Genomic DNA, 72,089 nt, shown 5'->3' with positions numbered 1-72,089 from the left:
TCTGTATCCTTTTCCTTTCCTCAATGAGAAAGAAATCCTTTATAACAAATAATTTAAAAAGAAGAATAAAATAAAAAAGAGGAAGAAGAAAAGAAATTCAGCCAAACTAAATCAATACATTAAGGCATACATGACCCTGGGCAAGTCACTAAACTATGTTTGCCTCAGTTTTCTTATCTTTAAAATAACCTGGGAAAAGAAATGGCAACTATTCAATATCTTTGCCAAGAAAACATGAAATGCAGTCACAAAGAGTCAAACATGACTAAAGTGACTAAACAGTAATAAAGTCAATACATTTAAAATGTTCTATACCAGATTTTTCTGTAAGAGGAATGTAAGGAGTCTTTTCTTATATATTTTTGAATCTTTGCTTGTCTTATTGATTGATTGATTGATAAATGATGTTAAATAAAAGTAGCTCTTTGAAATATATGTCTTTCAAGGCTCTTGACAACTACCAACTACTGGTTATCTTAAAAAAAAGATTTTAGATAAGTTATAATAGTCAGTCCATTATGCTTTAAGGCATAATCTAAAGCTCTATTTTTCCACAACATGAAACATGTCCCAAGGCCAATTATTTCTTCTCCCTCCTTCCTCAACTCTATACATCACAAAATATGTTAATAATGATATTATTTATTGCTCTGTAAGAAATGACCAGCAAGAGGAATACAGAGAGGCTTGGAGAGACTTACATCAACTGATGCTGAGTGAAAAGAACAGAACCAGAAGATCGCTGTACACTTCAATGCTGTATGAAGAGGTATTCTGATGGAAGTGGATATCTTCAACATAAAGAAGATCCAACTCACTTCCAGTTGATCAATGATGGACAGAAATAACTACACCCAGAGAAGGAACACTGGGAAGTGAATGTAAATTGTTAGCACTACTGTCTATCTACCCAGGTTACTTATACCTTCCGAAGCTAATACTTAATGCGCAACAAGAAAATGGTATTTACACACATATATTGTAACACATGTAAAATGTATGGGATTACCTGTCATCGGGGGGAGGGAGTGGAGGGAGGGAGGGGATAATTTGGAAAAATGAATAAAAAAATGATATTATAATTTTGGTGCACTATATGTAAGATTATATTTGTTATTGTTATTATATTGTTTATTATTATTATCATCTTATTATATATTATACATAATATTATATATTATAATTACATTATTATATTGTTATTCAATTGATGTTCAGAATTAATTGAATTGGAAGAAAAAAGAATATTGCATTACAATTATGCACTTCAGTATTGCATAGGACAATTTTTTGAATTCTTAGAAAATATCAGCAATTGTATTATTTCCAAGTGGTGGGACTTACCAAAATGATGTCATATTTATGTATTTTGGATTTGGGAATTATTCATGTCTGTTTTTATACTTATGTCCTTGATGAAAACACATTTCTTGCTTTCTGGTTTGTAGAATGTGTATACTTTCTTTTAAATAATTGGTTATTTCATTGTTAGATTGAACATTCCAAGAATAAAAAAATAGTATTAAGAACAACTGACAATTGTATGTTATAATTATATGAATTTAATATCATTTAATAACATGATAAACTAGAAATACTCAGAGAACAAGGAGCAATTTTTTGTCACGTGGAACAAATTATGCCATAAAAACACCATTTGATTTGCCGAAGTTGACATTTGTGCTGATTATTTCTGTGATTATGGGAATTCACAATGATAATCCCTGAAAATATGAACTAGGGAGTCAAGAGAACCTAAAACTGGTCGCTAAAGAGACACGGTAGTAGAGTTAGAAAAATTAAAACTCAAATAATAAGAGACCTAGGGGACTAGCAAATTTCTATATACATTCTTTGACTAAAGAAATAGTTTAATTGGTATCATTCCTCTCTAATGGTCAGGGGACTATTTCCCTAAGTCACACAAGCCCTTACATATGCTTAATAAATCAGAAAAGAAGTCTTTTAGAACCTCAGTCCATGTAAGGTAGGTCATGGATACATAACCCAAATGACTCCAATTTCAGCAAATATTTCTCAATTTGTTTCTGCTTTTATTTCTTCACTGTTCATTGATCCAAAAAGATAATCATGGTTCACATTAATTTTTAGTCTGATAAAGTGTGTTGCAATGTTTCCTTATGATTTCTATTTTTTCTGTTTCCCTTCTTTAATACTTTAATTGATTAACCAAATAGTAAAGGAGCATAAAATAGTATAGCACAAATATTTATCAGAAATCATTAAAGAAGAAAATAAGATCGAAACTCTAATCTCATTTTAAGAGTGATATTGATCTACGTTCCTTATTTTTTTAAATGAAAAAGAAATGCAGCCTTTAAAATGTATCTAACTTTAAAAACTATAACATGTAAGTTATACCCTAAGTATAGGGTAGGAAGAGGATTATTGCATGCTTTTTGTTCAGTCATTTTCCAGTCATGTTTAACTTTTTGTGACCCCATTTGTGGTTTTCTTGGCAAAGATATGCAAGTGGTTTTCCATTTCCTTCTATGGGTCATTTTTACAGATGAGGAAATTAAAGTAAACAACACTAAATTACTTGTCCAGTCATAAAGGCCTGAATACTCAGGCCCAATACTCTATCCATTTGCCACCTAGCCACTGAAAAGCAAGATAAGAATCTTATCCTACCAAAGGTGCAGAAGTTTAAATTCAAGTATAGGGCAGTTTGATAAATAGGAAATTTTAATATATACATAGATTAGGTTAATATTCTATATATAATATCCTTCATATTAGAGATAGTATGGTATATATATATATATATATAAATATATATATATATATATATATATATATATCAAGTATTTCATTTGAAGTTAGGAAGTTCTAGGTTAGAAATCCTTTTTACTGGCTATGTGACCCTGAACAAATCATTTACTCTATATGTATGCTTTAGGAAATTCCCTAAAACTTCCTTACCAAGTTACAGATGGGTTGTCATAAGCTGAAAAAAATCCACTTCAAATTTTGCAAAATATTTTGCACATTTTATTTCATTTTATCCTCACAACAACCCTACATGGGCCTTTCCCCAGTTTATTTTTCCAGTCTCATGATTATCTTTTTAAAATTTTATGATTCAGGCAAAATAGTCTTTGTTCTTTAATTTGCTCACAATACTCCATCTTCTATGTTCATGTCTTTGCACTGTGTCCCATATTTGGAAAGCGCTTCTTCCATACCTTTACTTTATAGACTCCTTCCCTCCTTAACATACATTTCAGACTCTCTCACTTTCTTTAAGAGTCTTTTCAAACACTTTCTTTAATATGAATTCTTTCCTGATTTCCTTGCTAATGTTCTTCTTCCCTGTTTATGTTGGGTTTAACTACTCCAAAATTATTTTGTCTTTAATCAGTTAATGCTTATGTGCATGCTCTCTCCCCAATAAAATAATAAGATTCGTGAGAGGACAATTTCCATTTTTGCTTTTGCATTCCCAATAGTATAATATCTAATATTAGTCTATGCTTAATAAAGACCTGATAATCAATTGATTAATCACCCATCTCTGTGCCTTTGCAAAGTAATCCTTATATCTTCCATCATCTCTGCCCCTTAGGATGCGTTTTGTTTTTTTGTTTGTTTGTTTGTTTGTTTTCAAAGTTCAACTCAAACAATTTTCCATGTGAGACTGTGGAAGAAGAAGACAAAAATCCTACCAGGTAATCTTCTTAGAGAGTGGCAGAAAATATTTGATTGATGTAAAATGGGAGAAAAGGGAGAAAAATGACCTCTTTAAGTAAAGTATCTTTAATTTTTCAGGAAAAAAAGAGACATTCTCAACTAATAGGGGACTAGGCATAGAGTGTTTGAGGAAAGTTGAAAAGCTTTGGAAAAGCAACTGCAGTAAGTGGGATAATCAGTTGAGGTTATGTAAAATAAATTTGTCTTAGGTGTAGTGAGTTACATGATTGTCTCTATTTAGTAACACAGGAGTGAGAGCAAAGTTAGCAGATGATGGGCATCTTAGTAATTCTAAATTGAGGGCATAACATAACAAAGAATTCTAGAGAAAATGTTTGTGTAGATGACCTTGTTCACCAAAGGCTCAAGAAGAGAAAGAGAGGAGATCTTGTTTAACCAGTTCAAGATGATAACCTGGAAAAAAGCTCTGAGGCTTAAGGTTTAGAGGGCATGGTGAGAGGAAGAATAAGGTAGTAGGCAATACAGGGCAGAAGGAAAGGTAGAATGACTACAGATTGTAAAGAATTTTAGAGTTCATGAAAGTAGAAACTTTTATGAGTGAAGGCACAATGTGACCATTTTTGTATGTACGTGGGGTAGTGTAGAGTTTTAGGAATGAGTAAGTTAGAGAAAGAGCATTTGAAAGAATTTCAATAGGCTTGTTGAAATATTTTAGTTTGAAGAGTTGGAAAAGAGAAAGTCTAAGAGTCAGGAATAGAATTCAAAAAGGAAAGAAAGAGACTGTCCTGTAGGTCAGTAGATAACCACTATCAGAATCTTGATTGGAAATCAAGATGGATTTCTTGAACCTCAGAGGAGGAGAGGTTGCTGAGTATTGTTAAAGGGATAGCCTGGAATTGGTTATGGGGAGGGGCAAGACATGATCCAACTTCTCTATTGCAAGCAGAGAGTCAGAAGTATGAATAAGTGTTCAACCATTGCCAAAAAGGATAACCAAGGAATCTGTGTCATCAGAAGGAAATTTGATCTTAGTGAGTGCAAATTAGAAGGAATGAGAAAAGCTTAAGATGGAAAAAAAAATGTTATCTAAAGAGGAGGCTTTCCAAAGAGCACAGTGAAAGGGCTGGGTAATTCTAGGGTGAGATTTTGGGAGGGAGTGGTTGAGGCTAGAAATAAGGGAACAGTTAGTAGATGAGGGAGAACAATATTTGAACAGTGACAGAAGAGAGTTCAGAATCAATGAAATATGTAGGGTGTGACTGGATGAGATTTTGTCAGTCTTTGAGAAATTAATTTAGGTAAAATATTGTCATTAGAGGTTTGATCTCAGGGTGGAGTCCTTTTAGACTCAAACCAGAAGACTAGTAAAAGAAGACTTGTAGAAAAGAGAACATCACAGTCTCAGGCAAGAAAAATATTGGAGGTAGAGCTAAAGAAGGCTGAATAGATTGCTGGGAAGGAGCACGATGAGACAGCTGGTCCAAAAGTGACACAAGAAAACTCCTTTTCTTCCCTAGTAGGTGCTTCCCTTCTTAACAAAACATTGGGATCCCAGTGAATCTAATAAAATTACAACTCATATTTATCTATTGCTGTATGATTTTACAAAATATTTTCTTCAAGTATAAGATAGGAGTAAAGGAAAAAAAGTAACAAAAATCCATTGAGTTATATGGTATGAGAGGAGGGAAAAAGAAGAGAGAAGAAAATGTTTTTAGTGAAAGGTCCCAATTTGGTATATAATGTATTATTATTCCCATTTTGTAGATGACAAAACTGAGGATAGTCCACTAATCAACTAATCAAAGTATTAATTAACTACTATTTTCCAAGCATTATACAAAGCACCAGGATATACAGAGACTAACAGGAAATAGTCCCTGCCCTCAAGTAGCTTACATTCAAATGGACAAAGTAAATACAGTTTTTTGTGTGTATACATATTTGTATATGTGTATATATACACACATTCAGATTGTATATGAGATGCTCATATATAATTACATTATGTATAGTTAGATTTCATTTAATATATTGTTATATATAACAAATATATATTATATGTGTAATAATATGTAACTATATAACTACAAACTCATATCTATAACTATATATATAAATATATGTAAAACTATATATAAGCATGTATAAATATACATAAAACCATACATTTTAAATATATGTAAAACTATATAATATATAACTAATAGGTTTGTGAAATGAGGAAGGGGAGGAGCTCATAGGTAAATTATCAAAATTTGTAATGGCTACTATTAAATAATTTTCTCCACTTGTGTTCTGCAATACTTAAATGAAAGAGATGTGTTGTGTGTGTGTGTGTGTGTGTGTGTGTAGAGTAAGCCAGGGTTGGAGTTTGGTAAATCAGAAGCAGCAGTTGAACAAAGGCACATTGGGCATATAGCTCACGCCTCCTGATACTTAGTCCAATATTTTTTCCATTACATCACACTAGTCTGCCCCTGTGGTTGTTAATGATGCTTCCCAACACTTTGGGAGTTCTAGTGATGTAGGAGCAAATAATAGGAATTATGGCTGGTTGATTTTGTTACGGGTTATCTATAGTAGTAAACTGATATTGTATTGATATTGTGTAAAACAAGCTGATGAACAGACTAAATATGACTAAAATATTTCTGTGGGGCAAAATGAAATAAAAATAGAAAGGATTTTCTATCCCCCTAATATGCCCATTGTTTCATAAATATTGAAGAATAATCTGGCTATTTAGGCATGGGTCCTTAGGGTTTTACATTTCTGCTTTTTGGAATAGAAAAATCTTATAAACCTTTTGGTTATAAAGTAAGCACATAGACTAATTTTTCCTTAGATGGAATCACAAAGTCACATAACTATGAAATATAATGATCCAATGGTGATTAAAGTTAAACAAATGATAATTTAAAAAAATTCCTCTGATCAACTCAAAAGGAAAATAATAGTTAGCTGGAATTCTTTAAATTTTATTAGATTGGCTATTGTCTTTGTATGATAGAAGTAAATAGTAAGTTTGGAGTTTAGTTAAAGGAAAACATTCCATTTGGAAGATAGGCCTATAGAAAGTCTTTGTAGATAAAGTACCCTAATCACAAATATGCTACACCAATGAAATTATTTATTGGAAGCAAAAAAAAAATCTGAACTTTTCCCTTTTTTAAAGAAAAAAATTACAGAGTAACTTTATAAAACTCAAATTCTTTGTGATGGGAAGAAAAAAGAGGAAATAGCCACTACCCTGAACTTAGTTGATATTTTCCAAACTATTTTATGCCTAATTTTCTAGGCAAGTAATTTCCTTCCTTCATGATCTTTGTAATATAAAAAAAGTTTAAGAATTGGATAATGCATATGAGAGAAAATTGGATTTGGTGTCAAACAATATGATTATACTACACAGTATCTGCCACATGACTTTGTTTAAGACAATTTTGTGACTTCATGAAGTCTAAAATCTCTTCCAAGTCTGGATCCTATGAACAGTTTTACATATTTTACTAGATAGTGTCTATACTTCATCCTGCAATCTAGGGAAATGCTAACTGAATGTGCTGTGATGATTATTTTTGTTTAACCATGTTTTTTTTCTTATTTTTTTCAAGATTCAAATTTCTGATCACTTAGAATGACATTTCACTAGTGAGACGGAAAAGGCCTTTAAGCTGTCATCATATTTCCACTCTTCCTATTCATTCACCATTCTTCAACCAAATCTTTTCCAAGCAGTTCTATCATCTCCTCAGAGATGCAATATAATATGATTGTGAAGTGGAAGCAGGAATGATTCTTTGTTCCCTTTCTGTTCATATATTTTATTTTTATTGCACCATGAAGAAAAGAAACAAGCATTTATTAAATGGCTACTATGTGCCAAGCACCGTGTTAAGCATTTTACATATATTATATCATTTAATCCTTATATCAAACTTGGAGAATGAGTACTATTATTATCCACATTTTATAATTGAAGAAGTCAAGGCAGACAAGAGATTCCTAGGTCCACAAAACTAAATGACTAAAGTGGAATTTGAATTCTTAACTCTCAGTGCTCTATCCACTATGCCTCCTAGTTGCCTCTAAGATGTATGGAAAAAAACTGTGAGCTCTAGGTGAGACAAGACTGGGAAATGACTTGTGAAAATCAGACCAGAGTCACTGAGTTTTTACTTCTGGGGTTCACCAACAACCCTGAAATGCAAGTTTGTCTCTTTATTCTGTTTCTGATCATTTATTCAGTCACCTTGGTGGGCAACTTCCTCATTATCACAGTAACCAGCATGGACCCTGCTCTTCAAACCCCCATGTATTTTTTCCTCCGTAACCTGTCATTCTTAGAAGTCTGCTTCACTTTGGTTATGGTGCCCAAGATGCTGGTGGACCTGGTATCTACAAAGAAAAGCATCTCCTTCATAGGCTGTGGTACACAGATGTATTTCTTCTTTTTCTTTGGCAGCTCTGAATGCTTTCTTCTCTCCATGATGGCATATGACCGTTATGTGGCCATCTGTAACCCTCTCCGATATACACTCATCATGAACCAAGGCCTGTGCAACTTAATGGCCATAGGTTCTTGGCTCTCTGGTGTCCCTGTTTCTATGCTACAAACAGCCTGGATGATGGCCCTTCCTTTCTGTGGACAAAATGCTGTAGACCACTTCTTTTGTGATGGGCCACCTGTTTTGAAACTAGTGTCCCAGGACACAACCATGTATGAGATGCAGGCCTTGGCTTCTACCCTTCTCTTCATTATGTTCCCCTTCTCCCTTATTTTGGTTTCCTACACTCACATTATCACAACCATTCTGAAAATGCCCTCTGCTACTGGCCGCCAGAAAGCCTTCTCCACTTGTTCTTCCCATTTAATTGTGGTATCCCTCTTTTATGGGACTGCAAGCCTTACTTATTTGAGGCCAAAGTCCACCCAATCCCCTGAGAGTAAGAAGATAGTATCACTGTCCTACACAGTCATCACTCCAATGTTAAACCCAATCATTTATAGCCTGAGGAACAATGACGTGAAAGGGGCTGTCAGGAGAACATTTTCTAGAGAGGTCTTGCAGAAGTTGGAAGTTTTTTGACATAAACAGAAAAGTGAACAAAAGATTACTAATACAAAGTCATGTCTATTATAACAATAGATAAACTTAAAAAGAGAGTAAAAAATTAGTTCTAAGCTCAACTACCCTTTACGTATGATTTTCTAGATGTGACTTTGAGAAAATATCTTAATTTTCCTTTCTTTAATCATTCACTCTCAAAATGAATTGAGCCATAATGCTATGACAAGTTCAATTTTTTAAAATTGTATTGGACTCATAAGACTTATTGGAACTTTCCTTCTCTAACATTCTCCAAGAATCTATAGTCTCTTCTATATAGCCTATCCGTATGGTTGCAAGTGATGATAGCAAAACATAACAAAAGCTTTTTTTAAACACAGAAGTTTTTAATGTTAGAACTTTTGTCATTGAAAACTATTTATTTAGTGGATAGAGCACCAGACCTGAAGTCAGGAGGACCTGAGTTTAAATCTGGTCTCAGGCACTTAACATTTCCTAGCTGTGTGACCCTGGGCAAGTCACTTAACCTCAATTGCCTCAGCAAAAAAAAAATAATAATAATAATAATAAAAAATAAAAATAAAAATAAAATAATTTATTTGGTAATCCCGCCTTCTTGGACACTATAGAGTGTTAGCCAAGAAACCCAAACATGAAGTATCATCTTTATGTTTGCTTATAAAGTTCTACAAGGCTGTTTTCAATATGACATATATAAGAATGCACTGAATAGTATCTTAAGGTGCCCAGGTACTCTAAAGGTGAACCTCTAGACTTGGACTGTCACCACTTCCAAAATTTCTCTGCCATATTTATTCTTCAAAATAGTCATGAGCATACTTTAGATATTGTAGCAGGAAAGAAATTTCCTTTCTATATCTATAATTTTCCTTAAGAAAAATAAAGTGACCATGCAAAGAAAGTTAATGAGGCCAGAGAGTCAAATAGGTTAATTGCATTCTATCATAAGCCAATTTGGCACCTGATACTGGAATCTAGAAAAGAGAAAATAATCAAAATCTTTGACTGAATTATTGAAATATAAAAGGAGATATATATGTGCATATATACATATATATGTAAATATGTATATATATATATATATATATATATATATATATATATATATATATATATATAAAGGATAAGTAGAAATAAAAGTAGATTCAAATAAAAATGGAACATGCAGTACATGTAATAAAAGCTGTGGATCATCAAGAAATGGAAAGATTAATATTGGAAGGGACTGATGGAAAATATCACATTTAGAAGGTTTTTAGAAGGTAAACCTGACATAATCCATGAAGGAACCAACAATATTTTTTTTATTCTTTCCTTCTTTGCTTCCCTTCCTTTCCCTCTTTGTTTTCCCTCCCTTTCTGCTTTCCCTTTTCATTCCTCATTTTATTGATGTCTTCTAACTTTAATATCATGGTAATTTCTGGGGAGGAAGAAATTCCTTTCCTGCTAACTTCAGAATAAATCTAAGACAAACAATAAAGCAAACAATATTGTTTATAGAACCAATTAAGATATTATTTATTTTTAGATTCTTTTCTTTTCTCTCATGAAAACAATTAGGGTTAAGTGACTTGCCCTGGGTCACTTAGTTAGTAAATATAAAATGTCTGAGATCAGATTTCAACTCAGTTCCTCCTGAATCCAAAGATAGTGCCCCACTGTTTTTCTTTTTAAATTTTGAGTTCTGAATTTTCTCTGTCCCATGTTTTCCCACATCCCTTGAGAAGAAAAGTAGTATTGATACAAATTATACTTGTGAAATCATTGAAAACATATTTTCCATTGGACATAGCGAAAAAGAAGAAAAATAAAAGAAGTGAAAAATGTATATTTCCATTTTCTCCCAGAGTTCAACAGCTCTCTTTCTAGAGGTAGATATGTTTTTTCATTGAGTCCTTTACAATTCAATTGAATCAGAGTAGTCAAGTTTTTCATGGTTGATCATCATTATAATATTGCTGTTACTGTGTATGATCTCCCAGTTCTCACTTTACTTCTCAACAATTCATCTAGGTCTTTCTGTGTTTTTTCTAAAACAAGTCTCCCTCATCATTTCTCACAAAGCAATCTTATGACACAACTTGTTCAGCTATTTTTCAATTGGTGAGGGATCAATTTCCATTTTGTTTTTTTACCACCAAAGAGAGCTGCTATAAATATTTTTCTACATATAGGTCATTTTCCCTTTTTCTTTGAGTACTTACCTAAAGGATATGCACAGCTTTATAGATTATTGGACATAGTTCCAAATTGTTCTCCAGATTGGTTGGAATAGTTTACTACTCCACCAACAATTCATTAATGTACCTATCTTTCCGTCATTCTCTCTGTCATTTATAATTTTTGATAGCTTGTGGGGTGGTACCTCAGAGTTGTTTTTAATTTACCTTTAATAAATTTGGAGAATTTTTTCATATAATTACAGATAGCCTTAATTTCTTTTTCTGAAAACTACCTGATAATATACTTTCCCCATTTATCATTTGAGACCTTTATCATGGAAACATAATGTTATATTATTTTCTTATTTATGGTACCTTTTAGCAAAATATAATTTCTATGATTATCCCTTTAGTTAAGTTATTTTGATTTTGCTTTATTTGAGATCATGAATGCTACCTTTGCCTTTTTGTGGTGTTTGTTCAGCTGGAGCATATTAGATTCTACTCCAACCCTTTATTTTAACAGTATATTTATTTTTCTCTTTCATGTATGTCTCTTGTAAATAGCATATTATTGAATTCTGATTTCTAATCCACTCTATTATCCACTTTAGTTTTATGGATGAGTTCACATTTTTATTAATTCACATTTTTATTAATAATTACTAATGTGCCCCCATCCCATTTTCTTGTTTCTTCTTTTCTCTCTTGTTCTATCCCAATACCTCCTCAAAAATTTTATTTTGCTTCTGATCATTGACTCCTTAATTTGCCCATTTGCCCTCCATTTCATCATGTTCTTCCCTTTTTCTTATCCTTTTCCTGTCCCATTACACACACACACACACACACACACACACACACACACACACACACACACACAAGCTTCCTTCTTTGAACCATTCTAATAAGGATGAAGATCAAGAATTAATCACTACCTCCCTAATTTTATCTTCCTCTAGGTATACCTTGTATACTTCTTTTATTTGGGGATCTCTTTCAGTAGGTGATTGGTAGATTCTTTCAGTTTCTAAGATATCAGGATAGTTTTTCTCAGTAATATTTTGAAATATGATGTCTAGACTTTCTTTGATCAAGGCTTTCACATAGTCCAACAATTCTTAAATTATCTATTCTCAATCTATTTTCTAGGCTAGTTATTTTCTAATGTAATATTCCACATTTTCTTCATTTTTTTTCATTCTTTTTGACTTTGATTTTTTCTTAATATCTCGTAGAATTATTAGTTTTTATTTGCCTAATTCTCCTGCTGCTTACACCAGAAAAAAATTTTACCCTGATCTTTTGCTGGCTCTGTCACTCAAAAATTGTATTTAAAACATTATTTTAAAATTATTTGGAGAGGAATGTTGATAAAATTCTTCTGAGTTGCCTCAACTCTAATACCTTGCTTTTTCTGCTTCTATAAAACCTACTTCTGACAAGGTAAAAACATTCTGCACTATAGTCCCCTGTTCTTTTACTGTTCATTATCTATTCTTTTCAAATTCTTTGGCTTTTTTTTTTAAAGCTTGAAGTTTTATTTTCTTATATTGATCATTACATTTGCATTGTTGTTGGTATTGAATTATTGTTGGTATTATTCTTTGAGTTCTTCCTATAAACTTCATACTAGTCATGAAGTATAAATCCTCTTATTTTACAGATGAAAAAATAGAGACCTAGAAAGATAAAATTACTTTTCCAAAGTCACAAAGGCAGGAAATTCTAGAGTTAGAATTCAAACATAACTCTTTTTATTCTAAATCTCATTCCATTTTCACTGTAGCAGAAATTTTTACTATATCAATTCATAACATTCCCATTTCTCTTACATTTGTTATATCCCATTATTGTGTTTCTCTCTGTCTTTCTGACTCTCAGTCTCTTTTTCTTTTCATAATATACACACACACACACACACACAAACACATGGAATTTATTTCTTCCTTTGACTTATTGGGATATATATTCAATGGGGAAGTTGTTGATCATGGACAGTTTAGTCTATTTTCTTAATTAATAACATATTGGTGTGCCTGTCCTTGCCATGGTTTCTCCAACACTGATAGCTCCATTTATCCTCATATCCCTGTACCGTTTATTTCCTTAATCCATTTTCATTGAGTTTTTTGGAATAAAAAATCCTAAAAAAACAATTATGTAATCAAATCACTTATTTTGTCTTTATACTTATCTCAATCACTTGGTTAAGATTGCTTATATTAAAAAAAAATATATTGCTCACCTTCTAACTCTAGCCATAGTGGTAAATAGTCTACCTCTCATTTTCTTCTTATTTTAGTATGAGCTTTTATATTCAGATTATATATTCTTTTTTCAGTTTATTGTGGTATATTGTAGATGTTTGTTTAAATCAAACTTATACTAAATTTGTTTTTAGTTTTCTCAGAAGAGCTTATTTTATTTTGAGTCTTTTCCTCAGTAAATGTATGTTCTTAGGTTTTTCAAGACTAGGCTATCATTTCAATTTCTTTTTTTTCCCCCTAATTTCTTCCATTATATTAATTTATTTTAATTGAATTCAAATGGTAGTCAGATAATGCTATATGTTAAATAATGCTCTCTTCTCTTTAGATTAAAAAGAAACATTATTTTTCTCTTGCAATTATGTATCTTTGTTTTCTCAAATACATTTCATTGTTTTATTTTATTCTGTAATCCATCTCCCAGATAATTTAATTGTGATAAATTAAATTCACCTGTTTATTTATGTACTATTGTATTCCTATTGTATTCCTTATATTGGCATAACCTAACCATAACAACTGAATTATTTACTTCCTTTTATTTCTAAATAGTATTTTCCAGTTTATGTATAAAAATCATGCATGTTTCATCTTTATAAACTAAATGTCAGTTATTTTACACATTTCATATATATTTTGATGGAAATTTTCTCATTTTATCTGGAATTATATTAATGTTATATAGGAATGTTTATGATTTTATGAGCTTCTTTTATATTCTGTTAACTTGTTGAAATTAATAATTATTTCATATTTTCATGTTAGTTATTAAAAGGAATTATTCTGTCCTCTTTTGGGTGATTTTATATCTTTAACTTTGCTCTTCTTTCCTAATGTAGATAACATTTCTAGAAAAATGTAATAGTGAGGAAAGTGAATACTTTGTTTACTACCATTGCTACTGAAGAAATATCTAGTATTTTTATAATATTAAAAATACCATTTCTTGCTTTAAAGTTTATGCTATTATTATTAAAAACAATGATTTCATATTTAGCTTGTTTTGTATTTTAACATAAATGGACACAGTTTTTTTCTTCTTTTTTTGATGGGGGCAATTTATTTTATTAACAAACGCGACAGATCATTAAATTAAAAAGGATGATCATTTGGCCATTTATTTTAGACCAAAGGAAAGCACTTCATGAAACGCTTCTTGGTTCTTATAAGGGGAGACAATGTAAAAGGAAAAAGAGAAAAATGGATGGCGTTTGACAGAAATCAAAGGGGGAAATTTTTTTTGGTAACATTGGCAAAATCAAAAAGAGCAATCTCCCTTGATAAATAGATCTTACAGATAAAAGAAGTAAGATTATGAAAGTTGTCTCAAATGTTATATCTTTTTTCAAATTTAGAACTTTTATTTTGACCAGGGAATCCACAATCTTACTTATTATCTATATCACCTACATCCATCTGCACACAGCTCTTTTTAAAAGGATTTTTCTATATCTATTAAAAGAATTCTGTTGTTTTGGTTGGATTGATATTTAATCAATTACATTCATTGTCTTTTTTTTAATGTTAAACCATTCTTTTATTCCTGCTATGAATTAAAATGTATAACAGTAAATTATTTTCTACATTGTTGTTCTATTATCTTCTTGTGAAGATTTATTTTAGACATTTTATCAATATTCTTTAGTGAGATTTGCCTATAATTTACTTCTCTGTCTTTTCTCTTTCCAGAGTGTGTAATAGGATCATTTTTATCTCATATAAAAGTTTCATAGAAGAGAATTCAGTTGTAATTCTAGTTGATCTATTAACAAAAAATATCACATGGCAGTTTATACCATATTTGATTTTTTTAATGTTTGAATTAAGAAATCTATTTCATGTTTGGGTATTTTATACTTTTCTAGATATTTCTAACATTTCTTCAAATTCTCATTTTTATCACCGTACAATTTTATATAGTATTTTTTGAAAATTCTTTTTACATTTTTTTTTACTGTGAATTTTCTTGTTCAGTTTTAATGTTGACTGATTTTCCTTGATCGAATAATCTGATGGTTTCTTGCTTTGTTGCACTTTTAAAGCCTCAATTTTATATTTTTAAAATAATTATTCAACATTTGTCCAATTTTTATTCTAATGGTCTTCTGAACTTATTTTAAGATTGATTCTTAATTTATTTTAATTTTTGTAATTGTAGGCTCAAATTATGGATCTTCTCTATTTCTATTCTGATAATATAAATACAACAGGGAAATGGATTGGCCTATATAAAGAGATGGTCTTGGAGGAAGCCATTACACAGAGTATATAAGAGACTGAGCTTAACTCTTCTGGAAATTTCTGGTATCACATGTATTCTGTTTTTCTGCCAAATGATTTTTGCTTTAAGATGATGTTCCCTTACTCCCCAATGAATGCTAATTTATGAACTTATCAGTAAAATGGAAAAGGATAGCAGAATGGATTAGAAAGTAGAATACATCAATAAATTATTTACAAGAAACACAAAACAAAAAATTCACAGGGAGTTAAAATGAATGTTTAGAAAGGAATCTATTGTACCATAGGTGAACTCAGAGAGGAAGTAGAGACAATCATGATTTCAGAGAAGTATACAATAAAAATTAGATATGAAAAAGATTATTAGGGAAACTACATTAGGTTTCAATATCAATACTTAATATATAGATAGATAGATAGATAGATAGATAGATAGATAGATAGATAGATAGATAGATAGATACTTAAAGGGAAAGTTCATTAAATTATAGAAAGTAAAACTCTAATGGTGGGAGGCCTCACAGTACCATTTCTTAGAGCAAAAAGTAACAAAAATACAAATAATGAAGTTAAAGATATGAAGAGAATCATAGAAATAATGAGACAGAACTCTTTCAACTACAGAATGGAAAAAGCTTACAAATATCTCAACATTTTGTGGCATATTTACCAAAAGTTATCATGTATAGTATAAAAATTTCACAAATAAATTGAGAGGCAAAAATATGAAATCCATTCTTTAATGTTCAGAATCTCACACAAATAATATTAAAGAACCATTGAAGAAAAGATTAAAAAAAACTTGAAACTAAATAATTTAAGCCTAAATTATTGATAAGTCAAAAAATAAATCACAGAGATATTAGAATATTTGTATTAAAAACTAAATATAAGGGTGTATATATATATATGAGATGCCACTATAGCAGTCCTTCAGGAAAATTTTTATCTCTAAATTCCTTGATCAGAAAAAAAGGGAAAAGGAAAATAAGCATGCAACTCAGATAACTAGAAAAGAAAGAAATTATATCTCCCCAACTAAATGTCAAACAAGAATTCTGGTTTTTATTTTATTTTTTGACATAATAGTATCCAATTACATTCACATACAACAATCTGTTTAGCCATTTCCCAATAGAAGGACACACCCTTAGTTTCCAATTTTTGGTTACTATTAAAAAAGCAGATATTTCTGTACTTATACTTTCCCCAATGTTTGTTATTTGTTTAAAATGTAGGTTTAATAGTATAGCAAGGAAAAATTTACATAGTTTAGTAACATTAGGGACACAGTTTCAAATGGTTTTCTAGAAAGACTAGACAAAACCATAGTTCCATCAAGAAAGTGTTTTAGCATATCCAGTTTTCATTTTCCTCTTTTGTTGTCTTTGCCAATCTAATGAGTGTGATAAGAAACGTCAAAGCTGCTATAATTTGCATTAGTGGCTTAGAGCATTTTTTTTTTTTTAATGATTGTTGACAACTTGAATTTTTTTTCTTTAAAACTAGATGTTCATGCCCTTTTGATCATTTATCTACTGGGGAATGATTCTTATTTTCATAAATTTGAATTATTTATATATCTTGAAAGCAAAAATCAGAGATAACCAATACATTTTTTCTGGATTATGTTTCCCCCCCTAGTTTTTATTACATTAGATTTGTTTATGCAAAAATTTACAATTTTACATAATTAAAAGTTTCCATTTTATCTGTTGTGATTTTTTTTTTTTTTTAGCTTTCCTTTAGTCATGAATTCTTCCCCTCTCCTAGAATGCAAAAGGTAATTTCTTACTTGTTTCTCTAATTTGGTTAAGATATTTATCTTAGTTTATATCCTTAAATGGGTATTAGAAACTTAATTTCTGCCAGATTTTGCTATCCAATTTTTTCTAATAGATCTTTTTCAAACAGTGAATTTTCCCCCTGGTAATTAGGGTCTTTGGGCTTATCAAACACTATACTCCAAAATGAAAATTCTGAAAATCAAAGAAAAAAGTAACAGAAATTAAAATATATATATATATATGTGTGTGTGTGTGTGTGTGTGTGTGTGTGTGTGTGTGTGTGTGTGTGTGTGTATTGAATTTATAAGTGAAGCTAGTAGCTGGATTAAAACAATGAACAAAATAAAGTTAGGTAATCTAATTTTAATAGCAAACCAAATTTCTTTCACCAAAATAGAAAGAATTTACTAGAACTGATGACATGAAGAAAACTAAGAGAAATTATTTATATACAAAAAGTCTAATAATTTATACAATATTTAAGTTTGAAAAGTAAAACTGAAAGTATTCATACTTTCAACAAAATACCCAAATTAACTAAAGAAGGACAAATAAGGATCCTTCCTTAGGCAGACACAAATTCGGCTTGAAAGATCTCAAAACTGGAAAACTTAAATTAATATAGCATTGCAGGATGCTACTTAAATTTGCTGGAAGGAAATCAAACTCTCTCCTTCCTGCTCCTCTAGAATCCCTATGCAGTCATTATCAGGAGGCTTCTGAATCCCTTCCAGAACAGAATTTTAACTCTTATGTCTCTTGTAGAGGGCTAGAACTGAGTAGATGCAAGGTAACCTGGCACTTGAGGCTAATTACCAATTGGACAATTCTCTATTACCATATGTTTGGAGGATGACCCTACTTAACTATTCTGTGCAGGCTTGATAGGTGGGTATGGACAAAGAAGGGGAAGTGAGATCAGTGGGTGGAGTAGGAGAAGGAGAAGGATTCATTCTCTTGAAGGTGGAGAGAGAGTAAGGAGGTGTGGAAATTGCTAGATCCAATCCCCAGACCCTGACCGAGACAGCAAAAGACCAAGAATAAAGACTTTTGCTTATCCTGATTCCTGCTGATTCTAAAAGATTCAGGGTCACAACAGTCTCTCATTTGAACCAAATCCTGAGATACCCAGTCTTTTTTCTCCTCCTCAAGATACTGATTTTACTGGGAAAAGCAGTAGATTCTCAGATTGAGCAGAGGTGTCTCTTTCAATGTCTAATCTCTTCCAGAGTGAGGAGAAACCTGGCCATTATACTGAGGACCCCACCCAGACTTTTGATGGGTCCAAGGCCAACTCTCTCCTTGATCTGTCCTGGAAAGATGTTACTATTGCATAATCTGCCCCAGATGTACCAAGGAAGCTGCAGAAGCCAAATTTGGGCCCCTCAAATTTCTTCCTTAAAAATAGCTGTCAGAGTCTTTAATGATAGGGATCATTAGGCTGCAGCCAAAGAGAGATCACAGAAGTAAGGAGACTTCAGTCATATTTTGTAAAGGGCAATAGAAAGGAGCTTCACTTCAGGCCAGGGAAATAGATCAGCAGATCCAGCTGCTAAAGCTGTTGCCCATTCACCCTTGACCATGGCACCTTTAATCCCCTCAACTCCCTGATTCTTATACCCCTTCCTATAGTTCACAGGAAAAAAACCCTTGCATGCTTTCTCCTGCTGCCTAGTTTTAAACACCCTCAAATCAACTCTTAATCTCAGAAGCAACTCAAAAGAAACTGATCTTTGGTCTTCATCAGACTGTCCACTTGGGAAGAAATACTTTCCAATCTCTGGTGAACCACATTCCCACTGGTCACAAGCTGGAAGAAACAATCAAAAAGGTTTGCCCAGGCTTGCCCAATTTGTGCCTGAGTGAATCCTGAGGGAACTATTAAACCTCCCCCTCTCCTGAAGCCCATTCAGAGAATGAGCACATACCTAGGGGAAGATTGGCAAATAAACTTCACACATATGTCCCCTTGTAGAGGTTTCAAATTGCTTCTGGTCTTTGTTGACCTTTACTAACTGGATAAATTTTTTTCCCTGTAGGACTGAGACGGTTCTGAAGGCACCAAGGCACTTGCTAAGCCTGCCTAACCTCCTTGCAGAGATAAACAGTTTGCTTTTCAGGTATTTCAGAGTTCTCCTGTGGGCACTCTGGAGAAAGAAGAATGAAATTTTCTTTAGTCCTTCTTTCTCTCACTATCACTCTTCTACTTCTACTTAACTTTTTCTCACTCCAAGGATGAGAACTTTTTGCTCCTAGCATTTTCTCTTCTATTTTTCTTTGTAATGTCCCTGGTTAGCTTTCTGGAGGTCTCAGGACCAGCCTTGGTCTCAGCAGAATAATAACCACGAGAATGGTCAGGGACAAAGTCCAGTCTTTATTGTCTACTTCACAGTTTGTCTCCTTCACCTAGGGCCTGGCTAGCTTTCTGGAGGTCCTCCGGAATGGGTCCTGGCTTCAGTGGAGGAGTGCAGGAGACAGAACAGTCACCCCAAAGATCTTTATCTTTGAGTCTGTCTTCCTCCCAATCTTTTAGTTCTTATATACTCTATTATAAGTACATCATCATAGGTGTCAGTCTTGTAGAATAGGTGTCAACTCATAGAACTATAGTAAGTACTAAGTACATGTAAACAAAAGAATCAATATCTTAATTCCACTGAGTTAACACTTTGTTGTAAGATTAAATCAATCATACTGAACTAGAGAACTATTAATCACCATGCTAAACTAGATAACAATTGTCTTATCAATTCCACTGATTTAACACCTAGTTCTCCAGAGTTCTGGTTCTCTGCATTTCTTGATTAGCATTCTATGCCCCTGCCAGCAATTAACTCCTTAGCATTCTTTGAACCCTGCCAATAGTTAATTCCTTCTCAACCTTTTAGCTAGGGAGCTCTGTGAACAGTGGTGGCTCATTCAACATTGTTGAGTAGGCCATCAGCATCCTTAAGGCAGCACACAGATGGGACCTGATGCAATTTTTGCAAAGGCTCCATTCCCAAACCATCTTCACCGTGGATACTACCCCACTTTTAAACTGCTCCGGAAATTTGTTTTCTCTAAGTCTCAAGCTGTGAATTTTCAACTGCTCCTTCCTGGAGATCATGGGATGACTGACCAGGATCCACAACACCCCTGGATGTTGCTGCTGCTGTTTTCAGATCACATATTTCCCCTCCTAGCATGAACCCCCAGTATATTTAGGAATATTTCTATGACCCTTGTTGGCTTGAGCAATTACAGAAGAATGATACCTTTTCTCCTTTACCCCAAATGAATTTGGTGGTGACTGCTTGGGGGGGGGGAATGATGGGAGTGAACCCTGAAAACTATCCCCCTTGACTTTTTGAGGGAAAACAATGGGGGTGAACTCTAAAACTCTACTCTGACAGAGACCCACCCTTCAGGGCAGTTAAGTGGTCTCATTCAGTTGGAAATCTTGGCAGGGACTAGCTGCACCCTCCATTAGCCCAGTAGTTCCAACTTAAGTGGTCTCATTTACTTGGAGATCTTGACCTGATATTTCTATTGAGTGGCTTGAAAATCCAATATAAGTACTTTCTTTTCAACTGGAAATCTAGGCCTAGGAACATTGATTCTCTTTTCAACTGGAATCTAGCTCTGCACTGCCAATAAAAACAGAATTTTGAACTCCAAATCTCTGCAGAAGTCTAAAACAGGATTATGCTTTTCCAAGGAATCTCTCTTCTTGGCACAGCTGTCTGGCAGGACTCTTGCCCATTGTGAAGATACCCTCTTCTGAGCAATAACCTTTTGTTATTTCTCTGCCGGGATCTTGCCACTGAGGACTCTGTCTTCCTAACAAAGCTGGCTTCTCAGTGCCAATAAAAATCCTTTTCTGCCATTTAGACTTTTAGGGTTCACCAATGCTTTCACCTTGGACTTGTGTGCCCACCAGAGGTGATTCTCACACGTCAATTCTCTTCTACTAGCACCACATCAAGACCACCAAGATGATGCAGTGATACCCCAAAAGTATATGGGAGTTATGGGCTGGTGTTTCAGCTTAGACCTTCTCCAAATCAATTATTATTATCTGCCAAGAGTAGGATAATTCCATAAAGATTTTTAGCAAGGAAAAGGTTTTTTCTTTTGTTTGTTTGTTTGTTTGTTTTAGCAATTAACAAGGAGAAAGACAAGTTCCCTATCAGTAACCAGGAGGGGAACATTTAAGGGGAAGAAGCAATGAGGTGGGATTAGGCCAGTGAATGGCAGGCTAACCTAAAAGAGAGTTAACCCTGAAAAGAGCCAGTTAGTGAGGGACAGTTAAATCCTTTTATAAGGGAAATATAAAGTCAGGAGTTTGCCATCTTAAGTTGGCTTTCTGATTGGATAAACTAGGGCTAAGTATTCTATCAGACATTTCCACCTGGAGTGGGGCTATAGTAAAGTTCCTTTAAAGAACAAAAGGTCCACTAATAATCCTATCAGTGCTCTTCTTTGCTTGTTTCCAGGAGTAGCTAGGCTTCCAGATTGTTTGCCATAATTCAAGGTCTCTCTATCAATGCCAATCTAAGGAAGTTCTCCAGCATTGTCCATTGTCCAAACTCCTTGCACATTGGAGTCCAGCTCCAGTGAAAACCAAGAGTATGCATCTGAAATGAATATCCAAGGCCAGGCAGAAAATATGCTTTGCAATCTCCATTTATTAATCTGAGTGCCAGGGTTTATATACTCTTTAACTAGTGTTACATTAACACCAGCTAGCTCCAGATGATGCTATATACCTTCCAGGGTTAATGCATAGATCAATCATATGTTGACATTTCAATTTCACCTTAACTAGCAATAACACAATAGCTATCATAACAGGATCATCAATAACAGAAATTATCAATAGCAAAAGAGTTGTAAATAGAATGCAAGGAGTTTGGACAATGGAATCATAATATATGTTAGTAATCTTTTTTTAAAAATGTAGAAAACAACGACATACTTTGTTCTCTGCCTATTTGTCTGTCCATTCCTTTTCACTTTCCACTGCTGAATTTTCATGCAGGTCATGCACACTAATTATAGGTGTCCCTCAAGGATCTTTTTTTTAGATTATGTCTCTTAGTAATCTTATCAGTTCCTATTGATTCTGTTATCATCCCTTTGCCGATGATTTTCAGATCCTAAAAATTCCTAATGAACATGGCACTGGGATTGGAGTCCTGAAAAACTGATTTCAAATATGACTCTCAACACTTAATTAACTAAATAGAACACTTAACTCTTTCTCAATTGCCTTATCTCTAAATGATCTGGAGATGGAAATGATGAACAACTCCAGTGTTTTTATCAAGATCCAAATTGAAACAAAAGCAGCAGCAACAGCAACAACAATCACCATCACTAGCACCACTACCACCACCATCTTTTATGATTTCCAATCTCACATTACTAATTGTGCATTGGGCATCTTAAATCAATATTTCCCAAAGAAACTTCATTATCTCTCCTCCACGATCTTCTCCTCTCCCCACCTGTGCTATTACTATTACTATTACAATTGTGGGTACTAATGATAGAATACAGCTTCTAGGGGAAATATTGCAGTAATCCTGAGGTCTCCTGACCTTAGAATGCTATTGTTCTAACAATGTGTCTGTCAAAGATTCTAAAGTCTTCTGACTTGAGGATAGTCCTACAAACATCTGTTGGTCAATGATAACCAAGTTCCTGACAATAGTGAATAGACCATCTTTCAAACCTACCTATAAAGCCATAAAATTAGCAAATAAGTAACATGAAGCTCTGGTGTCTCTAATTTTGTTTTATACATTTATTTTCTTTCGCCTGGTTCTTTGCTAAATCTTTTTGGAAATTAGTCCACTTCACTTGGCTTTATAAATACAATAAACTTTGCCCATTGACATGGAGATGAGTTGAAGCCTACAAGTTCTTTTGAGACCCTTTGCAACACTGGTCTGTAACCCCAATCTTTTATAGTCTCCTTTTGAACCTCAATAGTACTATCATCCTAGCTCCCCAGGCTCACAACTTAAGTGTTATTTTCAAGTCTTCTCTCAAACTTAACACTACATATCCAATCTGTTGCCAAATTTTATCTGGTACTAATCTCCTAATTCCCTTCTGATAGGAATCAAAATCCACTTGGGGAAGGATAGGGAAAGAAGATGCTAAATATAACTATTTTTGCTTCCCTTGATCCATATCTAAATAGAGCCATATAGACATATTTAATAGACATTGATAGAGCAAACATAGATCCAAATCTCTATACAAATTAATAAATGGTGTTTGAGAAATGCAAAGACCTCTTGTAATGAATCAGGTGACAATATTTTTTATAAGTAAGCTATGCTGGTCCTTTAAGAAAAGATACACAATTTGAATCATTAATATTCATATAATGCCTAGATCAAGATTATGTTTCCCAAGGGAAATAAATGTATAAAATGTTTTGTAAATATTCCATATTTATGGCTGTTTTATCATTATGTTTTTGTTATTGTTGTTGTTACTTTAAATCAGTTCCACCATATGTGGAGTATTTTTTTTTTCCATTATGAGTGTTGGATGATCCTTGTAAAGTCACTTAATTTCTCAGTGCTGCAGGCAGCTTTCTAAACATTCTGATTGATAGATAAATTTTCCTTACTTGGAAATAACCTATATTGATGAAATAACAGGGTAAGCATATAATTCTATGCTATGTTTTTCAGAAGGCATTCACAAAGAGAGAGTCATTCCAAACTTGTGGAAGTTGCAAATACACACACACACACACACACACACACACACACACACACACACAACTTAAAAAAATGCTGACTGAAATTTATTTAAAAACCTACAATATAAGATAAAATATGACAAATGTGTGACCATCATATCTCATTTCTCAAAATTTCTTAGGGAGTTTTACAAGTAGTAACTAAACTTCTTAAGGACAGCTATTATTTTATTTTTTCTCTTTGTAATGCTAGTAGCTGGCACAGGGCTTAACATATTATTACTGCAGGCCTTTGTCTTATTCGTTGCATCTCACTCATTAATCTCTGTGGATTTGATTATTCTTGTTAAACATTTGAAATCTCTGCAAAAATCAGTTAGACTAGGGATTCATTAGTATCTTCTGAAAATAGATCCCCAAGGTCTCTCTTAGTGAAACAAATCTTTCAGAGTATTACAAAAACAAAAAATAAAACGTGTCTAAATTTTATTGGTTTAAAATCTGCAAAGGAATTAATTTACTTTCTTAAAATAAGTACCACGATGGTACTTGATATTCTTAGGACAGTTTTGGTGGCATCTTTTCCCATTTGATCAACATTTCCTTTCTCCCAAATTTCTAAGATTTTGAAAAATTCTAAGATTTTGTTTTCTCCCTCAAAGATCTCATTTCTAAGAAGACATTTCAATGTATAAGAAGAATATGGGCTAGTAATGTTCCCTCTCATTAGTATGGAGCAGCTGCAACTTGGAGAGTAACATTACTTTGATGATTTCTACAAAGATAAATGTGCATTTATGAGGGTGCACTTTTATAGGTTTTTGAAGTTTATGGTTTTTAGTGAGCCCTAAAGATAAACTGAATGTATATTAGCATTAGGTTAATCTATCAAGACTGCAAAGATAAAGCTGGCAATAAGCTTATCAGAAGCATTATCAGAAAAGTGAGTATGGTCTTTTATATGAACTCTATTGCTTAATTTTTCTCTGCTTTTAAGCAACATAATATAATACAAATATACCCCACATGAACAGTATTTACACTATGTCAAAGTGTTACTATGTAAGGATTTTTTAAAGGTAGGGGTGGGGTGGGAAGTTATATCACTAGGAAAGGAGAGGAGAGGAAAAGAATCTGAGTGTGTCCTCTTTATTTTATTTTTTTGCTGAGGCAATTGGGGTTATGTGACTTGCCCAGGGTCACACAGTTAGGAAGTGTTAAATATCTGAAACCTGATTTAAACTCAGGCCCTTCTGACTTCAGGGCTGGTGCTCTATCCAAGGCACTAACTAAATCAGCCCAGTGTAGATGTATTAATATATACCATAAAAACAAATATCAACATGAAAAAGAGATAAGATTGATACTTTCAACATCATATAATATGCAGCTTGCTTCCTTTTGTTTCTCAAAACTCTTTGTTACAGTCCAAAAAGCCTTGATATGCACACACATGCACACACACACACACACACATACACACACACACACATATCCCAAAGGTCAGAGGGATCTTGAAAAGGTATCTGCTTTTGAATAATGATTCCAAAATAGGATCAAGAGTATTTTTCATCTCTTGTGGATAGCATATTATCTGAGTCATTTGAAGCATCCTTTTCCAAAGCCAAAAAATAAATGCATCATAGCAGCTGCATAGCAGTGATACCTGGTTGGTTCCTTTGAATTAGATATTGTATCTTAAAATTTTGTGTCATTTCCCACATGATCCTCCACTATCTGAAAAAAATATCCAATATTTTATGACACTCCCATTATTGCTTCTTTCCTGTGCTTGGCTGTACATTCAATGAGAACTAAAACTGTCCTTCTAGATGGAAAGAGAAGTGATCTTTTTCTAGACTTAAGGAAATCTATGATTGTTTTTTGGTCCTGTTTTAAAAGCAATATGAGTGCCTTTCAAAGATCACTGGGTATAAAATAAGAGGACTTACTTTCCATTTTTGATTCCCTAAGATCCTGATTGTGACACTGGGCAAATCATTTCCTTTCTTTAGGCTCCCAGTTTTCCCATTTGTAAAATGAGATGCTTGGAAGAGATGATAGCAAAGGTCCCTTCCAGCTCTAACATTATATACATGTCTATATGTATGTATGTATGTTGTATGTGAGGGTGTTGATTAATTAATATATTCATGTTAGTTTTTTTTTTTTTTTTCTGACAACAGACTAGGTAGTAGTGTCCCAAACATGAATCGAAGCTGGTACTACACAATGCCAAAAAAACATTAATTCAATAGGGGAAAAAATCCTAATCAAATTAGTTCTTTGATGTCATAAAAAGTACAAAACAGTTGTTTGATTGGTTTTCTTTTCTTTGGAATGTATTGTTCTGAGGAAACAATCTATAGAGGTCCTGCCCTCATATTTAAAAAAAAAAAAAAAAAACAGAGTAAATTATGAATGAGTTGTTAGGAAGGAGAAAAAAAACAAATTAAAGAAATAATAATATTCAGGATATGAAAAAATAGTTAATTTTCGAGGTGAAAACAAAATATGTAAAATTAGCAGTGAGATAACAGCATAAGCTTGAATTATAAGCAGCTGATTAATTTGGAATATCCCAGATACATACTAAGTGCTTATAAATGCTTGTTGATTGACTAATAAGTTTCCCTTCTCTTCTTTCTATTTTGTTCTTTTTAAAATCTATTTTCCTGAATTTTATCATTAAAGTAATTTAATTATATTTTTTCTTTTTTCTTCCTTCCTTCCTTTCTTTCTTCCTTTCTTTCTTTTTTTCTTTCTTTCCTTCTTTCCTTCCTCCTTTCCTTCTTTCTTTCTCTCTCTCTTTTTCTTTCTCTTTCTTTCTTTCTTTCTCTCTCTCTCTTTCTTTCTCTCTTTCTTCCGACTGAATTTAGTAGGGACCCTGCATTATAATTTTTCCTAAAACCCAGTCACTTAGACCGAGAAGGCAAAAATTGTAGGGTACCCAGTTGGCCAATTAGAATCAGATTGATTTTGGTTTAAGGTCTGGTCCTTGTGAAAGGAATCTTGCCAGTAAACCTCAAAATATCTTGGGAGGGTACATGGCCTTGAAACCAGCATAGAAAAGTGAAAGGAGAATCATTAGCAGAGAGGTTACCACCAACTGAATGATTGATTAATAAATATGTTTGCAAATTAATTTAATTATATATTTTTAAAAATTGGTCATAGAATCTTATGAATTTGTCTATAAATATTTATGATTCCTGACAGTAGAGCAATTGTGTAATCAATTAAATCACAGATCCTTAAGCAAAGATAAAGAGAGGAAATACATAGATAGGTTACCTGGGTATCAAGTAAATTTTTTTATTTCAGGGGATTTGTGAGATTCCCATCCTTTAGAAGTGCATAAATTCACCAGTCAATACTCAGGAATGCAAATTTATTTATTATTGTTATGAACAGCTTAATTAAGAAGCAAAGTCATTAAAGGAACATATGATTTGAAGGGAAATACATAGATACTTTGCATAGTATATGTGTATATATAAAATCTGTTTTCAATATTCAATGAAATGAAAATGACTATGACCTTTTATGGTCTTCTGTTTAATTTTTTCTTCTTTTCATATGTAGGCATAGTGGAAATTTGACGTCAAGGATGGGAAATCATACAAGAGTGACAGTGTTTATTCTCCTAGGACTGACAGATGATCCTCAATGGAAGATTGTACTTTTTCTTTTTCTGTTCCTCACCTACATATTAAGTGTTGCTGGCAATTTGACCATCATCCTCCTTACCTTGTTGGATTCCCACCTCAAGACTCCCATGTATTTCTTCCTTAGGAATTTCTCTCTCCTAGAAATTTCCTATACAACTGTTTGCATCCCTAAATTTCTGGTTTGTATTGCAAGTGGAGACAAAACTATAACTTATAATTGTTGTGTTGCTCAGTTGTTTTTTGCCTTCCTTCTTGGTGCATCTGAATTTTATCTTCTGGCTGCCATGTCCTATGATCGTTATGTTGCTATTTGTAAGCCCCTGCATTACACAACCATCATGAGCACCAAAGTCTGCACCCAGCTTGTACTTAGCTCTTGGATCTCTGGCTTCCTGATCATTTTTCCAGGACTGATTCTAGGCCTTCAACTTGATTTCTGTGCCTCCAATGTCATTGACCATTTCTATTGTGACACTGGTCCTATGTTACAGCTCTCTTGCACAGACACAGAGTTTCTTGAGCTACTCAGTTTTATTTTAGCTTTAGTGACACTTTTGGTTACTTTGGCATTAGTTATTCTGTCTTACACCTTTATTGCCTTGACAATTCTGAGAATTCCATCTGCTAGTCAGAAGAAAAAGGCTTTTTCCACCTGTTCCTCTCACATGATTGTCCTCTCCCTCTCTTATGGCAGCTGCATTTTCATGTACATTAAACCCTCAGCTAAGGAAAGAATATCATTAACCAAGGGAATATCCTTACTCAATACTTCAGTTGCCCCTCTATTAAACCCCTTTATTTACACTCTAAGGAACCAGCAAGTGAAACAAGCCTTCAAGGATGCAATCGAGAGAGCAACTCCTTTTTCAAAGAAATGAGAATGTTGACTTCTACTGAGTGTATATGGTTAAATTAAACTATCAGAAATAATCAAAAAATATTTCTAAGGATTATCATCTTTTGGATATGTAACAATGTCTTTGGGACACACTCTGTAACTTTATCATTACTTTAAATTCAAGATAGGCTTTTAGAAGAGAAAGATAGTAGTTGATAAGGAGGATGGTATCAGACAACAGATTTTAATTCTATATTCGGGTCTCGAATACAGACATGAGCTCTTTGAATTGGGTCTCAAGCATATGATGAGAATTATTAGGGAAAATACCTAGATATATTTAGCTATTAACAAAGCTTAAAATAAACAAAAAAACCTTAAAAGTAAGATAATGTCTACCACATAAGTATATAAAGCTACAATACACTTTGTGTGATACAAGAGGAGTGATGGCAGTTAAAATATCCAGGAATACAGGAGAAGAATATTCTAAAAGTAGAGAAGACAGAAGGGAAATAAAATATTTATAGCCTCAGATTTATGCACACAATTGTTCAAATATAGGCACAAAAATGAAGTATCTAACTTGAGCCAAAGAATATAAAATGTGACCATATTCATAAAGGATATTTAGATATAAGTCACATTATAACATAGAAAATGTATGCATTTTTTTCTGAAAAAGTATACCTTACATTAAAAGTCTGTTGAAATAGCAATGTATCATAATCCATTATAAAATTTTTGCGTGTATTTATATGATGATTTTTATTTTTACAAGCATAACATGCATACACAATGTATAATAGTTCAATGATAATTTATTAAGGAGACTTTTTATGAATTTGTGAAAGAGTGAGTCTTTAAATGGAGCATTTCATAATTATCTCCAACCAGAGAAAGTAGAAATGTGTTTGCTGGCATTTTGTTAAAACCAAAGACAACTCCTGATTGGTTTTTAGTAACTGTTGCTTCTCTTAAGATGTTTTTGTTCACTAGACTTTTAGAATGATCAGTTTGGGTCAAAAGAGCCACCTCTTTGATTAGCCAGGAAAAAGAACCAAATTTGGGACCTCTTTGTATTTCTTCTTGTGCTTTTCTCTTCAAGCACAGTGTTAAAGGGATGGGAGAGGAATTTATCCCTGTCTCACCCTACCAAAACCATTAATGGCTATTTGGGGGTAGCACATGGTAATTTCATGTGTTAATCTATAAATTTTTTTCCCACACACTCAGCCTAAAAAGACAACCACAGAGAGTTTGTATTGCAAGTGGAGACAAAACTATAACTTATAATTGTTGTGTTGCTCAGTTGTTTTTTGCCTTCCTTCTTGGTGCATCTGAATTTTATCTTCTGGCTGCCATGTCCTATGATCATTATGTTGCTATTTGTAAGCCCCTGCATTACACAACCATCATGAGCACCAAAGTCTGCACCCAGCTTGTACTTAGCTCTTGGATCTCTGGCTTCCTGATCATTTTTCCAGGCCTGATTCTAGTCCTTCAACTTGATTTCTGTGCCTCCAATGTCTAAGAGACAGTAATGGTCAGAGCAGTAGCAGAGTATCCTGGAGAAGCACACAGCTGCTTCATTTGTTCATTCATATAAAGAAGGAGAATTTGTAGATAGTGTGCCAGAACCTCATTATCTTTTTAGAGTAATTGAAGATTTGAAGAATTTCAAGGATTTCCCAGGCATCATTCTCCTACAACCAAGAAATATAAAAGAAATTGAGGAAATTTCTTGGACTTTACCAGTATTTAATGCTGCCACAATAGCAGTCACAAAAACAAGCATTTCAAGTTATGATGTTTAGCACAAAAAGAAAATTCCTTAGAATCATGACTCTTGGGAAAAGAAGAGCTTCATCCATGTGGCTAATGAAGATAAGAGATAAGTAAAGGACTTTATCACCTCATTATCCTGCTTTCCATACCTCTTCTTCCAAGTCTTTTTACCCTTCCTTAATTTTCCTCAGACTTACCCTTCTCTCTCCAGACTCTTATCTAAGTACCTTCTCTGTTATTGTATTAAAAACAAAACAAACAAACAAAAAAAAAAACTTGAAGCCATTCACCCAGAGTTTTCTTTTCTTTTTCGTCTCTTATCACTCACATGTTTTCTACCATGTCTGCCTCACTTAAAGAGTTGGTCAGACTCCTTGCTAAGTCAAACCTGTCTACCTGAACAAAGTAATCTGATTCCATCCTATATCTTCCAACAGATTACCCAATAGAACCCCTTCTCCAAATCTTCTATTTATCAGTCAAAACACTCCTAGTTCCTTCATTTGATTACCCTATTATATAGTATCAGAGCCCTTTAACATTCTGATTCCTCCTCTTGAATATCTAGTCTATTGATTTTCTTCTTAAAATATCCCTAGAACTAAACACTGTATTCCAGAGATGATATGATCAGGGCAGAGTATAACATTTTTATTCCTAGAACTTGTCCTCTTTTACCAAAACTCTTTTAGGGCATATTTTGTATCAAGATTTATCTTTGTATCTTTAGGGCACAATATCTCATTTTAACATACAACAAGTATCTAAATAAATGTTTATGAAATTAAATTAAATTCTTGTACAGTATCTTATTGTCTATGTGTTCTAAAACAATTTAAAATAACTATTATCATTATATGTCTGTCTTCAGAATAAGCATTCTATTTTTTGCCTCAGGTGCTCTGGTAAGGCTGAGTCCAGTGGATTTAGGTTACTAGTTAGGGGAAGCTGAACCAGTCTCCTTCCCATCTACTATCTTCTGAGTATAGAGGAAATAAAAGCTAATGATAGTAATCTCATGCAAAATAGAACAAATAAATATTCTGGCACTTAATAACAACAATAGCTAGTGTTTATATAGCACTTACTATATATCAGGTATTCTATTAAGTGCTTTAGAAACATTATCTCATTTAATTCTCACAACATCCCTGAGGGTAGATGCTATCATCCCCATTTTACAATTATGGAATCTGAGGCAAATAACTATGGCTTGCCCAGCATAATACAGCTATTTAGGTTCTGAGTCAGATTTGAACTCTGGTTTCATTACTATATTTATCCATTCTTAATAACAAAGATAGAAGAATTTCCATATTTAAATGCCAAGATTTCATTGCACATGTGCAATGAAATGCAAATAGAACTTTAGATAATCAAATTAGGAACAATTGTATATGATCAAATACATAAGAAAGAAATTTGTTCTAGAGATCACACAATGTCAAAAGCTTTTGGGAATATTTTTTTTTTTTTTTTAGGGGCAGATAGGTAGTGCAGTGGATAGAACAGCAGCCCTGAAATCAGGAGGATCTGAATTCAAATTGGACCTAGCTGTTTGACCCCAGGTACATCACTTAACCCCAATTGCCTTAGCAGAAAAAAAAAAAAAAAAGAAAGAAAAAGAAAAAGAAATAATTTTTTTAAAAAGCAATCTCAAAAAGGTAGGAATTTTAAAAGTTTGTGTACAGTAATTTTATCAAAATGATGTACAATACATTTATATTCAATACCTGTTCCTACTTTCTTGAGATAAGAAGATTCTTATAAGAATCATCTATCAAGCATTGTAGTTAATCCTTGATGAAAATAGGCTTGAAATTGCATTAAAAGTGTTGAGTCAAGAGTGACCAGATTCAAATTCTGGGTTTGTTATTTATTCCTTTGGCTCTGAGTAGGGTTATATAAAGAAAATGCACCTGAGACACAATATGTACAGTGAGCTTGCAGTATGAGTTTTTAGAGCCTTGGGCTCAGAAGAATCATGAGATGATGTTCAAGCATCTAAAATTCTTCCAATAAACATCATGAACATAAAATATTCATACTTGATTTGTCAAGGAAACAGATATTCTCTTTAAGAAACATCATCATTGTAACTCTACACTTAGTGACTTCAGTGTTAGAGAAATATCCAGCTCTCCTCTAAAATCTTCTCCTGGACAAGTGTTATTCCATGGTGCAAATAAGGTTAAGAGCCAAGTCCTAATGCCAACAACTGCCTCTGCTATAAAACAGATTTTCTTTGTTCAGTTCTTTCCATTATATGAAACTGGGGAGTACCATTTCATCATAGGGACTATAGATTCATAGTTTGAAAGAACATTTTATAGATATAGATATAGACATGGCTATAAATTCACACATATATGCATATATATATATATATATATTTATGTGAATATAATTCTACAGATGAGGAATCTGAAACCCAGAAGAATCATGTCACTTCTTTAAGGTCATAATGTAATAAAAGAGTAAGGACTGAATTTAATTTCCATTGATTCAAAACACAGAAAGCATTCTTTCCCACTGCACCATGATGGAAGAAAGAATCTTGATAAGATGGGGACAGAATTATTTTGAAGACTTTAGGAAATAAGTTGTAATAATTTTTACATTTCCATCTAAAAATTTTTTACATTGTTGCTTGCATGTTGTCTGTCCTTTTAGATTGTTAGCTATTTGAGAATAAATATATATTTATCTATCTGTGAATCCATCCATCCATCCATCCATCTACCTACCTACCTATCTATCTATCTAAACTGTCTATTTATTTAGCCTTTTCAGGATTTAATTTTGCCTTCTTGCTGTTAAACTTACCTTTAGTAGACATTGAGATTCAGTCTAATGTTCGTTCCACATCACAATCTTTCAAATACTATCTAGTGACTCCTATCTTTTCTCTTCTCCAAGTCAATGTATTCTTATGTGGAATGGTTCTCAGTCATTTCACCAACTATTATTATCTCTTCTTTACTAGATTCAGGTGCTGAATATCTTTTGAAGATATGGCAATAAGAAGTAAAATCAGGACTCCAGATTTGGTCTAAACAGATTAACATAGAAGGGCTATTATCTGTCTCATTCTGGGCACCATGCCTCTATTATAATTAAAAGTATAAATTATCATTTAGGGGAACATTATTTATGTTCCCCTAAAACCACAGCTGAATAATACTTTTTTGTATGTAGAAATTAGTCATTGAACAAATGGCATAAGGCACTGAAGGTTTTCCCCCAAGAGGATGATCTGGGGTAGAGACTCTGAATTTTATTTGTTTAGACACCTGCAATAGAGGAGCCTCTATAGGAAGCATGTGAGACTTCATTGTCCATCCTTCTCAGACTCTACATAATAAATTCAGAGGCTCATTTAACTAGTTATTGATAAAGCAGAGGAAGCTTCATTCTCAATAAGGAATCACATGATAGCCATGGGTACTTGATTCTATCACACCAGAATGAATCAAGTTCTATTTAGAAAAAAAAAAAAAAAAAAAAAAAGTCTTTAGGAATTATTTGGTTTACTAATGAAACCTCACTGCCATAAAATGGAAGATGACAGAAGGGTGCTAGGTGAACTTAGATTCAGTGAGTTAATTCACTTTTTGGGAGAGGGAAGAATTGCCTTTTTTTGAATCTTCCATATTCTAGACCATGGAGAGAAATAATATTGCTTTATCTTTGGTGCATAATTTCTTTTTTGGAGAGGTCATATAGATCAGAGAAAATGTTTAGTCCTTTATTTTATAATATACATGATCTAAAAGTTCTTTGACATATATCTTATTGATGAAATTTCCTTAGTAATTTTGTCAAAAATGTTATTCTGATATAATTAATTCTTGACAAACAATTATACTTTATCATTAGTGAGTGAATGAAAAATTATTTATTATTTGTGGAATAATGTGCAAGACTACCAAGAAAAAAAGCAAGATAGTCAGTCCTTTTTTCAAGGCATTTACCTTTGAATAGTACTAGATAAGACATGTAGGAGATTTCAGATGAAAATCTATTGCCAAGACAGTGGTCTTTTGTGTTGATGATAATAATAATAATAGCCAGCATTTATATAGCACTTTAAAATTTGTAAAACTTTTTATATCTGTGTTTTAGTCAGAACCTGATTTAGTTATTATATAACTATAAATAATATAATATATGAAATAAAAGATAAAATAACTAGGTAATATACAATAAGTAATATAATAATATACATATAAATAAGAAGTTTAGTTGTTATCCCCATTTTACAGATGGGAAACTGAGACAGAGAGGAGTACCCTATTCTGAATAAGCTCACACATACCTAGTAAATATTTCAAGTCTCCTGATTCCAGAGTTACTTTTTTATCCATTGTACCAACTCAATGTCTTCTCTCTGAATAAAAATCGGTAAATATGTGTTGAAATGATTCCCTTCGCTTTCTCTAATAGGTAAGACTGATCTCACTTTTCTTAAGACATAAGCATATATGTGTATATGCATGTATGTATAAATACACACATATATACATACACACACATATATATATATATATATATATATATATATATGTATATATATATACACATATGTATATATCACATATATTTTTCCATAAAGAACACCAGTGATTCCTTCAAATAATAGTCATTTACAGATTTATATGTTACATTTAAAGTGTTCATAACTTATATCACTTTAAAACTCTAAAAAAAGTTGTAAGACAATGATGTAGTGTCTGGAAAGCAACCCCCCCCCCAAAAAAAATCAAAAAATAAAAACCAATATGCCAAAAAAGTCCCAGAAAAATAAAAAAGAGATACTGTTTATTGATATAATTGATATTGTCCCATACAATATTGACATTATTGATACAGTAATTATTAATTTACCAAATACTTTTTAATACTTATATTGGTTTTCTTAAAGCAATTCACTCATTCCCATATTTCCTTACTGGCAAAGTCCCAACAGAGAGATATAAAGTGAAGTCCCAACAGATATAAAGTCTTGTTAAGGAAATAGGTGAAGATAAAGAGAGAGTAATGCTGAAAGAGAATATTCTAGCGAGCAGAGTTTGCTAAGCCAGAAAGAAAGAGAGTTTCCTTGTCATGGCATATTAGCTCCTCTTCAAAGAGTTCCAAATTGACTCCTTTTATCTACAAACTGGATTTCAGCTTGAACTGGAATTAAATAGAAAATCTTTAATTGAATAGGGTTGGAATTTCCAGCTTAGGACTCAACCAGCCCCACCTGGATAGCAGGATGAAGTTTTTTGTCTTAGGGCAGGGTCTTTTCAGTGTCAGGATTCTCTGCTGGTCATTTCTTACAGAACAATAATATTCCATAACATTCATATACCATAATTTATTCAACCATTCCCCAATTGATGGGCATCTATTCGATTTCCAGTTTCTTGCCACTACAAAAAAGGCTGTCACAAACATTTTTGCACATGTGGAGCTCTTTCCCCAGGACACATCTTAACATACACCAGATAATTAAATAAATGTTTATGGAATTAAATTGAATTCTTATACTATACTCATGTGTCCTAAAACAAATTGAAATAACTATTGTCATTCTGTGTTTGCCTTCAGAATAAACAATCTATCTTTTGCCTCAGGTTCTGGGATGAGGTTGAGTTCTAGTGGGTTTATGAATCCTGAAGGTTATGGAAAGCTGGAACTATCTTTTCTGCTGCCACTATGCTTAGAGTACAGAGAAAATAAAAGTTAAATGACAGTAATCTTATGTAAAATGGAACAAATAAATGTCAACTGGCATATAATAGCATATAATAGCAACAACAGCTAACATTTATGTAGCACTAACTATGTATCAGGTATTCTATTAAGTGCTTTAGAAAGATTATCTCATTTAATCCTCACAACATCCCTGAGAGTAGGTTGAGACAAATGACTTTATGACTTGCTCAGCTAGTTAGGTTCTGAGTCAGATTTGAGCTCCGGTTTTCTTTACTATTCCTATCCACTCTCAATAACAAAGATAGAGGAATTTCCACATTTAGATGCCAAGATTTTAGTATTCAGTACACTGTGCAATGAAATGCAAATGAAACTTTAGATAATTAAATTAGAAACAATAATTGTATCTGACCAAATACATAAGAAAGGAATTTGTGCTAGAGATCACACAATACCAACAACATTTAGGAATAATTTTTAAAAAATTAATCTCAAAGATGTAGGAAAATACCATAAGAAAGTATTTAAAAATTTGTATATAGAAGTTTTGCCTAATTGATGGGCAATATGTTACCAATATCTACATCCAATAATTGTCCCTACTTTTCTTGAGATAAGAATTTTATGAGAATCATCTGTGCAAGCATTTCATCCTTGATGAAAATAGGTTTGAACAGAAAAGCATGCAGTTGCATTAAAAGTGTTAAATCAAGAGTGACCAACTTCAAATCCTGGGTTTGTTATTTATTCCTTCTTTGGCTTTGGGTAGCGTTACTTGCAGAAAATGCACCTGAGACACAGTACATATAGTAAGTTTGCAGTATAAGTTTTTAGTGCCTTGGGCTTAGAAGAAACATGGGATGATGTTCAAGCACCTGAAAGTTCTTCCAGTGATCATAATGAACAAAGAATATTCACACTTGATTTGTTAAGGAGACAGGTGCTCTCTCTAAGAAAATCAGAGTGGAGAAATCATCATTTGCAACAATAACCTTAGTGACTTAAGTGTTAGAAAAATATTCAGCTCTCCTCTAAAAACTTCTGGATAAGTGTGATTCTACAGTGCAAGTAAGATTAAGAGCCAAATCCTAACAGCAACAACTGCCTCTGCTATAGAAATGGATTTACTTTGTTCAGTTCTTTGGATCATATGAATTTGGAGAGTATCATTTCATCATAGAGACTATAGATTCACAGTTTGAAAGGATATTTTATAGACATAGATATAGATTCACACATATATGCATACACACATATGTGTATGTATATATGTGTATGTATACATATATATATATACATATACATATATATGTATATATATATATATATATATATATATATATGTATGTATATATACATAGGAATATCATTCTACGGATGAGGAATCTGAATCCCAGAAGACTCATGTCACTTCTTTAAGGTCACAATGTATTAGAGTCAGGACTGCATTTAATTTCCACTGATTAAAAACACAGAAAGCATTCTTTCCCACTGTACCAAGCTGAAAACAATAATCTTGAGAAGGTGAGGACAGAATTATTTTGAGGATTTTAGGAAATAAGTAAAAATAATTTTTATATTTCCATTTTAAAAAATTTTACACTGCTGCTTACATGTTGTCTGTCCTTTTAGATTGTTAGCTACTTGACAGCAAAAACATTTTAGCTCTCTATCCATCTATCCATCTATCTATATTTCTATCTATCTTCTGAACTGTCTATTTATTTAGCTTTTTTGGGGGGATTAACTATGCCTTCTTGCTGCTAAACCTGTCTTTAGGAGTCACTGAGAACTAGTGCAGTGTTCATTCCACATCACAATCCTTCAGATACTATCATGTACTCCTATGTTTTCGCTTTTCCTGGTCAATTTATCCCTAGTCCTTTCAGTGTATCTTTATATGGATTGATTCTCAGTCATTTCACCAACTATTACTATCTCTTCTGGACTAGATTCAGTTGCTCAATATATTTTTGAAGATCTGGCAGTAAGAAGTAAAGTGAGGACTCCAGATTTGGTCTAAGCAGATTAATGCAGCAGGACTATTATCATCACCATGGATATATTATGATTAAAATATTGAATTATCTTTGGAGTCTATGTTCCCCTAAACCATAGTTGAATAATACTTTTTTGTATACATAAATTACTCATTGAAGAAATATAACTGGCATAAGGAATTGAAGGTTTTACCTCAAGAGGATGATCTGGGGTGCAGACTCTGGATTTTATTTGAGTGTATACCTGAAATAGAGGAGCCTCTACAGGAAGCATATGAGAATTAAAAGTTTGCCCTTCAGAGCATACCTCAGTCTCTATATCATGAATGAAGAGGTTCATTCAGAGTTATTGATGAAGTAGAGGACAGTTCATCTTCAATAAATAATCATAAGATAGGCATAGATATTTAACTATCACATCAGAATGAATCAAATCCTATTTAGAAAAAAAAAAAAAAACAACAAGTCTTTAGGAATTATTTGTTTTACTAATGTAGCCTCACTGCCCATAGAATGAGAGATGAGAGAAGGGTGCTAGGTGAACTTAGATTCAGTGAATGCAAGTTCAAGCATTTTTTGAAGGGAGGAGGAGAGTTGCCTTTTTTGGATCTTGCATATCCTAGACCATGGAGAAAGCTAATGTTGTTTTATCTTTGGTGTATAATTTCTCTTTTGGAGAAGTCATACAGATCAGAGAAAATGTTAATCCTTCATTTTGTAACATAGGTGACCTGGAAGTTCTTTGATGTATATACTTTATTGATGGAATTTCTTTTGTAATTTTGTAATTTTGTCAAAAAATTGTCAAAAAAAGAAATTATTCTAATGTAACTGGTTCTTGACAACACAATTATACTTGATCATTAGCAAATGAATGAAAAATTATTCATTATTTGCCAAACAATATGCTATACTCTAGGACTACCAACAAAAAAGCAAGATAGTCCCTCTCTCAAGGCCTTCACATTCTAATAGTACTAGATAAGACATGTAGGAGATTGTAATGTCCTTGTCGTCTCTCAATTGTAATCCTTCTCTGGGAGGAGGTTTCTTTTCTGTATAATCTTTTCCTCTGTGAGCTGGTTTCTTGGGAGGCTTCTGGAGCCTTCCCCTCCAAAAGTGTGGGATTGCTGGACTTGCAAATCCACAAGACGTCTTCTCTTTGACTCAATCCAGACTCACCTTCCAGACTCCAACTTCTCCTTTTATCCTCCCAGAGAATGGGCTTGTGTGTACTCCAGGGGCTTGTGGGAAATTCTTACATCCAATGAAATTGCTTGTTTGAACTAAAGGTGTGAACTCTGAGCTAGAGAATTGTTAAGTACCGACTAAGCACTTAGTAAGAACCTAACAGGAGATTTCACGTGAAAATCTTATTTCAAGACAGTTATCTTTTATGTTAATAATAATAATAATAGCTAACATTTATACAACACTACAATTTGTAAAGCTTTTTATATCTGTGTTTAGGTTAGCACCTTATTTAGTTATTACATAACTAAATGAAAATTATATAAAATATATAAAAATAATAGGATAAAATAACTATGCAGTATATAATAAGTAATATAATAATATGATATATGCATAAATAAGAAGTTTAGTTGTATCATCATTTTACAGATAGGAAAACTGAGAAACAGAAGTGATAGATATGATTTGACTAAGATCACACACCTTGTAAGTATTTCAAGTCTTCCTGACTCCAGAGTTACTTCTTTATCCATTATACCAACTCAATGTCTCTGGATTAAAATCCATAATTATGTATTCAAATGATTCACAATGGAGTATGAATTCCTAGAATATTACTTTATTAACTTCCTCTATTATGTAAGACTGATCTCACTTTTCTTATGACATAAGAATATATATGTATATGTATGAAAGTATAGATACACACACATATATACACATACCCTGTATCACATATGTTTTCCCCAAAGATAAGAATATATGTATTTTTCCCCAAAGAACAGTGATTCCTTCAAACAATAGTCAATTACATATTTATATATTATATTTAAAGTGTTCACAACTTACATTACTTTAAAAATCTAAAAAACAGTTGTAAGATAATGATGTATTGACTGGAAAAAAAAATCCAAAGAAAACAAGATGCCAAAAAAGTCCCAGAATGTAGAGGGCCAGGATTGAATGAATCCATGTACAGGAAGAGTATGGTCAAGGATTACTGGAGACCTGCTCTCTGTAAATGTGCAGTGCAAAGCATTGGTTCACTGTCTTCCCTAACAGTGATAAGAGACATTCTTGAGATAAATTTATGGTATCTTGGTGGGCAATGTATGTAATTGAAACAAGGCATCACAAGCTATGCAGTTTATTACTTTGTTACATAAGTAGTTTATTACTGCTACTTGCTACAGTCTATGACTGTTAGATGAATAATCTGTTACTACTAATTGCTCCAATTTATGACTCTGTGAGATACATAGATTATTACTGCTGGTTACTGTTTAATGTTAATGTCAAACTGGAATGTTGGAAATAAGGTATACTCACCACGGAATGTACACTAAGTATCCTGAAAAGGTTTGCAATATTAGTGTAGAGAGTATATAAATATTGGCTCTCAGATATAAACAGACTGCTTACAGAATCCTACCAACCTTATGGAATTTCATAACTATACTCTTCCCATTCATTGGAGCTAGATTCCAATAGTTGGCCCCCAAACAGGGATTTGAAACCCCTGGCAGAGGAGAGCCAACTCTTGGTTAGCTCAAGGATTTAAAAAAAGGTAAAAAAAGAGGTGACAGTAGTTTATCACCAGGTTAACATGAGGATTAAGATATAATATATGAGATATATGATTAAAATATAAGAAATAAGATTGATTCTTCTCCAGCTGATATTAATATAAGTGCACATATTGAATTGGAATAGGGCAAAATCAATCAGATGGCAAGGACAGAATTACTTCCTAGAAAAAAATAATTCAAGGACCTAATGAGACCTTTGCTGACTTTGTCAATCACTTAACAAGGGCAATTTAGCATTCTAGTAAGGATGGGAAGACAACTTACATTTTATTGAGACAACTTGCCCTTGAAAATGCTAATAAAATGCTAACAGACCTTTGACTTTATGTCCAAAATGCAGAAAAGGTAAACATTGAGCTTCCGAATGTTGCTCTCAGAATGACAAGAAAGGTAATCTGAAACTATTCCCAAAGGCCATCTGTGGCCCTGTCAAACAATGAGAGCTGCACTTTCCCTTATTCCCCCTCAAACAGTGCCTATATCCAGTACCTTAAATGCCACTTATTTACAGTACAATATTTAATGCATACTACCCTGGGAAGTGCTGGTTTTGATTTGTCCTCCTCTGTCACACTGAATTACTGGCAATATGGGAATATGTTATTTTTCCACTGGAGTCCTCTTCCTTCAGGTCTCATTTTATGATATAAATTCATAATCATTGCTAGGGTTTATGGTTGTGCCTGGAGTAATGGATTCTGATTTTTTAGGGGAAATATGCAATTTTGCTATGCCACTCCTTATCAAGATATTTCAATAAAAAAGGAGGAGAGAATAACAGTCACTAATAATATCTTATAAAAGAATATTAAAAAATGGAGTAGTAAATGTTTCAGGAGTATAGAAAAAAAGGCATTCTGAATACAACCAATAACTGATTCTAGGTCAATTTTAAAATAGAAATTAGAAGAGATAATCAATTACTCTAATAATTATCAAAATTATTGAGGGATTTAATTGGATACTAATTGGGTATTTGAATTTGAGAATCCATGAACTGACAAAATTATTCAAAATTTTATGAGCAGTTTCTAATCCCTAATCTAATCAAAAAAGAAGTCTGACTAAGGAAGCTGAGAATCATCTGCAAGCAGTAAATGATATTTACAGGTGCTACTAATAAATAATTAGCCTCTTTATATATTTAACCTACTGCTAAATATGTTTTTAACACCCCATTTTAATCTACATAGCAGAATAATTTAAATGCAAATATTACTGCATTGTATACTATAAACAAAAAAACACAACATTTTTTTCAGAAAGCAAATATGCTATTTATGTGGTTAATAATATAGAAACAACTCCTGTCCTGGACTCTCTGCTGGTTAAATGAGATACCTGTAACATTAATTATTTCTAGAGTTTAAAAGAATGGCTTATGTTCACACAATGTTAATAACTTAGTAGTTGGTTTTATTTTTCAAGTTTATGGATTTTAGCAATGATGGGACATGCCTTTTCCATGTCATTTTTATTTGTGCCTGTGTCTCTGTGTAGCATGTATGTTTCAGGTTTGTTCTGTAAGCTAGATTTTGTTATCCGGAAACATTTCTTAATATTCTTGACTCCCACCTTAAAAAAAGGGGAAAAGCTTGACTTTTTGTTGTGGATCCAGCTCGGTTAAGCTGGGGACTATAGAAATAAAGGTAGCTAATTAAAATTATGGAATTGCTAAAATAATATCATAGATTCTCAAGATTTTGAAAGAAATGATCAAGAAGTTTGGCAACTAGTCATTCTAAGATTGAAAAAAAACAGGTAAATAACAACTTCTTGGTAACACTTCTTTGACTTCTATCTTATTTGGAGTTTCTTTCTGCTCAATTGGGAAAGCACCCCAGACGGTATTAAGGGACTCTCTCCACAATCCTGCTCACTTAGAATGCTTCACTCTTTGGAGTCTTGAGTGCATCTCAGTTGTGGCTTTGCTAACATGATTCAAATAGCCCAAATCCCTCTGCTTTCTAACCCCTCTCATGTTAGATAGAATTAAGAAAAGAGAATGATGAAGAACTTTAAGGAAACTAATATTCTGCCTTACCTATATAAATGGGGGAAGCAGCAACAACCATAGGGATCCCAAACAACCCTGCCCAAATACTTCCCCAATCTAACTTGGAGGAGTAGGGATAGAGGGGGGATGGAGTGATGGTCAGGACCCATGATCAGCATTCTCTGAGCTCTGACACCTGAAACTACCATCAAAGGGAAATCTTGATACCAGTTTACCCTAGCCTTTATCAGTTCTCTCCAGCAACTGCCTGGGAAAAATCTGGGTGCCCCAGCTTCACCTAGCATGGCAGTATGGTATAAGAAAGCCAGTCAGCCTATGTTTTTGTTAAGTCCACCGTTCTCTGTTTCATCTAGAGAAATGTATCAGTTATGTAATTTATGGCAAACTATTTTATATCTGCCCAGTTTTCTGATTTGTAAAGAGAACTAATAATTATTATTTTTGTTATATGGTTATCAGCTTCTTTTTGGATATAATTGCTTCATATTTGATAACATTTCATGGATTTTTAGATTTAACCATCATACAATGCTAATGTTGAAATAAATGATATGTGTGTGTGTGTGTGTGTGTGTGTGTGTATGTGTGTAAATGAAACTAATCAAATTCAGCTAAATAAGGTCTCCTCAGAACTAGGAGGATATTGCATAGAGGAAATATAGTCTCTTTTTCTTCCTTTCCCCTTCCCTCTTTCCCTGACTGCAGCAGGAACACATGGATGAAGGAGTGAAAAGGAGAGAAAGATAAATATATCTAGTACAGTGAAATTTGTTATTTGAGATATGGTAGTAGAAGTTTTAAAGGAGCTCTAATCAAAGCTCACTAAAGGAATATGTAAATTGTAATCTACATTTGCATTGACAGAGTTAAGGAACTTTAAGAAAACAGAAAAACAGTTCACTGATACTTTAACTCTGTCAACAAGTAGCCTGCTTTTGACTTATCAAGAGTCAGGATTCTGAAGGCCCAATCCATAAAAACTGGCACCTTAACCCTTTCCTGCTCACAGAAGAGAATTGATTTGTGTGAATTAGCAAATATACAAATGGCAATTCAGTTTGGAATATTTAATTGATATTTAGGAAATATCATGAACTAAAGTTAAAGTTTTAAAATCTGTTCTATCTCAATTTAAAAAAAATTGTCTTCTTTGGTTATCAAACTGTGCATGCCCTTTGATCCAGCAGCATTTCTTCTGGGCTTATATCCCAAAGATATCTTAAAGAAGGGAAATGGGCCCACATGTGCAAAAATGTTTGTGGCAGCTCTTTCTGTAGAGTGGCAAGAAACTTGAAATTGAATGAATGTGCATTAGTTAGAGAATGGCTGAATAAGTTATGGTATATGAATGTTATGGAAGGTTATTTTTCTGTGAGAAATGATCAGTAGGATGATTTCAAAGAGGCCTATAACCTTTGACCATACACTAAATAATCTGAAAATGGTACTATTGTAATATTAATTTAGAGAGTATATAAATCCTGGCTTTCAGATCAATCTAGAGGTAATCAGAGCAAATGGTCAGTACAAGCCATGAGCACTATTCAATTATCCTTGCATATGTTTTGAAAATAAAAATCTTCTGACATGATGGTATACTTAGAGAACCCCAAAGACTCTGCTAAAAAGCTATTAGAAATAATTCAGAATTTTAGCAAAGTTGCAGGATACAAAATAAATCCACATAAATCCTCAGAATTTTTATACATTACCAACACAATCCAACAGCAAGAGATACAAAGAGAAATTCCATTCAAAATAACTATCAATAGTATAAAATATTTGGGAATATATTTACCAAAGAAAAGTCAGGAATTACATGAGCAAAATTACACAACACTTGCCACAAAAATAGTCAGATTTAAATAATTGGAAAGACATTCAGTGCTCTTGGATAGGCCGAGCGAATATAATTAAGATGACAATACTCCCTAAACTAATCTATTCATTTAGTGCTATACCAATCAGACTCCCAAGAAACTATTTTAATGACCTAGAAAAAATAACAACAGAATTCATATGGAACAACAAAAGGTCAAGAATTTCCAGGGAAGTAATGAAAAAAAATTAAATAAAGGTGGTCTAGCTGTACCTGATCTAGAACTATATTATAAAGCAACAGTCACCAAAACCATTTCTAAGAAATAGACTAGTTGATCAGTGGCATAGGTTAAGTTCACAGGGCAAAATAGTGAATAAAAATAGCAATCTAGTGTTTGACAAACCTAAAGATCCCAACTTTTGGGATAAGAATTCATTATTTGATAAAAACTGCTGCGAAAACTGGAAATTAGTATGGCAGAAACTATGCATGGACCCACATTTAACACAACATATTAAGATAAGATCAAAATGGGTCCAAGATTTAGGCATAAAGAACAAAATTATAAATAAATTGGAGGAACATGGGATGGTTTACCTCTCAGACTTGTGGAGGAGGAAGGAGTTTGTGTCCAAGGGAGAACTAGAGACCATTATTGATCACAAAATAGAAAATTTTGATTACACCAAATTAAAAAGTTTCTGCACAAACAAAACTAATGCAAACAAGATTAGAAGGGAAGTAACAAATTGGGAAAACATTTTTACAATTAAAGGTTCTGATAAAGGCCTCATTTCCAAAATATACAGAGAATTGACTTTAATTTATAAGAAATCAAGCCATTCTCCAATTGATAAATGGTCAAAGGATATGAACAGACAATTTTCAGATGATGAAATTAAAACTATTTCCACTCATATGAAAGAGTGTTCTAAATCACTATTGATCAGAGAAATGCAAATTAAGACAACTCTGAGATATTATTACACACCTGTCAGATTGATTTTGGAGGGGCTGTGGGAAAACTGGGACACTGATGCATTGTTGGTGGAATTGCTCTCCATTCTGGAGAGCAATCTGGAATTATGCCCAAAAAGTTGTCAAAATGTGCATACCCTTTGACCCAGCCATACTACTACTGGGCTTATATCCCAAAGAAATACTAAAGAAGGGAAAGGGACCTGTATGTGCCAAAATGTTTGTGGCAGCCCTTTTCATAGTGGCTAGAAACTGGAAAATGAATGGATGTCCATCAATTGGAGAATGATTGGGTAAATTATGGTATATAAATGTTATGGAATATTATTGTTCTGTAAGAAATGACCAACAGGAGGAATACAGAGAGGCTTGGAGAGACTTACATCAACTGATGCTGAGTGAAACGAGCATAACTAGGGGATCATTATACACTTCAACAATGATACTGTATGAGGATGTATTCTGATGGAAGTGGATATCTTCAACATAGAGAAGGGCTAATCCAATTCCAATTGATCAATGATGGACAGAATCAGCTATATCCAGAAAAGGAACACTGGGAAATGAGTGTAAACTGTGAGCATTGTTTTTGTTTTGTTTTGTTTTGTTTCTCTTCCCAGATTATTTTTACTTTCCGAATACAATCCTTCCTTTGCAACAGCAACAACAACAAAATTCGGTTCTGCACATATATATTGTATCTAGGATATACTATAAGATATTTAATATGTATGGGAATGCTGCCATCTAGAGGAGGGGGTGGAGGGAAGGAGGGGAAAAACTAGGAACAGAATGGAGTACAAGGGATAATGTTGTAAAAAAAAATTACCTATGCATATGTACTGTCAAAGAAAATGTTATAATTATAAAGATTAATAAAAAATAAAAATAAATAAAAATAAAAATCTTCAATAAAAATCAAAATGAAAAAAATTTGTCCTGTTTTCTCCCTAAAACAAAAGGAAAATTATTTTAGGGAATAGAAATCCTCCCTGAGAACTCCCAAAGAACAGAATATATCTAACAAATAAAATAAGGTAGAAAGTTTATTTAGCCTTGCTAATCCCATTTTATAATATTTTGTAAATGTAATTTTTTAAATTAGATATTTTCTTTGCTAGAAAATTAAAAGGAAATTATAGCTAAGACTACTAAGCTCTTAAGAAAAATCCAAAATTATTACCTAAGTTATTTGAAATAATTATGATCATGTTAAACCTAAAAAATATTTGCTTGTTACTGTACATGGAACAAAAGGGATGAGGTGAAAGCCTTATCACTTCCCTTCAAGTTTGAGGGTATGCAGCCCCTTTTTCCCCCTTCACAGAGTTGGGGGGAGGTATCAAACAACATACCCACAAAAACACTAAGAATGGTTGGGGTTGGCAATAGCAAGCCTGGGCCCTTCCCTGTGGTCTTTATCCAGTCCTCTTAATTTGTAAGCTTGCCAGTTTTCTTGAAATAATCAGGGTAAGCAAGGTCATCAACTCTGAGAAATGAATCTATTTAGTATATATAATTCCTAAAAAAAGGAATTTGTTCATATAAGATTATTTAGTGATTAATCCCTCTCACCAGGATGAGTTTAAATATGTAAAATAAATTAAACAAAATCTCCTATGTAATTTTTTTTTTCCCTGAGGCAATTGGGATTAAGTGACTTGCCCAGGGTCACACAGCTAGGAACTGTTAAATGTCTGTGGTCAGATTTGGACTCAGGACTGGTGCTCTATTCATTGCACCAACTGGCTGCCTCTCTGTTAAACTTTTAAAAAATAATTTATCTAGTCCTAAACTGTGATTAGTAGAATTTGCTATTAAGGATAAAATCTCTTGGAACTGTAACTGATATTCTTTTGAATTTTGAATTTGATTGCCTGATCATTGTCAGTAATAAAATGGCATAAGTTACTCAGAGAAATATGACTAACACAACACAAATGAGCTAGTGGTGGAGCAAATAAGGAGATGAGGCTGTTGATAATTCAACAGAACTGTTTAGTGAGAGAATTCATGCTGTGTATCTACCTTAAAACCATAGGTTATCATGAAAAGCATTGTTCTGTGATGAACCATGGTTCCTGTTTTCTATGATCTGGTTCTCTGAAGCATGTTGTTAGTTTCTGAAGACTCAATCTTGTGTAAAGTTCACAATGTCCCAGTAAATGTGCCAGGACCTTATATTTTCTCATGAATTCAAGCTTAAATGAAACCTTGATTTATCTTAGGAGGAAGGGAACATCCCGGTAATAGAAGTTTTTAACTTCCTGTGAGTACTTTATACTGAATTGTTACAGGTAGAGGGCTGTATATCGACAAGAGTTGGGAGGACAACCTTGACCTCCACTCAAGGTGAGAGTGTTCTGACTCAGTTTCCCCATTTTGCCTTTTTGAGGAATCCACCTGATTATTCCTCAGTCTGGCTATAAGGTGGAACTGTTATAATTGATTATCAAACTTCTATTCTGTCATGTGTATGCTCCCAGGCTGAGGTCTGAAGAATCAGTTTTGATGGTATTATAATCGTACCCCTGTTTTTTTCCTCTTAAAGGAATTTTCTGTAACTAGAGCAAATGGTCAGCACAAGCCATGAGCACGATTCAATTATATCTTGTTTTCAATTTGAAATTGAAATTCAGTTCAATTTATTCATAGGTGAATGAGTATAATATTCTGTTGTCTCCAGAAACTGCCCATCGCTCTCTGGAAGGAGAGCTGCTGTCTCAACTCAATCCCAGACTAGACTCTTCTTCCTCCAGAGAGCCGTCCCAACTCTGTCCCAGGGTAGACTCACTCCTTGCTCAATGTTGTCTTCTTTTATCCTCCCAGAGAATGGGCATGTGAGAACTCAAGAGCTTGTGGGAAAATTGCTTCAACCAATGAACTTGCTCCTTTTAAAGGTTGTGTAAACTCCTTTTCATATGTAAACTCCTCCTCAGAAATTCAAAGGGGGAAACTCCCCTTAAAGGCCGGAACCAAAGGTGTGAACTAGAGAATTGTTAAGTACTGATCTAGCACTTAGTAAGAACCTAACAAATGAGTACTTGGGCAAGTCATCTATCTGTTTCTAGATGTTTATTTCTGTATGGAATAAGGTTCTTAAAAGTTTCCAAATTAATTTAAGGATAATTAACATGATTATCAGTGAGATCTGTTATTTTATTGTTTATTGAAATTAAAGCTGACACATCTTAAACATTTTTATGTACTGTGTGTCTGTGACACAAATATATTTCTTTACATGAAAAGTTGTCAATCTGTATTGGCCTTTCTACATATTATTGCAGTCCTTGTGTGCTTGTCTATCTATCTCAGATTCTCCTAAACTCTATTTGTTAGAATTGTTTTTTATCCCAGATTTTGATCAGTTAGAACTGCATTGACCAACTAGCTTCAAGGAGGTGAATCAACCATTGGATGTTTCAATCAGTTTCAGCTTACCACTCCCTTTAAAAAAGAAAAAAAAAAAGGGACCACTCCAAATTATCCATTGTCTAGATGGGTCCCCTGTTACAATGTATTTCGGACTTAGGATGTGACAAAATTTCACATCTCAGAGATGGAATTCCATGATGTTTCAGGCCCTTCAGAAATGTACTGTACAGGTATGTGTAAAATGTCCACAGATGTTTTTAGCTACAGATAGTAGTTTAATAAATGCCAGTGGAAACCAAATCACAAATATACCAGGAAGGTATATTGTAAAATGTTACACTTGCATTTTATCCCAATGTCTTACTTCTAATTTATTTCCTATGGCTCTTATTATTGAATACTAATCTTATGTGATGGTGCCTACTAAAATCAGTCACATTTGGTACAAGTTAGCAGGTGAACAGGTTTGAAATACTGTCAAAATAAACTAAATAAAAATAAAAGTAGAAAAAGAGATTTGTTGGATTATTCATTTCAGGTGTTCTAGAAGCTATAGCAATTATTCACTTGCTGTTTTAGCTACAGCTCTAACAGAATCTGTTCAGACTGCCTATTTCACTGATCAATTAGTAAAACAAATGTATCACCAGCTCTTGAAGAAAAAATTGATATACACAATGAGTGAACACAAGAACTAAAGTTAATATGGATTAAGGGATAATGTAGACAATTGGGAAACTTGATTACAACTAGCCTGTGATTGTAGATTTACTCATGTATGTGTAACTCCATATAGATGGGATAATGATACCACCAATATGACATGGCTTTAAATAAGGAACATCATGAATGGATACATAATTCCAACTCCACCTGGAATTTATCTCAGTTAGCTGCTTTAGTGGAAAACATGGCAGAAAGTAGTGTCCCTGTAATTGATCATGATAGCAGAGCAAAACAAATATTTGAGTGGTTAAAAAAGTTAGATCCTGTAAATAATCATCTGACTTTTTTGCTTTTGGATTTTATTTTTCCTCTTGTATGTGTCATTCGTATATTTATTGGCTTAACCCTTTGTGCTTTTCAGTATGTTTTTCAATCATTGTCTTCTATGGGCACTGAAATTCATAGGCTTCAGCTTAGGAATAAAAAAGGGGGAAATGTATTGAATAAGTCCATGTACAGGAAGAGTCCAGTTCAGGTATTACTTGAGACTTGCTCTCTGTAAGGACATGCAGTTCAAAGCATTGGATCATCATCTTTCCTAATAGTGATGAAAGACATGCTTGAGATAAATTTAAGGTATCTTAAATGGATGATGCATATAATGGAACAAGGCATCACAAATTATGCAATTTATAACTGTTAGATAAGTAGTGTGTTATGTTAATTGCTCCAATTTACAACTTTGTTAGATAGATTGTTAGTACTAATTGATCCAATTTATGGCTCTGTTGGATAAGTAGATAATTATTGCTAGTTACTGTTTAATATTAATGTCAAACTGGAATGTTGGAAATGATGTATACCCATAACCTTTGAACATACACTAAATAGTCTGAAAGTGGTACTATTGTAATATTAGTTTAGAGAGTATATAAATCCTGGCTTTCAGATCAATAAACGGGTTGCTTGACAGAATCCTGCTTGGCTCCTGGATATACATAACCACATTCTTCCCATTCATTGGAGCTGGACTCTAATACCAGAAGGGTAAATAACAGATATTGTTCATTGGCATAGTGAATATTGACACATATAATATTGATATTATTGATATCATAATATTTTCTTGATTATCTTACAGTGATTAATTCATTCTCATATTCTTATCTCATTCTTGTTCCATAAATATATTAAAAAAGGAACACCTTGAATAAAAACATTAGATTGTTTGATGTCTACCTGGAAAACATTTGTCTATTTAAAAATGACACCAACAAATAAGGTTAAGAATAATTTATATAATATAGGGTGTTTAAAAAAAGTCAGAGTATTGTCCCTAAATAGAAGTGGATATGACTTCTGATGAAAAATAGGGTAGCATCAAAATATCTTTTTAATTCTTGATATATATGAGTGCTATCAAACTACCCAAAACAAAACAAAACAAAATTTATTTGTGTCCATGTACAGGAGAAAAAAAAATGTTTGTTTGTTTGGTTTTTTTTTTAAATTTCCTCTCATGAAATCTTTCTCCAGTGATATCAAAATGTTATTGAGAAGTCTAAAATTCTTAGCACATTCCTAGAAAAAAAGAGACTGAAGATTTCAAGTTAAAAATATTTAGATCACTTTTAACCAGTAAAAAGAAATATCACATATAAATACCTTGGTCTCCTCCAGGCAATACACATCAACATAAAGCCATGAGGAGAAGTTGACACTGAGTTCTTTCAGACACTTATTTGGTATCTTGAAATCCAAGTTTAATGGTAAGAATATATTTAAAATAACCCCCATACAAGAGCAATCTTCCCATATTTTATTTAATTTAAAATGAATATATTTTATCCATCTGTGCAATAAAATGAAAAAATATATAAAAGAATAACATAAGAAATATATCAAAATAAGCCACTATGTCTGTTATTGAAGATGCAAAAACTGAGAAAAAGTCTTTGTTAAATAAGAGGATAAGAAGTTCCCGTGAGAGAGAATATATTCATGGAAATTTCTCCAACTTGAAATTTTCCAAAAACATAGGTATATGGGGAAGTGGAGTTTGTTTTGTCCTCTTTGTGTCAATCACCTTCTATTTTCCATTATAATTATTTTTATACATGTGGGATCTTATTTCGTAAGTATAGAACATACAAAAATTTGAGCCAAACTTAACTTGCCCCATAACATTCATAATTTTAAACCATAAATTACTTGGACAATGCACATAATTGTCACAAGGAAAGCTTGTACAACTAAAGCAAGTAACTCTTGAATCAGTCAGATCTCTGAGGACTTCATTACCTCAGGTCCAAATCTTAAGTTTTCACAAAAGTCAATTGGACTGGGGATTCATTAGCTACTTCTGAACATAGATCCCTAGGGTTGCTGTTTGCTCCATATTTACATTACATTATAATAGCACCAATTAAGATATGTTTACTTTTTATTGGTTTACAATTTTTAAGAGAAACATTCAAATCTTCCTCCAAAAAGGAATTTGTTGTCTCCTATCAGAGTTATGGTGCTATAGCATCTCCCATTACATATATCATGCCTTCCTTCTATGTTTCTAAGGTTCAGATAATTGCGTCCCACAGTTCTAACAAATACAATTTACCAAGATTTCAGATCTGGGACCATGTTTCAATGTACAAAATGTACATTTACAGGCTTAGAGGAGATAAATTATTTTTTATTTTGATGATGCCTATAAATATGGACATATATTTGTGAGAGTGTACATGCAAGAGAAAGAGGTATGTGGGTTTTATAAATGGCTTGACTTTCCTCAAGTTCAAGATTATCCCATTGATATCACTGATAAAAGGTAAAGCTCTGTGTACCCTCTCCTTATGAATGGGGGAAATGTGAAAATATTGACATAGGGATCTCTTGAAATTGCTATTATCATTATGAAGCCTTAGCTAACAAATGTGATTGGCAGAATTAGTCAGATAAAGAATCTCTGTACTATGTATATATTCATAATTTAGACAAAAAGAACCAATTCAGATCTCCACTGACTGGAAATGCATTGCAGCATGTGTAGAGAAGAAAGGATTAGAATGATGACTGTTTTTCTAAGTCTTTTTATAGAGAAAAGTGATAGAGAAGTGGAAGCATGTATGTATATGTGTGTATGTTTGCATGTGTGTGTGAAACATGTATCCAGCTATAAGAATTGATGCACTATAAGAGTAACTTTCTCATAACATTTTCCTCTAAAGTCCCTTTCATGGTGTGAATGTGAACCTGATTTCTTCAAAGTTATACAAGAAGAATGCAGGCTCTGGTAGTTGCTAGCAAGCCAGAAAGATATTAAACATGAACCACATGTAGATTATATTCTACAATCAGATTAAAATAGGAGCTAAATACAACTATATCATAATATTATTTTGATAACCAAGGAATTATTCTACTTTTTAACCTCAGTAACGTATGAAACTTTTCATCAAGATATACATAAAAAGTGACATAATGAAATAATGGATTTTAATAACTGGAGAAAAAAAATTGTTGTCTCAAAGTTATGTCTATCCCACTCATAAAAATACAAGTTACCTTTGAATTTCCAACAACAGATTATCCACCTAGGGAGTATCACACATTGATTTCCTGATTAATTTGTAAACATTCAGCTAATTTGTGAAAAACCCACTCTTTATTATTTATTGTACGTTGTGAGTGAATGGGGATTTATTTTAAGGTTGGCCTGAGCATGATAATAGAAAAGGCAAAAATCTACCAAAAAAACATTAGTTAAAAGGAGAAATAGAATTACATTGCAATTCTGAATGCATTTTTTTCAATACTGCATGCTCCCCCCCATTAGAATTGATAACCAAAAATGACCATATTCTTTTGTCTCGCTTATCTTCAGTTTGGATTTTTCTTATTTTTACATCTAGGCATGGTAGAAATCTGAAGTCAATAATGGGAAATCGCACAACAGTGACAGTGTTTATTCTGCTAGGATTGACAGATGACCCAGATTGGAAAATTGTACTTTTTCTTTTTCTATTGCTCACCTACATATTAAGTGTTACTGGAAACTTGACCATCATCCTCCTCACTTTAATGGACTCCCACCTCAAGACTCCCATGTACTTCTTCCTTAGAAATTTCTCCTTCCTAGAAATTTCCTTTACATCTGTTTGTATCCCTAAATTTCTAGTTAGTATTGCAAGTGGGGACAAAACCATTACCTATAATTGTTGTGCTGCTCAATTTTTTTTTGTCTTCCTTCTTGGAACATCCGAATTTTTCCTTTTGGCTGCCATGTCCTATGATCGTTATGTTGCCATTTGCAAGCCCCTGCATTACACAACGATCATGAACAGCAAAGTCTGCTTCCTGCTTGTTTTTAGCTGTTGGTTCTGTAGCTTCCTGTTTGTCTTTACAGGCCTGCTTCTAGGTCTCCAACTGGATTTCTGTGACTCTAATATCATTGACCATTTCTATTGTGACCTTGATCCCATAATGCAGATCTCCTGTACAGACACACATTTTCATGAGCTTCTCAGTTTCAGTCTAGCTTTAGTAACATTGTTAGTCACTTTAACATTAGTGATTCTATCTTATTCCTACATTGCCTTGACAATTCTGAGAATTCCATCAGCTAGTCAGAGGAAAAAAGCCTTTTCCACCTGTTCCTCTCACATGATTGTTCTCTCTATCTCTTATGGCAGCTGCATTTTCTTGTACATTAAAATCTCAGCTAAGGAGAGAATATCTTTAACCAAGGGAATAGCCTTACTCAATACTTCAGTTGCTCCTCTATTAAACCCCTTTATTTATACCTTAAGAAACCAGCAAGTGAAACAAGCATTTAAGGATGCAATACTGAGAAAAGCTCTTTTCTCAGAGAAATAGAATGTGGTTTTATCAATGTAAAGAATAGTAATGAATGAAAATCTAAATACAAAATTATGTCTTGGTTTGCTTTCATGGGTCATGTTCTTTCTTCTGGGTACAATATATATTTAACTTTTATATTTTTACCTTCATTCTTTCCCACTTTTTTTCTTTTTTACTTACTCAAATCCTACATCCTTCTCTGGGTTATTGAATTAAATGGAACACCAGGCAGAGATACTTTAATGTATGGTACATTAATGTTTTTAGTACATTAGTTTGCCAGAATCAATTGCTGTTTAATAATTAATGTTATTTGTAATTCATTGCAAAACATGTGAAGTGGTGACTTTTATTGAATTCTAAAGACCCCACTTTTATCACTTGACTGTTCTGTACATTTTTATCATTCTGTAGACACGTAAAAGTGAATATTCTACAAATTAAGCATAAGTGCTTGTCTAAGTAAGACAACAAAAATAATGGAAAACAAAATAACTTATCTTCTTAGTAGAACAGCAAAGTATAAATCCAAAGAAAGTGTTTTTTAAAGAATTTGCTTTAGACTTTTAGCAGTGAGTAAAATATACTTATATAATACTGTGAAGGATATAATGAAAAAGTGAATGTTTGCCACTACACCAGCTCTTTGTTTGTTTTAGAATTAATTACAGTACTCCTTAATTTTTTTTCAGCTCTAAAAGAAGAATGATCAATCAATTTAACTTGGGTTATTTCTTTAAGCTACTTGGAATTATAGAAATGAGTGTAACAATAAAAATGGCAAAGTTAATTCAGTGAATGAATTACTATATGAAATGATAATTCCTTGGATCCAAGGAACTTAAATATTAAGAGCCTTGATCACTTGGTCCTATCAATTTCAATTGCTTCATTTGGCTCTGTGAGTGAGTGATTCAGTAGAAATTCTGGCATCTTCAGTAGGCAGGGGATAAGAAAACCCAGGTTAATATGTATTAATATTTTCAATATCACTTTCTTAAGTCTAGAGAATAAAGAAAACAATAAATCAAGCCCTGCTTTTGAGTTTTTGTCAATTTCTGAAATTGAAAAAATACTCACATGAAAAATATAATTCACTCTCATTAACCCAGTGCATATGAGCTTTAGCATACTACTGCTCTCAGTGCTTTAAGCAAGGGAGCTTAAATTTGGTTTAATTTGCTATCACAAAAGGATCATTCTGGGCGATGTTAAGTAACTCCCTTGTCAAGGTCATAAAAGCATGAAATGATGAAGGCTAAGTAGCAAGTAACTTTATACAGAATATTGAAGATCTCTTTTCTAAAATATATGGAGAACTGACTCAAATTTATAATAGTTGAAGCCATTCTCCAATTGATAAATGGTCAAAGGAAATGAACAGACAATTTTCAGATGAAGAAATTAAAAGTATTTTTAGTCATTTGAAAAGTTGTCCTAAATCACTATTGGTCAGAGAAATGCAAATTAAGACAAGTCTGAAATACCACTACACACCTGTCAAATTGGCTAAAATGATAGGAAAAGATAATGACCAAGGTTGGAGGGGATGTGGGAAAACTGGGACACTGATGCATTGTTGGTGGAATTGTGAACAGATCCAACCAATCTGGAGAGCAATTTGAAACTATGTTCAAAAAGTTAACAAACTGCATACCCTTTGATGCAGCAGTGTTACTATTGTGCTTATATCCCAAAGAGATTTTAAAGGAGGGATAGGGACCCACACGTGCAAAAATGTTTGTGGCAGCCCTTTTTATAGTGGCAAGAAACTGGAAACTGAGTGAACAGCCAATTGGAGAATGGCTGAATAAGTTCTGGCGTATGAATGTTATGGAATATTAAGAAATGAGCAACAGGATGATTTCAGAGAGGCTTGAAGAGACTTATATGAACTGATGCTAAATAAAAGAAGCAGAACCAGGAGATAAATATATAACAACAACAAGACTGTATGACGACCAATTCTAATAGACATGACTCTCTTCAACAATGAGACGATTCAAACTAGTTCTGATTGTTTAGTGATGAAGAGAGACATCTACACCCAGAGAAAGCACTGTGAGAATTGAGTGTGGATCAAAACAGCATTCTTACTCTCTATGTTGTTGTTGGCTTACACTTTGTTTTCTTAGTTTCTTTTTCTTCCTTCTTGATCTGATTTTTCTTGTGCAGCAAGATAACTGTCTGAATATGTATGCACATATTGGATTTAACACATACTTAAACATATTTTACATGCATAAGATTACCTGACAACTAAGGAAGAGGGTAGAGGGAAAGAAGGGAAAATTTGGAATATATGGTTTTTCAGGGGTCAATGTTGAAAAATTATCCATGCATATGTTTTGTAATTAAAAGGCTTTAATAAAAATAAGAACAAAAAAGGGAATATTGAGGAGCTCAGCAATTAAAGAGGGTGTTTGGGTGACCTGTAGAGATTGTATTATATTAGTGTTTCCTTCAGAGCCAATCCATAAATATGTAGGTATGGAATGAATTTATCTTAGGATGCAGAAGCTTCTTATGCTTCAATGAATAATAAAGATGATTTCAGAGAACATTAGTAATGATTATAAAAAAAAGATTAAAAGCTTGATATTTGGTAGATTCTTAGTAAGCACAAGAAATACAGAGAAGGATAAGCATTTATATAGTGCTTGATATCTGCCAGACACCATGCTAAGCCCTTGCAGAAGCAATTGCCAGGCTACATCTCTATAGAAATTTCTACCCTGGATAATGGCTGTAAGAGGCTAGGCTGGATGCAGGACAGGTGGTTGGGGGGAGGAGATACTGACCTGATTTTTCCTAAGTTACCTTATCTTGTGGAACACTAGTTGTACTACTTTTATGAATTTTCATACGGAACAGGCATTTGAAAGAGAAAGAAGAAAACAGGAAGTGAATAATTATGAGTTTTGGATCATGTGAGCAACATGATGGAGGACTGGATGTTTTCTCTGATCCCTATGACCTATAAAATCTCTCCATAACAGAAATTATTGACAGAAGAAAAAGCAACTTTGTCTGTCGTCATTGTTGAGGACAAAAGTTCTTAAAGTATATCCTTCATAACAGTATGGCAGCTCTCTGAAATATCATGACAAAAAACCAAGGAAGAAAGATAATAGGATAAAATAACAAAATGAGACACTGTGTATATGTTTTTGGATGGAGATGATTATACAGCACTGTCTGAGGAAAGCCTGAGGAAAATAGTACAGCACACAATTAGGGCCAGTTTTAACGATTCAAAAGTCACTTGACTTAAAAGCTCAGTCCTGGCTGATGTGTTACTTGTAATTGAATTCACAAGTGAATATTAAATTCTGGTGAACTGTGAATTGTCCAATATGGAAGGAGCACAAGATGCTTTGAAATCCTATCCCATAGGGAAAGTACTGTCAAGGACAGAATTCGAAAATGAATATGAGGAAATCAGGGTAAAAGAATAGCCTGAAATTTCCCAAAGATCTCAAGAAAAAGATATCAAAGACATCAAACATAAGCAATTAAATTTAAAAGGAGAAAATAATAAAAGAAGTAAATGTGGTCTCCAGATTAAAAAAAAAATATGATATATAGGGATAAATATTACTAAAAAAAAGGGAAAAAAAGATGATCCAATACTTGATTAGACAGAGGACCCTGTGAAATATAAGAAGAACATGGGATTAAAATACACATTTTAAGGAAATACAATGGTTCCTTAGAATTTCAAAAGAGAAATAAGAATGAGAGCAGAATATTTGACCAGTATAGCAAAAAAAAAAAAATCAGAATAGGAAAAAAAAAAAAACTAGAATCAGCAATGGCAAATCTTATCAAGGAAAAAAGGGAGAACAATAGATTGGAAATACAAATACACACAAGTGATGACTAGTGAGGGAGTAGGAAAAGGGTGATATATAAAAAATGGGGAGAAAGAAATTCTGTGGTTTGCAATTGATTTCATTTATAAAATGAACAAATGTAGAGAATTAATAGTGATGTAAAAGTTGCACACTTGAGTTACTAGAAGGGTGATGATGCTTTTAGCAATTTTAAGAACTTTCAGAAGAAAATAATATTTAGAGAGAAAGAATATCAATTCTGTTTGGCCATATTGAGTTTTAGATATTCAGAGGACAACAAGTTCAAAATGTCCTGAAGAAAATTGGTAATGTATGACTGAAATTCTTGTGAGACATTGAAGCTGAGAATTATCTCCATAGAAAAGAAAATTGAAGCAGTGGGGGAGATGTTGAAATCACCAACAGAAAGAGTATAGAGAGAAAGCTGATCCAGAACAGAACTTGGAAGCATTTGAAGTTATTGAGTAAGATTTTGAAAAACCAACAGGAAATTGAAAAGGAACAGGGAAATAGCTAGAACTAAAGTTAGAGAATAGTCACAAAAACAAATGGAGCACATTGTATACAGCTGGATGAAGTGATTAAAATTTCAAATGCTACAGAGAGATCAAGAAGGATGGAAATGGAGAAAAGTGTTAAGTAATTAATAAAACACTGGTGATTTTAAGGAAGCAGTTTCAGTTGAATGATGAAATTAGAAGCCATATTGCATGGGGTTAAGAAAAGAGGAGGAGGAGAGGAAATGTCATCTACAATAGAATTGCTCTAAACCTAGTAAATTTTATCATAAGTCAAATGTCAAGATTGTTAGGACAGTGCAGTCCTGAATTGAAATAAAAAAAATAGATGATATTGATTCTCCCATTAATGTAAGTAGATAAAAGTTGTTAATTAAATACTGTTCATGATATTAATTATTTTAATGCATGCTATGATTTTTCTATGTCTAGCATTTCAGTCTGTTCTAGCTCTCATTTAAGCAGAGATAAAAGTTGTTATTAAATAATGTTCAGGGTTTTAATTATTTTAATGTATGCTGTGATTTTTTTTTGCATTTTTAGCATTCCAGCTAATTCTACTTCTCTTGTGTTTGGAGAAGTTACTTACTTTAAAACCCTTTGGGGGAAAATATAATTTTTTTCAGTTATATTTTTTTCTGTAATAAGCATCATTCCATGGCTTTTGGAATATGTTCATGAGACAATAAATATCAAAATTGGTAGTCTCATTCTTCTAATTAGAGATATTTAAAACATTTTGAGAAGCAAGAAAGGGATGAAAAGGATCAAGGTCCAATAGCATGCTGAGCTTTTTCCTCCTCCTGATTCTCTGCCTCCTTATTCTTCTTCAAGCTCAGTAGGTATGTCAATACTTCATTCCCCTATTCACAAATCAGCTACATAACTGATGAACAAAGTTCCATTTACTCTTGTAATTAGGACAAAGTTATTTCAAGGTTCCCCCACTGATTGATCGATTATAGAGAGCAACTTGGAACTATTACCAAATAAAATTGTGCAGACCCTTTTATCCAGTAATATTACCGGCAGGCTTATGTCCCAATGACAAAAAAAAAGTGATGAAAAAGAACTATTTGCACAATTTTTTTTCTTTCCTTCATTCTTTTGAAATTTGTCTTCTTGTACAAAATTACAAGATAGAAATAATTTACAGGATTGTAAAAACCAGAGGTGCCCCAGCATTCTGAATTATCTCTTCTTATAGAAACAATTTCTTAAATGGTGTTTTGAGTTCCACCTCAATTTAACCTTTCATATAACTGACAAAAAATAAGTTTATGGGAAATAACGTATTTCTGAGGAAAAATGTTTATATAAAATATTTGAATATGATAGGGTCACAGGAATTAGATATACAGAGAAGGAATCAGATTTACAGATAGAAGCATCTTTAGAAAGCATTTATGCATGCATACACACACACACACACACACACACACACATAAACATCCCTGACATATTAGAAAGTTTATTGGATTCAGTCAGAAAAACTGGGTTTAATTCTGAGTCTTTGTTAGCCACTCTAATGATCTTAGAGAAGTCACAGCTTCCCTAGGCCCATGATTCCTTTCATATATGAAATAAGATAACCTTTAGGGCCCTCATGCCATTTAAATCCTAATTTAAATTTTAAATTTTATGTACAACAAAATGATAAAATCACTCTTTAAAGACATGACAAGTTCATTCTCATTTTCTTGCTGCTTATTCAAGTCTTCTCAGCCACTTTAGTTTTTCCTTCTTGAAATAACTCACACTCTCACACTGATAGCAAGATTAATGTGTTTAGCATTGTGCTGGAAGAAGCAAGGGGAGGTTAAATAGGGTAAATTACATCACATAATGTAATGTTCTCTTCCTCTAAATTGTATTCATTCTTTGTGAGCAGATCCCTTGGGGAGCTTCTGGAGGCATCCTTAGTTTCAGTTCAGTTCAATAGTCCCAAATGCAGTCAGGAGTTAAAGTCCAAAATTTTTATTGTCTCTTCCAAAATCTTATCTCCTTCACTTGGGATTCAGCTAGTTTTCTGTTCCTCTCTCCTTGGTTCCTGAGAGCTCTTGTCCAAATGTCTCCAGACAGCACAAAAGTGGAAGTGGGAATGAATCTTGACTCTGAATCTCCTAGAGTGTGGGATTCTGGGTTTCTGTGGGCTTATGGGAGCTCCTTGCTTATATGCTGTGCACTGAGCATACACCAATCATTTCATCACTAGGAAATAATTATTTCTTGTAGGATTAAATCAATGCTAGGTTAGATTTAACCATTGTCTCCTCAATTCCACTCCAGTACCTTGTTTCAAGTTCTGTCTCATAACATCTCCTTCTATTGAATTAGATAATTATTGTCTCTATTCATTTCAGTGACTTAGCACTTTGTAAGAATCCTAACAACATAAAGAGTCACAAAAGACCTACTACAATAGATAGAAAAAAAGTGAATGGGATGTACATTGCTTGTACCTTAATCTACTCATACTTGGCTCAATTTAGAGTAGAGATTTTATCTTAAGATAGGAAATATCCTAAGGATATTTATTTTACCCAATCAGGTAGTAACTTATCTTACCCAATAGAGAAGTAGGAGATGAAAAGGAAAGAGAAGGCTGATAGAAAGGAGGGCAGGAGTAGAAAAAAAGTTAAAAGAGGGGGAGATGATAGAAAGAAGAGCAGATAGAGGGAGGTGGGTCTTGCTCAGAAGCAAAACACTAGTTGAGGAGGAAAAAAGTAAAAAGAAATAGAAAAATACAAATGGAGAAAATAGGATGGAGAGAAATGTAGAGGTGATAACTATTATTGTGAATGGGATGAATTGTCCCATAAAATAGAAGTAAAAACAGATTTTATTAAGAACCAGACTCCTACAATGTGTTATTTACAAGAAACACAATTGAAGCAAAGATATACAAAATAAAGTTAAAGAGTTGGAGCAGAAAATATTGTGTTCAGCTGAAGCAAAAAAAAAAAAAAAGCACCTGTGGCAATCCTGATCTCAGACAAAGTAAAAGCAAAATTAGAGTTAATGAAAAGACATAAGGAAACTGCACCTTACTAAAGTGTAGTACAGATAAGCAAATATTATCAACACTAAACATATTTGCTCCGTGTAGTATAGCATTCAAATCATTAGACGGGAATTTACTTGATTTGAAAGAAGAAATAGACAACAAAACTATAGTAGTAAAGGATCTCAGTTTTCTTCTATCAGAACTAAATTAATTTACTCACAAAATAAGCAAGAAAGAAGATAAAGAGGGGAATAGAATTTTAGAAAAGTTGGGTATAATACACTTCTGGAGAAAATTGAATGGTGATAGAAAAGAAGCTACATTTTTTTCTTGACATTACATGGAATAGACACAGAAATTAACTATATATAAGGGCAAAAAAAACCTCAATAAAATGCAGAAAGATAGAAATATTAAATGCATCCTTTTCAGATCATGATGCAATAAAAATTACCTATGATAAAGGATCATGGAAAAATAGACCAAAAATCAATTTAAAATTAAATAATCTAATCTTAAATAATAGATAGGTTAAACAATAAATTATATATTTTCTTGAAAGGTCTATCATGCCTAACTTTTCTAGAATTCTAATTTACCTCCTTAACTTCTTTCTCATTTATTTTAAAAATTAGATTTGTCTGATTCTGAGAGAGCAAGGTTAAGATACCCCACAAGTATAGTTTTGCTGTCTAATTTTTCTTAGAGAAGAATTTTTTTCCTCTAGGAATTTGGATGCTATACTACTTGGTGCATATATGTTTAATATTGATATTACTTCATTATCTTCGGTATCTTTTAGTGGAATGTAGTTTCCTTCCTTATCTCTTTTAATTAGATCTATTTTTGCTTTTGTCTGATCCAACATCAGGATTTTTTTTTTTTTACTTCAGCTGAAGCATAATAGATTCTTCTCCAGCCTTTCATCTTTACTCTGAATGTATCATTCTGCTGTAAATGTGTTTTTTGTAAACAACAAATTGTAGTATTCTGGCTTTTAATCTAATCTGCTATCCACTTTCCTTTTGTGGGAGAGTTCCTCCCATTCACATTCACAATTAAGATTACTAGCTCTATATTTTCTGCCATCTTGTTTTCCCCCAGTTATACCTCTCTACTTTCCTCCTTTCACTCCTCCCCACTTTTTTGCTTCTGACCAACCCCTTCCTCAAACATCTTTTTCTTTTTACAGCCCCTCTTCTTTTCTTAAATCTTTCTCCTTCTATTACTGTTCTCCATTCTATTAGACTTCCCCTTTCCTATCCCATTTCCACTCGTGCTTCCCTATAGGGTGAGACAAGTTTCTCTGTGAAGCTAAATGTGTCTGATATTCTCTCTTTGAGACAAATCTGATGAGAGTAAGATTCATACAATATTCATTCCCTCCCTTCTTTCCCTCAATTGTAATAAATCTTAAACTATAAATTATATAAACAACCAATAATTTCTAGAAGAACATAGGATAATTTACACCTCAGACCTGCGGAGGAGGAAGGAATTTGTGTCCAAAGAACTGGAACTCATAATTGAACACCAAATAAATAATTTTAATGATATTAAGTTAAAAAGGTTTTGCACAAACAAAACTAATGCAGACAAGATTAGAAGGGAAGCAATAAATTGGGAAAACATTTTTACATTTAAAGGTTCTGATAAAGGCCTCATATTTGAAATATATAGAAAATTGACTCTATGGCTTCACTATTGATCAGAGAAATGCAAATTAAAACAACTCTGAGACATATCTGAAATTTGCTAAGATGACAGCAAAAGATAATGACAAATGTTGAAGGGGATGTGGGAAAACTGGGATACTGATACATTGTTGGTGGAGTTGTGAATAGATCTAGCCATTCTGGAAAGCAATTTGGAACTATTCTCAAAAAGTTATCAAATGGTGCATACCCTTTGATCCAGCAGTGTTACTACTGGGCTTATATCCCAAAGAGATCTTAAAGAAAGGAAAGGGAACCATATGTGAAGAAATTTGTGGTAGCCATTTTTGTAGTGGCAAGAAACTGGAAACTGCGTGTATGCCCATTAGTTGGAGAATGGCTGAATAAGTTATGCTATATGAATTGTATATGATACTATTGTTATATAAGAAATGACCAGGAGGATGATTTTTGAGAGTCTTGGAGAGATTTACATGAACTGACATGAAGTGAAATGAGCAGAACCGGGAGATCATTGTATACTGCAACATCAATATTAAATAACGATCAATTCTGATGAATGTGACACTTTCCAACAATGAGATGACTGATGCCAGTTCCAATGATCTTGTGATGAAGAGAGCCATCTATAACCAGGGAGAGGAGTGTTGGAACTGAATGTGAATCACAACATAACATACTTATTCTTTTTGATGGTTTTCACTTGCATTTTGTTTTCTTACTCATTTTCTTTCCTTTTTGATCTGGTTTTTATTGTGCAACAAGAGAATTGTATAGGTATGTTTATACATGTTTTAACAATTACAACAAAAAAAGAACCAAAGGCTAATTTTCTAGAAAATAAAATCAATAATTTCATCCAAGAGAGTAACAATAATGAGGCAACATACCAAAACTTATGGGATAAAGGCTTAGCAATTCTTCAGAGAAATTTTATGTTTATATGAATCAAGTATACAACAAATCACTGAATTGGCTATGCAATTACAAAAGCTAGAAAAAGAAGAAATTTAAATCCCCCAATTAAATACATAGACTTTTGAAAATCAGAGAAGAGATTAATAACACTGAAAGTAACAAAACTATTGAACTAATAAATAAAACAAAGATTTGGTTTTATTAAAAAACAACAGCAAAATCAATAAAATTTTTGTTAATTTGATTAAAAGAAGTAAAGAAGGAAAGCAAATTATCCTTATCATAAATAAAAAGGGTGAACTCAGCACCAATGAAAACTAAATAAAACAATAATGAGGAGTCATTTTGTCTATCTGCATGTTCATAAATCTAAGTGAGATGGATGCATATTCACCAAAATATAAATTTCTAATATTAATAAAAGAGGAAATAATATACTTAAATAGCTCCATTTAAGGAAAAGAAATTGGTTCCAGCCAAGATGGCGGAGAGGACATACACACTTACTTAATCCTTGTCTTTGCTCTCAGAATTTAGTTCATGACAAGCCTCGAAATTAGTGCTTGACTGAAAAAAAAAAAAAAAAAAAAAACCACAAATAATTACCAACAGAAGATATCCTTGAAATTCACCTGAAAAGGTCTGTTTTTGCTCTGGGGTGGGGACGACCAGATCAGGGGCAGGCTGAGGGCAAGAAGCTAGAGCTTGGCAGGGAGCTTACATTATGTAGACCAGGGGGTGAGAGGTGAGATCTCTGCCATTTCTCCATAACAACCTTTACCACAGTGTGGATATTCTGTCTTGGCAGCAAGCCAGGATCAGCAGAGAAGCTGTAAACACAGGAGGTAAAGACCATAACCCCTAAAAGCTAGCATCTCTTGGGACCTGGCCACCCCCACCTGATGTGACTCAGAGCATTCTTAGAGCCTGAGAGTCTCAGAGCCTCATGTACAGACACAGAGCAGCCATTGCTGCCCTGCTAGTGACTCACTGCTGTCCCACACAGTCTATAGAGAAAGCATGGTAACAACATCCTCAAAAAAGCAGACTACATTTGTTTTTCTTCTTAGTTTGTTTTCTTTGATTCTTCCTGACAAAATGAGCAAAAAATTAAGAAGGACTCTAACCCACTGATAGCTTCTATATAGATAGAGTGCAGACTTTAAACCCTGAGGAGACTAAAAACAGACTGTCTATAGATGAATCCCCAAATGGGGATATAATCTGTTCCTCAATACACAAAAGTCTCATAGAAGAAATCAAAAAGGTTCTCAGGAGAGAGCTAGAAGAGAAATGGGAAAAGGAAAGGGAAGCTTGGCAAGAGAGTCTGGATAAGTTATCCCATGCATTTAAAGATAGAATGGATAAAGGAATCAAATACTTGAAAAACAGAATTAGTGAATTGAAAAAGGTAAACAACCCCAAGGAAAACAGAATTAGTGAATTGGAAAAAGAAAATAGCTCTCTTAAAAAAAAATTGGCGAAATGGAAAAAAAAATTCCATAGATCAAAACAACTCATTTAAAAACTCACTTGGACAATTAAAAAAAGATATAAAAAAGTGAGTGAAGAAAATACATCATTGAAAATCAGAATTGAACAAATAGAAGTGAATGACTCCAAGAGATAACAAGAATCAGTCAAACAAAACCAGAAAAATGAGACAATGGAAAAAATGTCAAATACCTTCTTGGCTGTGTGACCCTGGGCAAGTCACTTAACCCCAGCCCCTCCCCCTCCCAAAAAATACCTTCTTGGGAAGACTACAGACCTGGAAAATAGATTGTCCCAGGAGAGACAATCTGGGAATTACTGGACTTCATGAAAATTATGATGAAAAAAAGAGCCTGAACATTATTTTCTAGGAAATTATCAAAGAGAAGTGCCCAGATGTTTTAGAAACAGAGGATAAAATAGACATTGAAAGAATTCAGTGATTACCTACTGAAAGGGACCCTAAAATCAAAACACCAAGAAATATAGCTGTAATTATAAAATAAAAAATATTATAAAAAGATAAAAATAAATAAAAAACCCAAACAAACAAGGTCATTGAAACTGGCCTGAATCACCTCACTGTTTAATAGAGCCAAGTCCATCAGAACTGATCATCATATAATCTCATTGTTGTAGCAACTTATTTTGAAGCACCACAAAGTGAATGATTGTTTATATTTCTATATATTTGGTGTTTTGATTTTAGGGTCCCTTTCAGTAGGTAATGAATGAAAGTGACATTAATTGACAGAATCAGAAAGAAAGGGATGTTGTGAACATCAGAGAGTTAAGAACTGAATATGGGCATCATGAAATTATGCATTATTATCAGTAAATGTTTGATTTGTAAACTTTTTTATTGTAACTTTTTATTGAAAGAACATATGCCTGGGTAATGTTTTACACTAGTATCCCTTGCACTCACTTCTATTCCAACTTTTCCCGTCTCTCCCTCCACCCCCTCCCCGAGATGGCAAGCAGCCTTATACATGTTAAATATGTTATAGTATATCCTAGATACAATGTATGTGTGCAGAACTGAACAGTTCTCTTGTTGCACAGGGAGAATTGGATTCAGAAAGAAAGAAAGAAGAAAAACAAAAATGCAAACACTTTACACTCATTTCCCAGTGTTCCTTTTCTGGGTATAGCTGCTTCTGTCCATCACTGATCAATTGGAACTGAATTAGCTCTTTTCTTTGTTGAAAATATCCATTTCCATCAGTTATATATGTTAAAACATGGTAAAATATCTGTTAAATTATTTCTGATACTTATTTATATATGCATATGTATGTATACAATTATCTTGTTGTACAAGAAAAATGAGAACAAAAAGAAAAAAATGAGAAAGAAAATAAAATGTAAGCAAACAACAACAGAAAGATCCATACTCACTTCCCACGATTCTCTCTGTGGGTGTAGATGGCTTTCTTCATCACAAGATCTTTGGAATTGGCCGCAATCAAATCATAATTGAAAAGAGCTATGTTCATCAGAATTTATCATCATACAATCTTCTTGTTGCCATGTACAATGATCTCCTGATATTGCTCATTTCATTTAGTATCAGTTCATATAAGTCTCTCCAGGCTTCTCTAAAATCATCCTGCTGGTCATTTCTTATAGAACAATAATATTTCATAACATTAATATACCATAACTTATTCAGCCAGTCTCCAACTGATGGGCATACATTCAGTTTCCATTTTTTTGCCACTACAAAAAGGGCTGCCACAAACATTTTTGCACATATGGGTCCTTTTTCCTCTTTTAAGATCTCTTTGGGATATAAACGCAATCAAAACATTACTGGGTCAAAGGGTATGGTAACAGTTTGGTAATAATTCCAAATTGCTCTCCAAAATGTTTCACAACTCCATCAAAAATGCATTAGTGTCCCAGTTTTCCCACATCACCTCCAACATTGGTCATTATAGCTTCCCGTAATTTTAGCCAATCTGAGAGGTGTGTAGTGATACCTCAGAGTTGTCTTAATTTGCATTTCTCTGATCAATAATGATTTGGAACACCTTTTCATATGACTAGAAAGGATTTCAATTTCTTTACCTGAAAATTTTATGTTCATATACTTTGACCATCTATCAGTTGGAGAATGGCTTGAATTCTTATAAATTTGAGTCAATTCTCTATATATTTTAGAAATGAGACCTTTATCAGAATCTTTGAATATAAAAAATTTCCCCAGTTTATTGTTTCCCTTCTAATCTTGTCTGCATTAGTTTTGTTTGTATAAAACCTTTTTAACTTAATACAATAAAATTATCTATTTTGTGTTCAATAATGAACAGCAGTTCTTCTTTGGCCACACATTTCTTCCTCTTCCATTGATCTGAGACTAAAACTACTTTGTTCTTCTAATTTGCTTATAATATCACTCTTTATGCTTAAATCATAAACACATTTGACCTTATCATAGTATACAATACTAGGTATGGGTCAATATCTAGTTTCTTCCATACTAGTTTCCAATTTTCCCAGCAGTTTCCATCAAATAGTGAGTTCTTTTCCCCAAAACTGGAGTCTTTGTGTTAGTCAGACACTAGTATAATATAGTCATTGACTATTTTATCCTGTGAACTTATACTATTCCATTGATAGACTATTATATTTCTTAGTGGTGACAGATTTTTAAACATTAAAGATAATTATACAAATAAGACCAACTAATTAAAAATATAATTAAGCATGATACAAAATTAGGGATTTTCCAAGTTGGGAAGAAGAGAACAAACAGGTGCAATCCTCTGAAATCAGAAAAAGAGGTGTCCCATTTCCCTCAATTGACTCTATTAAATAAAAAACAAAATTATGGAAGTAACGAATGATTAATCAGGAAGGAATTAGGTTTCCTATTAGACATATAGGTTGCTTGAAGTGTATAATTGTGAGAAATCTTTTTGCATCCGTTTTCATATTTTATCTTTTTTTTTTTCTCAGCATAACTGATGTTCTTAATTACAGATCCCTAAGTAGCAGATAGAGGTGGTCCATATTTCTAGTCACACAGAAATAGATTCAAACAATTCAAGAAGACTTTTTTCTTCACTTCATTTCCAGTTCATATAATTCTAGTTTTCATTCAATTCTCTAATAGAAATTTTTTTCACAAGATAAAATTAGACTATACCAATAAGTTAATAAATAAAAAGGAAAATGGGCTAGCTCCAGAATTTTTTTTTAATAAGATGGAGTCAGGTATTGATCATTCATTTGTCTTGATTCTTCAGTAGTCAACTTTTAGCTCAGGTTTCCTTTGTATGCTGTTTCTAACTAATTCAATCTCATAGGATAATAAAGAAGTCCATCTGTATGAGGAAGGGAACTCAGAAACTTCTGAATTTAACATACTTATTTTAAAAATTAGGAAATCAAAGCCCAGACATTTTAAATGATTTGCCCAAGAATAACATTTGATCCAGACAAAGCTGATTCTTGATCTCAAATGTATATAAATATGCTGCTGACAACTTCTTGAAAGAACATACTTCCCTAAGGCATGTTGTGAAATTTACTTTGAACCCACTGCTAATGCCTTAGGTACAAGTTAAAAAAAGAGAAGAAACTTCATGAAGGAAGCAGCAGGAACTCCTTAAGAAAAAAAAAAAAAAAAACAAGATCAAATGGATTCACAAGCAAATTTGAAGAATAATTAATTCCAGTACTATAAAAATTATTTGGAAATAAAGGTAAAGAAGGGGTCCTATCAAATTCCTTTTACAACAAAATATGCTGGTGATACAAATCAGGAATAGCAAAAACAAGGGAAAATAACAATTGCAGATCAATTTCTTTAATGAATATTGACAGATTTGAATAAAATAATAGCAAAGTGATTATACCAATATATCACAAAAATCAAATACTATGTGGGGGGGAAGTTTATATTAAAATTCAGATCTGGTTCAATATTAAGAAAACTATCAGCATAATTGTTCTTATCAAGAACAAAACAAGGAGAATCATATAATTATCTCAATAAAGCAAAAAAGCTTTTGATAAAATACAACATTAATTGCCATTTGAAATAATACAAAGCATTGTAATAAGTGAAATTTTCCTTAAAATAATATGTAATTCCTACCTAAGATTATCAGCAAGGAATATTTGGAACTGTGATAAACTAAAATCTTTTTCAATGACATCAGAGATGAAGTGAAACTGTCCATTATCACAACTATTATTGAGTATCATTTTAGAAATGGCAAGTAAAGCAATAAGACAAGAAAAAGAAATCAAAGGTGTTAGAATAGGCAATAAAGAATTAAATTATTTGTATTTGTAGATGGTATACTTACAGAATCCTCAAAAATCAATTGGAAAATTATTTAAAATAATTAACAACTTCAGCAAAGTCCAGGATGAAAAAATAGGCCAACATAAGTCATCAGCATTTCTATCTTTTACTAACAAAATCCAACAAGAAGTGATAGAGAATTCCCATTTAAAATAATTGCACACAACACAAAATACTTGGGAGTCTACCTGCCAAGACAAACCCCAAAACTATAAGAGCAGAAATACAATTTTTCCCCATGCAAGTAAAATTAGATCTAAACAATTGGGGAAAAAATAAGAATTTCTCATGGCTAAGCCTACCCAGTCTAATAAAATGACAATTTTGCCTAAATTAATTTACTTATTCAATACTATTCCAATTAAATTACCAAAAAATCTGTGATAAAGCTTTTAAAACATCATAACACAATTCATCTGGATAAACAAAATTGTCAAGAATATTAAAGGTAAAAGGTGAAAGTAGCTTAGCAGGAGCAGATCTCAAATTGTATTGCATAGCAGTCATCATCAAAGTAGTGTGATACTGGCTAAGAAAAAAGGAGGGAGAATTCTGAGATGGTTGAGTATGTCAGTAAATTCCAAACTCTCCAGATTATCCCTATAAACAAGGCAAAATTTTTCCTTAGAGGAAACATAAACCAGTGAAAACAAATAAGTCTTGGGGAGGAACAAGGTTCTCCTGGGACAACCCAAGAAGACACTCTAGGACTGAAGTTAAACCTGCATGAAGAGTAAACACCTCCAGGATAGTTCCTCAGAAAGAGCAAACAGGGAGCTCTGGTGTCACTGGATTTAGAGGTAGCCTCAGTTCAGACCACAGGAACTTCACCTCCCAGACATGGGGAGTTGAGGGCCTGATCTTGGAAGACTAAAGGAATTTCTGCCCTGGGCAAGAAGAAACCAGAACACCCTGGGAAGTTCATAAGCACTGGGGCAAGGACTGCTGGTTGTGGGCACTTGCAGAAGAGTAGAATTTTTGATTTGGGGTTCCAAATCAGAAGAAAAGCTAGAGGCATCATACCTCCTCCTCCCATTCCCAGATTATTAGTGCTTCAATATATATTGTTCCCTATTTAATCCATTCTGCTTGTGAGTAGGTTTTTAGAACTACCAGCCTTTCTCCTCCATCTGTAGATTCTTTCTCTGTACCTTACTTGTTTAACAATTACTATTTTTATCTTTTCTTATACAGTTTTGATGTTGAGAGTCAGATTATACTCAGCTCTGCCCCTGCATTTCTTTTAAACTACCCAATTAGTGTTTTTAATCTTTTTTATAAAGCTTTTTATTTTCAAAATATATGCATAGATAATTTGACAACATTGACCCTTGCATAACCTTGTGTTTCAGATTCTCTCCTCCTCTCCCATGCCCTCCCCTAGATGGCAAGCAAATCAATATATGTTAAACATGATAAAATACATGTTAAATCCAATATGTATAAATATATTTATACAATTATCTTGCTGCACAAGAGAAAGCAGATCAAAAAAGAAAGTAAATGAGTGCAAGAAAAAATGCAAGCAAACAAAAACAAAAAGAGTGAGAATGTTATGTTGTGATCTATTCAGTTCCTACAGTCCTCTCTCTGGATGTAGATGATTCTTTTCATCACATGATCATTGAAAAGAGTAACATTTATCAGAATTGATCGTCATATAATATTGTTGTTGCCATGTAAAATGAACTACTGTTTCTGTTCATTTCACTTAGCATCAGTTCATGTAAGTCTCTCCAGGCATTTCTAAAATCATCCTCCTAATCATTTCTTATAGAACAATGATATTCCATAACATTCTCAAACTGATGGGCATTTACTCAGTTTTCAGGTTCTTGCCACTATGAAAAAGGGCTATCA

General features: G+C 33.0%; 3 protein-coding genes across 3 annotated transcripts; all 3 read left to right on the top strand.

Moving 5' to 3' along the window:
- The first annotated feature begins 7,817 nt into the window (after positions 1–7,817).
- OR10A7 (olfactory receptor family 10 subfamily A member 7) lies at positions 7,818–8,768 on the top strand. Its single transcript, XM_074267398.1, has one exon. The coding sequence runs from the start codon at positions 7,818–7,820 to the stop codon at positions 8,766–8,768; it is 951 nt and encodes a 316-aa protein (XP_074123499.1).
- Positions 8,769–27,547: 18,779 nt separating this feature from the next.
- On the top strand, positions 27,548–28,486 carry LOC141542806 (olfactory receptor 6C74-like). Its single transcript, XM_074267397.1, has one exon. It carries the CDS (start codon positions 27,548–27,550, stop codon positions 28,484–28,486), a length of 939 nt encoding a protein of 312 aa, XP_074123498.1.
- Positions 28,487–53,514: 25,028 nt separating this feature from the next.
- Positions 53,515–54,453, top strand: LOC141542805 (olfactory receptor 6C74-like). Its single transcript, XM_074267396.1, has one exon. The coding sequence runs from the start codon at positions 53,515–53,517 to the stop codon at positions 54,451–54,453; it is 939 nt and encodes a 312-aa protein (XP_074123497.1).
- The last annotated feature ends 17,636 nt before the right edge of the window (positions 54,454–72,089 follow it).

Source organism: Sminthopsis crassicaudata, chromosome 5 (assembly GCF_048593235.1).
Source record: "Sminthopsis crassicaudata isolate SCR6 chromosome 5, ASM4859323v1, whole genome shotgun sequence".
In the NCBI taxonomy this organism is placed as follows: domain Eukaryota; kingdom Metazoa; phylum Chordata; class Mammalia; order Dasyuromorphia; family Dasyuridae; genus Sminthopsis; species Sminthopsis crassicaudata.
This window is presented reverse-complemented; position numbering and strand designations above follow the sequence as displayed.

Coding starts and splice junctions, on each gene's coding strand:
- OR10A7 (XM_074267398.1), top strand. CDS start 7,818: ATGACTTGTGAAAATCAGACCAGAGTCACTGAGTTTTTACTTCTGGGG.
- LOC141542806 (XM_074267397.1), top strand. CDS start 27,548: ATGGGAAATCATACAAGAGTGACAGTGTTTATTCTCCTAGGACTGACA.
- LOC141542805 (XM_074267396.1), top strand. CDS start 53,515: ATGGGAAATCGCACAACAGTGACAGTGTTTATTCTGCTAGGATTGACA.